Below are 60,948 nucleotides of genomic sequence, written 5' to 3' on the forward strand. Positions count from 1 at the left end.
ACGGCCCGCTGGTCATAACACCGATAATAGGGAACAGCCCGGTGAAGAGGGTCCTCGTAGATAATGGTGCTTCAGTGGATATCTTGCTCCATGACACTTTTCTAAGGATGGGTTATAATGATTCTCAATTAACCCCGACCGATATGCCGATATATGAATTTGCGAGAGTAGAATGCCCCGTGAAAGGGATAATCAAGTTGCCAACAACCATAGGTCAGGAACCAAGGCAAGCAACACAAATGTTGGACTTTGTGATGGTGAAGGCTAGTTCAACTTATAATGCTATCATGGGGAGAACAGGGATACATGCCTTCAAAGCAGTCCCTTCTTCCTACCATTCAGCTATGAAGTTTCCCACCCATAATGGGATTGGAGAAGAGAGAGGAGATCAAAAAATGGCTAGAAGTTGTTATGTGGCCTCACTAATGGCAGATGGAGTCGGGGGGCAAGTTCTGCCTATTGAAGATCTGGATATCTAAGAAAATGATGAGAAAAGAGGAAAGCCAGCAGAAGACTTGGTTTCAATTCCTTTAGCTCCCGAGAATCCTGAGAAAGTGACTTTCATTGGAGCCACACTAGAGGAGCCTCTTAGAGGGAAGTTGGTGAAATTTTTGCAAGAAAATAGTGATGTGTTTACATGGTCGGTAGCTGATATGCCAGGAATAGACCCGGAACTAATTACTCACAAGTTGAATGTGGATCCGAGTCGGAAGACGGTGAAGTAAAAGAAAAGAAGTTTTGCTCCAGGGAGGCAAGAAGCTATAAAACAGGAAGTAGAGAAGCTCTTAGAGGCTGGTTTCATTGAGGAGATACAATTTCCTATGGACTGTTTCCCGTTCCTAAGGATAGATACTTTGATAGATGCCACTGCTGAACATGAGATGCTGAGCTTCATGGATGGATTTAGTGGATACAATCAGATCAAGATGCACAAGGACGACATCCCAAAGGTATCATTCATCATTGACTTTGGTGTTTATTGTTATCTTGTTATGGCATTTGGTCTCAAGAATGCAGGAGCCACCTATCAAAGGTTGGTAAATAAATTATTTAAGGATCTTATTGGAAAAACCATGGAAATTTAAGTTGATGACATGTTAGTCAAGAGTCTAGTAAAGACTAACCATATAACCCATTTGAGGGTTAGCTTTCGAGGTCCTGAGGTACCACAAGATGATGTTAAATCCTACAAAGTGTGCTTTCGGAGTAGGATCTGGAAAGTTTTTGGGATTGATGGTCTCCAAGAGAGGAATCGAGGCCAATCCCGATAAAATAAAGGCAACCCTGGACATGGAGCCCCCGAAAACTATCAAAGATGTTCAAAAGCTCACTGGAAGGGTTGTTGTATTGGGACGATTCATCTCAAAGTCTGGAGATAAGTGTTTGTCGTTCTTCAAGTCTATGAAGAAGGTTAAGGATTTTGTATGGAGTGAGGAAAGCCAGAATACATTCGGGGAATTAAAGAAATATATGGCCCAAGCCCCGTTGTTGGCCAAGCCAGCTTTGAATGCAGTTTTAGACTTGTACTTGGCCATTTCAGAGAGTGCCTTGAGCGTTGTATTGGTTAAGAAGGAACTGAAAATCCAGAAACCCGTGTACTATGTCAGTAAAATTTTGCATGAAGCTGAGTTGAATTATTCAACTATTGAGAATTTTGTTTTAGCCTTGGTAATGGCTTCAAGAAAGTTACGTCCTTACTTTCAGGCTCATCAAATTGAGGTGCTAACAAATCAGCCCCTGAGAAATATCATTCATAGTCCCAAGGCTAGTGGGAGGTTGATCAAGTGGGCAATAGAGCTGGGAGAATTTGACATCAAGTATAAGCCGCGAACGATAATAAAAGCCCAAGCATTGGCTAACTTCGTGGTCGAATGTACCATACCCAACCCAGAAGTCGGCGGGCAGGAAGATACCATACCTCAAGACAAGGAAGTTGATAAGGGGGACAAAGAAAAGGATGATAAGGACAAGGAATATTGGGTTCTCTATTTTGATGGAGCATCAAAAACAAATTCAAGTGGAGCAGGTTTGGTTTTGCAAAGCCCCGATGGGTTCTTAATTGAATATGCTATGAAGTTAGACTTTCCAACCACAAACAATGAGGCAGAATATAAAGCTCTGATAGCCGGCCTTGGCTTAGCAGGGACATTTAGAGTCAAGAACTTAAAGGTCTGTGGACACTCGAAGCTGGTCATATCCCAGGTGAAGGGAGAGTTTGAGGCAAGGGATGGTACGATGGCTAAGTATGTCCGCCTAGAAAGGGCTGTGATGACCCAATTCGATGAATGCCATATTGAGCACATTCTAAGGGAGTAAAATGCTAAGGCGGATGCATTATCAAAGTTTGCTTCATCTGAGATAGAGGAAAGTTCAGGAAGTGTATACTTCCGTGTTCTGAACACACGGAGCATTGATGTTAAGCTTGTAGCTCCTATAGGTCTGGGGACGTCATGGATAGATCCCATTAAGACCCATATTCAAACTGGTTGGTTGCAAATGATTCTACTGAACCACGGAAGTTGGTTGTTCGAGCACTAAGATATTCCTTGATAGATGGGATTTTGTATAAAAGATCTTATGTAGTTCCTTATTTAAGATGTCTCAGGCCCGATGAGACATGCTTGGCTCTTGAAGAAGTGCATGAAGGTATCCGTGGGCAACACTTGGGGGGCAGAGCACTAGCTCATTAGATAACCCGTTTAGGCTTCTATTGGACAGAAATGATGGTTGATGGGCTGATGCCAAAGAGTATGTGAAGAAGTGTGACCGTTGTCAGAAGCATGCACCTGTCATTAGACAACCCCCCGAGATGCTGACCTCCATCAACTCACCCATTCCCTTTTCTATATGGGGAATGGAAGCATTGGTTTACTTCGTGGTGGAATGTACCATACCCAACCAAGAAGTCGGGGGCAGGAAGATACCATACCTCAAGTCAAGGAAGTTGATAAGGGGGACAAAGAAAAGGATGATAAGGACAAAAAATATTGGGTTCTCTATTTTGATGGAGCATCAAAAACAAATTCAAGTGGAGCAGGTTTGGTTTTGTAAAGCCTCGATGGGTTCTTAATTGAATATTCTATGAAGTTAGACTTTCCAACCACAAACAATGAGGCAGAATATGAAGCTCTGATAGCTGGCCTTGGCTTAGCAGGGACATTTAGAGTCAAGAACTTAAAGGTCTGTGGAGACTCGAAGCTGGTCATATCCCAGGTGAAGGGAGAGTTTGAGGCAAGGGATGGTACGATGGCTAAGTATGTCCGCCTAGTAAGGGCTGTGATGACCCAATTCGATGAATGCCATGTTGAGCACATTCCAAGGGAGGAAAATGCTAAGGAGGATGCATTATCAAAGTTTGCTTCATCTAAGATAGAGGAAAATTCAGGAAGTGTATACGTCCGTGTTCAGAAGACACGGAGCATTGATGGTAAGCTTGTAGCTCCTATAAGTCTAGGGACGTCATGGATAGATCCCATTAAGACCCATATTCAAACTAGTTGGTTGCCAAATGATGCTACTGAAGCACGGAAGTTGGTTGTTCGAGCACTAAGATACTCCTTGATAGATGGGATTTTGTATAAAAGATCTTATGTAGTTCCTTACTTAAGATGTCTCAGGTCCGATGAGGCACGCTTGGCTCTTGAAGAAGTGCATGAAGGTATCTGTGGGCAACACTTGGGGGGTAGAGCACTAGCTCATAAGATAACCCGTTTAGGCTTCTATTGGCCAGAAATGATGGCTGATGCCAAAGAGTATGTGGAAAAGTGTGACCCATGTCAGTAGCATGCATCTGTCGTTAGACAACCCCCCGAGATGCTGACCTTCATCAACTCACCCATTCCCTTTGCTATATGGGGAATGGATATACTTGAGCTTTTCCCCATGGCCACGGCACAAAGGAAGTTCCTGATTGTAGCCATTGATTATTTTACTAAGTGAACTGAAGCCAAGCCTTTGGCCAAGATCACAACTAAGCAGGTTGCACAATTCCTGTGGGAAAATATCATGTGCCGGTATGGAATTCCCCACATCCTAGTCACTGAAAATGGAACACAATTCAACAATGAGGAATTCAAGAAGTATTGTGAGGATAATGAAATTGAATTATGATTCACCTCTGTGGCTCACCCGCAAGCCAATGGGCAAGCGGAAGTGGCGAATCGAATAATCCTGGATGGACTAAAGAAGAGGATCGAGATGTCGAGGAATAATTGGGTGGATGAAATACTCCCAATACTATGGGCCTATAGGACTACATGTAGAGTCATGACTGGAGCAACTCCCTTCATGTTAGCATATGTGGCAGAAGCAGTTGTTCCTGTAGAGATATCACATTCCTCCCCCAGGATTCAAGTTTTTAATGCTGAGGAAAATGAGGAAGGGCAAAGGTTAGCCCTGGATCTAATTGATGAAGTGCGAGATGAGGCACATGCGAAGATAGTGGAATATCATAAAAAAGGCTTCATTCTACTACAACCTAAGGGTTAAAGAAAGGTTCTTCAAAAAGGGTAACAGTCTTGAGGAAGGTGGAAGCTTCTGGTGTAGGGTAGAAAGGGAAACCTGCCCCAAATTGGGAAGGGCCATACAAGGTCAAGAGTGTTCAAGGTAGAGGAACCTACAAGCTTGAGACTATGGATGGCTTTGAAGTCCCGAGAACTTGGCATGCACAAAACCTGAAGATTTACTATGTGTAAGGCAGTTGAGCACGATTTTCACTTGTCAAGATGACAAGTAGGTTGAAAAGCACCTTGAAGCTTTTCTTTCTTAGGATTTACATGTTTTAGTTTGAGGTTTATTAAGACTTGTGTAAGGATGAATCCCAACAATTTGTGAAATTCAGAAAGTTTTCAAAATATGTTCCAGTAACAAGACAAGTAAACAAAGTGCATAAGATAAAATCATTAAGTTCGATAAATAAAAATGGTTCAAATAAATAGTACAAAGTCTGATAAACAAAGTCTCGAAGACAAGATAAAATAAATAAGCCACACAGGGCTGGAAAAGCTCTAAGGAGCAGAGGTGCCCTCGGCATCCATATCATCATCTCCTCCGCTCTCGCTGGAAGTCTCAGTCGTCCAGGAGGAGGAAGAGCTATCATCCGCGGCAGGCCTCGAAGATAACTCGGGAGGAGGAAGAAGCGGGTCATGAGGGATACGATCTGAGACAACAACTTGGGTACGAAACCTCTGCAGCAAAGCCTCGTAATCAGGGCAGACATAGTCCGCCGGTTTAATATCAGGACAGGCCTCGTTCACGGTCTCAAGGGTCGTGTCTCAGCCAGTCCTAAAAAACTCAGGGAATACTGAGTCGTCCCTCACCGTCATGGACTGGGTAAACTCCTCTGAGTCCCAGTAGTTGTCAATCGCTTTATCTTTCTCGGCCCGTAGCACCACCAGCGCAGCATTGGACTCTCCGAGCTCCTCCTCCTTACGCTTCAGCTTCCGCTCCAAAGTGGCGTACTTCTTCTGCTGCTTCCTGGGGGCATTATCAACTTTGTTAGAAGCCCTCTTCCATGATTCAGCTTGCCTCACAACGCCTTGAAAGTAGGCGTTAGACTGAAACGAAACAGTAAACAAGGATATAATAAGGCAAGAAAATGCTACAAGTGAAAAGAAAGAAAAATTTCAAGGATGGGTCATACCGAGGCCAGGGATTGAGCTCCCATGAGCTTTATCCTCTCCAGGTCAGGGGTAGCAACCACGTCAGTAAAGTCCTTGGGGGTTACGCCGTGGTAAGACCAATCCCAAGCATACTTTGTGGATCCAACCACAGTATCCCCTCGGCGGAATCCCCAAAGTGGCTGAAAGGCACCCGTAGCAACAGAGACAGGAGCAGCAGTAGTGATAGGGGCATTGTGGGCCTCAGCTCCCTCAGTTGGAACCTCCACCATGGGCTCCTTGTGCCTTCTTCATCCTCGCAGTCTCCTCAACGAGAGGCACATTATCCTCGTTGATTTCCTTAACAGCTGCAAAAAAAGAGAAAAAACAAAATAAGTGGTGTCAATAATACATGAAAGAAAGTAAAAACAAGAGGGGAAGAAAAATATCCTGTTGAGAAACAGAGGATAGCCCCATGTGGATGAGGGAGAACTCCTCTAAAAGAGTCCAGCTGATAGTGGCACCATCATCCCAAGTAAGCTCATCATAAATGATAGTTTCCTCGGGGTTAGATGAATCGATTTGAGGCTACCATCACTAACCTTCCCGAAGGAAGATCTGAAGAGACTGCCCCAGTCACTATTCTCCCACCTTAACCCGACAAAACTATTCCTCCTATTTTGGTTAATGTCAGGAATAGAGGCGCTGTTAAAAATGTGCTTACAGTTGGGTCTTTATTTAACATAAACCCAACCACAATTACCCAAAGAACTGTTATAACATTGGAAAACCTTCCTAAAAACAGCTACATATAAGGGAAAACCTCCCCTAAGACAACAAACCATGAAACATAAAATGTTCCTCCAGGCATTTAGAGGAAGATGACAGGGGTTAATTTGCAAATCAGCTAGGAGGTGAAAAATGAAGGGATGAAAAGGAAACCTAAGCCCGGCATCAAGGGCATCAGCGTAAACGAAAAGAGTATCGGGTTTCCAGTGGCAAGTACGGTCGCCACCAGAAACTGGAACTAATCTAAGGGGAGGACGAACATTATAACGTGCATTTAACTTATCGTAATCTATATTATGCCATGTGTTACAATGATTAAAAGAGTCGAGATGTGCAGTGGAGGGATATTCGTCCCCCTAGTATTAATCATATATATCAAAGACATGTAAGAAGAGCGGATTTCGACATCCTTACCTCATTTCGAAGCTGAGGTTATCTTGGCCGCTCTCTCGGAATTCGTATCAGCCATTGATAGAAGTTGGAAGACCTTAAAACCTTGGAAGTAAGGAGGACTTGAAAACTTGAAAAAAGGTCGGAAAATCCCTAGAGGGGGAGGAGCTCTGAAGGCTGGAGAACCTTGAAAGGAAGAAGGTTGGAGAGAGAAGAGAAGAGAAGAGTGTTGAGAGAGAAGAAGGAGTTTTGGAGAAGTGAGAAGTGAGAGGTGTGAAATGAAATCACTCCCCTCCCACTCTTATATAGCCCCTAGGAGGGCAAGTTGGGCCTGAAAAAGCCCATTTGGGCCCAAAGAATGGAAAAATCAGGAAGGTTCTAAAAAATGTTGGAAAGCTCTAAGAAAGTTCTGAAAATCCTGATATTACTTGGAAAAAATATGAAAGAATCCAGAAATTCCATAATATTCTGGAAGTTGGGCTTGAAGTTAAGGGTCCAGCCCATCTCATGGGCTCAAATTTTGGAAGGTTCCAGAAATAGGCTAGACAAAAAAGTCAGAAAAAGCCCCATACAAGGTTCAATAAATCCAGCCCAGGTTTAAGGCCAAGATCATGTATGTGGGCTTGACATGGTAAAAAATAGCCCAATAAGAGATAAGCCCAGAAAAGGGCCCAGTTAATTGAAGATTAAGGGCCCAAATACAAAACCCGGTTGAAAAAATGGGCCCAAGAATGAGCCCAATAAAGATAAGCCCAGAAAAATGGGCCCAAGATATTGTTAATTTCAAAAATAAAAACATGAAAATCCTGATCCCATTCGATCAGAATTGTAATTCAATTTTTAGTCGAAAGGACAAGGTCAAAAATACCTTCGACCGGGACTTGAAGGAGGGTTAAATCGATCAGAAATAGGCCCAATTCAACCAAGTTCTCAATTTAATTCCTGGTCAAATACTTCTCCTCGAAATTAGCTTCGACCTGGGCTTAGAAGGATGGTTAATTCGGTCAAGAATATAGATCCTGACCGAAAAGGGCAGAATCCTGATCGACGAAAAAAAATATATATAGATATAGTATAAAATCCTGGTCGAATTCGAAATTCGACCAGAAATTGAGATCGAAATGTTTCTGCTCGAAAGCCTGTCGACCAGGGCGACTTGATGGTTAATTCGACCAGGATCCTGGTCGAATAGAATTCCTAGTCGAACCAGGTATATAAAAAAGAGAGAAAAAAAAGAAAAGAAAGAAAAAGGAAACAAGAAAAAGATGGAAAGTCCTGAAAAAATTCAGAAGATTGAAGGAAACTCCTTGAAATATTTTCTGAAAATATAAATATTTTCAGAAAATGAGGAATAAATCAAGAAAATCAAGGTAAAATCCCAGAATTCAGGGAAAAATCCAGAAAATCAAGGAAAAATCCCAGAATTCAAGGAAAATTCCGGAAAATTAAGGGAAAATTCCGAAAAATTAAGGGTAAATTCCAGAAAATTAAGGAAAAATCTCAGAATACATGGAAAAATCTAGAAAATCAAGGAAAAATCCCAGAATTCAGGGAAAATTCCAGAAAATTAAAGGAAAATTCCAGAAAATAGAAAAAATCCCAGAATTCAGGGAAAATTCCAGAAAATCAAGGAAAAATCCCAGAATTCAGGGAAAAGTTCCAAAAAATAAAGGAAAACCCCAGAATTCAGGGAAAATTTCATAAAATTAAGGAAAAATCCCAAAATTCAGGGAAAATTCCTTAAAATTAAGGTAATTCCTAAATAATAGGGAGAAAAGTAAATTGTTGTAAATGTGTAGGTCGCTCCACACTTTACACAAAAATGATACCCTGTAAGGGAAGTAATGAACTTAACTTCTGCGAAACCTAGTTACTGTTTCCCAAAAATTGGGGTTGCAAATGATAGGGAAAAAAATAAGGCCTGGGTATGTAATTAATGTTGCATTAATCATATCAAAATCGGGACAACAGCTAGGCCCATTTGAGAAGGCCCAAAACCCTGAATATTAATTAATTTCGTAATTAACTAAAAAGGGATAAGTCAGCTGGAAAGATGAGTCCTGGTGTAGAAATAAATCCTTGTAGATTGGCCTCCAAGGAACCTGATGGGATAAGGAATCAGCTTCCTACTTCTTAGGACACCAAAGTCCATTCTAATTCTGAGACTTGACCACCAAGTCTCCTAACCCAAGTCCAATTCAAGGACTCCCAACATCTATATAAAGGGACTCACCTCATCAATCAGAACTACGTTTTTTGACTTGATCCTTGGCATACAGCAAGGTACGTAGGCATCTTGTAAGGCAGATCGAGTCACGAAACAAAGAGCAGTCAAATCGAGCCTCGAAGCTCGCGTTCCTTAGTTATAAATACAACAAATATTATACCTTAGTTTTTAATCCATAACATTCACCATCAAAAGAGAAGAAAGAAGTTGATACCTTAGAATTAGAGATAGCAGGAGCCTCAAAGCTAGCCATCAGTGCATAGCATGTTTTTTCATTTTCAGAATCAGTGGAGTCCATCCAATCCTTGCTTGATGTAATCAAGGCTTTGTCCTTCCCTTTGTCATGCTTTGTCTTTTTGCACTCTGTAGCAAAGTGACCAGGTTCATCACAGTTGTAGCACTTGATTTTCGACTTGTCAATCCTTCCAGCTTTAAAGTCCTTCCCTTTTCTTTTTCTAGATGACTTCCTTTCTCCTCCAGTGAACTTTTTCCTGAAGCTTCTATTCTTCTGAGACTTGCTAAACTGCATCCTCTTGAAGCCCTTAACTAGCAATACAGCCATTTGCATGACATCAGAATTTTTCATGTTCTCATCAGTTTCAGACTCAATATCATCATCAGGATTTGATGATGAATTATCAGTATCTGATTCTGCCATATTGTTCTTTTTCCTTGCAGCTTCAACTGACCTTTCTTGTAATAACCCCAATTTTTGGAAATATTTGAAACCCTGATTTTTTATAAGGTAACATAATTAAAAGATTTTTTATTTAAGGATTATAGTAGAGGATCATTAAAGGAATATAAGATATTAATAAAGGTTCAGGGAAGCCCAAGTAATAAGATCCCGGATATGATCCCTCAAACTATTAACGAGAACGAGAGTTAAGCGGACTGTAAAACAAATAGGCGACCAGGAGACAAGCTTGTATAAGAAGCCAAGGATTATGACATCATCAAACCACAAGGCATTGACACATGGCAAGAAAGTGATGCATGATGGATGATGTCATCAAGGAGGAAGATATTTGTTCAAGATTAATTTCCATCCACATGTTTTTAACACCTAAATTACCTATGTTAATTTGCAACCAAGAAATTCATTTCATTTTCCAAGACAAACAAGAAGCATTCTTCATTTCTTCATTTTCCTCCCTTGCTCTCGGCCAAAACCAGAGCAGCAACTTCAAACTGCCATATCTCCTTCAATACTCACTCAAATATTATGTTCTATAGCTCTTTGGAAAGGTATTGAGATGGCCTAAAACTCTTGTTCACAAGTATTGTCCAAATAAGCAGGGTAAGACCCTAATATTTATAGTTCTTTCAATCGGACTTTTATAAACTTCAAAATCTAACTTTGTGTTTTCTTGATTGTTTGTGAGATCCAGGTTTGTATAAGGATTAATCAAGGTTTTAAGGCTTCCTAGACACCTTACCCTCACAAATAGAGGTATAAAACTTCTGGACCTTTTAGTACTAAGTTTGTTTGCTTGAATTTTGGGATAGTTTGGATGGATGAGTAGTTGTTTGAATGATTAAGCTTAAATTGAACTTTGATTGTTAAGTAGATTAGTTGATTATGGAGATGATATAATATTGAATTGGATTGAGGATCTTGAGCTTTTTTGGCTAAGATCAGTATCCTAGGTTTGAATCTTGAAGTTGTGGATGGATTGTAGTTGGAAGGGATTGATTTGGAGTGGTAAAAATATTGGAAATTGCTAAGTTCTAGCCGTCATAATTCCCGATTTTCCTTAACTGTTTTTGTGCTTAAATTTAGGACCTGTGAACTCACTGTAAGATTCTAACCTTTTCCATGTTTAAATAGTTCATGTTATGAGCTTTGTTTTGATATTTCGTTCGCCTAAATCCGAGTTACGAGTGATGAGAAATGACCGTTTTAAGTAACGGTGTTTCGCGAGCAAACCCCGAAACCTCGTAACTTTGAGACCATAATTGAGACTCTTAAATGATTAATCAAAAACGAGAGATTTATGACAAGTGACTAGGGCAGTTAGTAAAGTTTTAACGAAAGAGTCGCCTTTAAATTCGTAACGGTTAATCTATTAAAATTGGTGGAGCCGAGGGTACGCGAGCGATTAACGCAAATTGTTAAGTGTATAAGCGACCGTAGGCGACCGTTAGGCTATGAGTGAGTTTTGACTAGTTTATTAAGCGACCGGGGTCTAATTCCGGATTATGTTATTGTTCATAGGTTACCGGACCCACTCTAAGCTTAAGTCTATCTCGGAACACTCAGGCAAGTTTTCTACCCGTATAACTATTATTGTGATGTATATATGTATATGCATTATCTTGTGATAAGTGCATGATTGTTATTAGTAAATCTTGCGATATATTGGAGCATGTTGATATGATATATATGCATGCCTATTTTATAATCTTGATATCTCATTGTTGATTCAATTGTTATAAATTGCATAATACCTATGATAGAGATAGACATTATTTGCATATACCCTTAGTATAGGGGACCCAAAGTTGAACATTTTCCTAAAACCGGGAGGCGAGGTTCCTAGTATATATTATATATTTTTCTATAACTATTAATCGAATAAGGTATGTTCGATAATTTTGAATAATAATCAAACTTATTTTCGATTATTCAAATAAAGATCTTACTTTCATATAAGTATATCTTTTGTTATTTATTATTCGTTTCAAGTATGAGTTTTAAAACTTCTACTTCATTTATTTTTATAAAGATTATCTTTTATGGGAATATTATTTAAATAATTATATTCAGATATTTTCAAACATATCGGGACTGATTTATTTTATTAAATCATCATTACTCTAAATATTCTTTAAAATATTTTCGAGTCTTCAAAATGATTTTAAAAGTTAGAGCGGATCCTAAAACTCATTTTTAAATTTTAAGATCTTCCTTTCGAAGGGGATTTAAATACTCGCTCAAAACCTAAGCGATCCGGCTCCGTGGTGTATATTTGGTACAACGAAGTTGCTAATTTGATAAAAGAGTTTGATTATTTGCCCAATATTCGGGAAGTAAGCCCAATCAAAATGAGTCGGCATAAGTGACAGGCCGGGGTACGGTCTAACAACATGTATGTGGCTGGGTGGCAGTCCATCAACGTGTAAGAGGCCGGGTGGCGGTCCAACGCAAGGTCCTAATACGGCCAGAGTGATGACCGGTGGGGGATTCATCCATCTACTAGTAGAAAAGGTGAATTGATTGATATCCTTCCGTGATCAGCAAGATATCAGGTTTATGCCAAGGTTTTTTTCTTTTCAAATTCATTGGATATTACAACTATGTTTATACTTTTCATGACAGAGGTTTTCAAGGAGTGTATGAGAGAGATATATATAGGTGTATATATATTGGGACTTAATGAAGTATCTCGTAACTTCATTTCTTTCAAATGATATTTCAAAGATTGAATATATTCAAGTCTTATCTTGTAGTCTCATCTATGTGATAAACTTTTGAAACTGATTATACCTTGAACGGTGGTAGTTCAAGTAGTATTCAGAAAAGATATAACTATATTGGAGTATCTTGTAACTTCATCTTTTCAACTTCTATCTAGTTAATGATTATCTTATGCATAACAAAGATTTTCAGAAAAACATTGAGTTAAGGTTAGATATATGAGATCACCTTGCAACGATATTTTTATACAGTTATAAACTGGAACTCTATGTATATTATGCATGGAAGAGGATTTCCAAGGTTTTGAAAAGTATATATACATATATACTGATTATTTTGCGACTTCATCACGTTAAGATATCAAACTTGGTTCATGTCTATTTGACCAAGACTTTCATGAGTACTATGAGGATGCTCACATACTGTTAATTACTATACATGTTATTTTGGTGGTCTTCTTGCTCACCCTTGCTTTCTTCTTTCATCACACAACAACAGCTAGACAAGATGAACAGGATCAAGCTCCCAATTCGCGAGCGGATAGGAAACGTTCCTCAGTTTCCTGTAGGCATTGATGTCGTTGTAGCTGAGGTAGAAACTACCAATAGGTTAGGCTTTCAACTTTTGATGTACCAGACTTATGTATATTTATGAATTTTAATAATGGCAAAGAATATGTAAATTTATTCAGAAACCCTTTTGAGGTGTAATGACTTATAAATGTGGAATAAAAATGACTTGTGTTATTTTTGGGTATTCATCTCTGAGACTATAACTTGTGGTGTGTGTGTATATTGCGGGGTCATACGCAGTAGTTGGTTGTTTATTAAGATTAAGTGTTATTAAGGAAATGGAACTCGTGAAAACCCGGATTCCCGACCCCGGATTTGGGGGTGTTACATTTCTTTTGAAGCTTTAGCATTCACTTTCAAAGCAACTGATTTTCCCTTGTTGCTTTTCCTCTCTTTCCTTCGCTGAACTTCCAAATCATGAGTTCTCAGCATGCCATAGACTTCATCCAGGGTGATTATTTCCAAATCATACTGATGTCGTATGATTGAAGTCTGAGTCTCCCATTCCTCATTCAAGGCTCTCAGAAACTTAGTGTTTGAATCCTCCCAATCATACACTTTTCCCACCAAGGATAGGTTGTTGAGAAGGGTGAGAAACCTGTCATAGATGTCAGTAAGGCTTTCATCAGGTTTGACCTCAAAATGTTCATATTCTTGAATTAGAACAACCCTTCTGTTCTTCTTGATGGCCATGGTTCTTTGACATTGAGTTTCAAGAGCATCCCAGATCTCCTTAGCAGTCTTGTAGGCTATAACCCTGTTTGACATCACAGAATCAAGACAGTTATGCAAAATGTTTCTTATCTTTGCATCTTTCAGCACAACTATTTTCTCTTCTAGTGTCCACTCAATCTTCTCCTTCAACTGAAAGTGTTCACCAACAGTAGGAGTTGCAGGCACCAATTTTGTTGGCATGTAGGGTCCATCATTGATTACGTCGAGATAGTCTGGATCTGTATCCTCCAGTTGTGTGAGCATCTTTACCTTCCATGTAGGATATTCATCCTTTTTCAGAATGGGGATTTTAATACTTTTATACTTGTTCAGAGACATGTTTAGATCGCTTCTGATTGTAAATTTATCAGTTTGCTCTAATACCACTTGTTTCCCAGTAATGATACAATTGCTTAAGGGGGTTGGATACAATTGTATTAATGTTTCTAACAAGTATAAAAATATAACAATTCTTTATATTTATGATAAAAACTGTAACAAACTCTCTCAAGAAATACTGATGTTCTTGAGAGCTGCTAGGTCGTACAATACTCGAGTTCATCACTATGTGATGACCTAAACTGTGTATATATAATACACAGCTGCTACAAATCAGTTTAGGATATACATTATCAATTAATAACAGAAAATGATACATATCTTCAACTAAAAATACAAAGTCCTATCACTCAGAATGAACAGATATCCATTCCTCAAAATAAGGAACATACTTAATCTTCACAACAGACTGTCTTCATATGCTGATGATCTGCAGGTACTGATGATGCATCAAGTCCTGATGGCACATCAAATCCTGATGACATCCAAATAGTCATATCTTGAGCTCCTCCTGATCATTGAGAATCAGCATGTAACAGTAATAATTTGGTTTTGTAGTAGTTGACCTAAGTGATACTTAAACCTGGAAAAGATCTTGGCAAATGGGTCGTGTTTATGTTTTATCATTGAAGTGAATCACATTACATTTGTTATTGATGTTGTTGATAACGTCAACTCCTGACCCTGGAGTTGAGTTCGTCATAATAATGTCATCATTGAAGAAGTTGCCCTAGTGGATGGTCTCAAGCACAATCTGTTGAGTATCAGCCAGCTTTGTGATAGGGGCAACTCTGTTACTTTTAATGCAGAAACCTGTGTCGTGACAGACAAGAAGAGCAACAAAGTGGTTCTCACTGGAGTGAGAAAAGACAATATGTATCTAGCTGACTTCAACTCAACAAATACAGAATCAGTAATGTGCCTTCTCAGTAAAGCAAGTCAAGATGAAAGTTGGCTATGGCACAAGAAGCTGTCCCATCTAAACTTCAAGACCATGAATGAGCTAGTCAAGAAAGATTTTGTTAGAGGAATTCCTCAAGTGGAGTTTTCAAAGGATGGATTGATTGATGTCTGCCAGAAAGGAAAGCAGATTAAAGCATCATTCAAAAAGAAGCTTGAATCCTCTATTGAAGAACCTTTACAATTACTTCATATGGATTTGTTTGGTCCAGTAAATGTATTGTCTATTTCAAAGAAGAGATATTGCCCAGTAATTGTGGATGATTTTTTAAAGTTCTCTTGGACATATTTTCTAAAATCCAAAGATGAGGATAGTGAAATCATCATCAATCATATAAGGCAAGTTAACAATCATCCTGACTTCAAGGTTAGAAGAATCAGGAGTGACAATGGAACTGAGTTCAAGAATTCTGTGATGAGAATGTTTTCTGAAGAGTATGGAATCATTCATGAATTTTCTGCGGCAAGAACTCCATGACAAAATGGTGTGGTGGAAAGGAAGAATAAATCACTCATTGAAGCTGCAAGAACTATGCTTGAAGAATCAAGGCTGCCAACTTACTTTTGGAAGAAGCTGTAAACACAGCATGTTATACTCAGAATTTCTTCTTGATCAATCAAGTAAAAGGCATGACTCCTTATCAGATATTCAAGAACAGGAAGCCAACTCTAAATTTTCTTCATGTCTTTGGATGCAAATGCTACATTCTAAGGAATCAAAATGAACAGCATGGAAAGTTTGATGCTTAAGCAGATGAAGGAATTTTTGTTGGATATGATGTTGGAAAAGCATATAGAGTCTACAATCTTAGAACCAATATTGTTATGGAATCTGTGCATGTTGTGTTTGATGATAAAAAGATTGAAGGACTACTAGATGGAGATTTCTATGAAAGCCTCAAATTTGAAAATGTGGAAATGATTTGTGAAGATAGTGATGATGATAGTGATTAAGAACCAATATCCAAGGACAAGGCAGAAAAGTCTACAACTAATGAAGCACATAATTAAACATCCATCGAAAGACCAAGTGCATCATCCGTCAAAAGACAATCTGCATCATCCGTCAACAGGCAGAGAACAACATCCGTTGATACTTCAATAGGAGTTTAAAGTCAAATAAGATCACAATAAAAAAGAACCCCATCTTCAAGTCAAAGATCCACAAACTCAAGAGGAGCTTCTGATCATCAAAACTCTACTAATCATCAAGACAACAATGAGGCCTCTTCATCTAGAGCTAATCTACCAAAAAAAGAGAAAATGGGCTAAAGATCACCCTTTTGAGCTCATTATTGGTGATGCATCTTCTAGAGTAAAAACAAGGAAAGCAACTCAAGAAGAATGTCTATATAGCAGCTTTCTCTCAAAGGAAGAACCAAAGAAGGCAGAAGAAGCTCTGTTAGATCCTGAATGGGTTCTAGCTATGCAGGAGGAGCTAAACCAATTTGAAAGGAACAAGGTATGGAAGCTGGTACGTAAGCCTAAAGGAAAGAATCCAATTGACACCAAGTGGGTATTCAGAAACAAGATGGATGAAAATGGCATAGTTGTCAGGAACAAAGTTAGACTGGTTTCTAAGGGCTACTTTCAACAAGAAGGAATAGATTTTGATGAAACTTTTGCTCCTGTTGCAAGACTTGAAGCCATCAGAATTTTCTTAGCCTATGCAGCCCATGCCAATTTCAAAGTCTATCAAATGGATATCAAAAGTGCCTTTCTGAATGAAGATTTGGAGGAGGAAGTCTTTGTCAGTCAACCTCCTGGTTTTGAAGATCCAAATTTTCCAGAATATGTCTACTATCTTTTTAAAGCACTTTATGGATTGAAGCAAGCACCTAGAGCCTGGTATGATACTTTGTCAAAGTTTCTCTTAGAAAATCACTTCACAAGAGTATTGTTGACAAACCTTTATTCTTTAGAAATGTTAATGTCTCTAGTATACTTGTTCAAATTTATGTAGATGATATTATACATGGCTTTACAGATGAAAAAGTTTGTAAAAAGTTTGCCAAATTGATGCAAAGTAAGTATGAAATGAGCATGATGGGAGAACTAACTTACTTTCTTGGTTTACAAGTTAAGAAAGTTAGTGATGGAATATTCATTAGTCAAACCAAATATATTTATGATCTTTTAAAGAAGTTCGATCTAATGGATTGCACATCTGCAAAAACTCTCATGGCCACTGCAACTAAACCTGAATTAAACACTGCTGAAAAGTCTGTGGATATCTCAAGCTATAGAGGCATGGTTGGCTCACTTTTATATTTAACAGCTAGTAGGCCAGATATAATGTGTGCTACTTATCTTTGTGCTAGATTTCAGGCTGATCCTAGAGAATCTCATTTAATAGCTATAAAGAGAATTTTCAGATATCTCAAGGGAACACCAAAACTTGGCATTTGGTACCCTAGAGATTCTGGTTTTGATCTAACTGGTTATTCAGATGCAGACTATGCATGGTGCAATATTGATAGAAAAAGCACTACAGGAACCTGTCAATTTCTAGGAAACAAGCTAGTATCCTGGTTCAGTAAAAAGCAAAATTCAGTCTCTACTTCTACAGCTGAGGCTGAATATATTGTTGCTGGCAGTTGCTGTGCACAGATTCTACGGATGAAAAACTAATTGTTGGACTATGGTCTGCAAGTGGACAAGATTCCTATTTTCTGTGATAACACAAGTGCAATTCCATCACTGAAAATCCAGTACAACATTCAAGAACAAAGCACATAGACATCAAGTACCACTTCATTAGGGAACATGTAATGAATGGTATTATGGAACTTCATTTTGTTCCAAGTGAGAAGCAACTTGCAGATATCTTTACCAAGCCACTTGATGAATCCACCTTCACTAGGTTGGTAAGTGAGTTAGGTATGCTTAGTTATTCTTAAATTAATTTTTGACAATTTTGCAAGTTAAAATGCAACCAGAAACTTAATTGATTTTTCAGTTTTGGATGAAAATTTGGTTAAGTCAAATTTTACATCTCGACGGATGTTCCTTATTCATCGAGTTTGATCATCCGTCGAGATAGAATAGCTTGGTAAAAATCAATTACTTTTCTGGATTATTTTAAACCCGATGGATAATTGCTTTATTCTCATCCGTCGAATTATCTATATCTTAGTCGTTAAAGTTCTGAACATTATCCATCGGATATACTTACAGTCTGGAAGTATATTATGATGGATAATTGACAGAATTTTGACAGTTTATTTTACTTTTAAACGGCTATTTTGGGCAATTTTCATTGGGTCTTTAATTTTTACCTTTAATTTCTATCCCTTTTTATCTGAGAATACATAAAAGCCTTATTTCAAGTTCATTTTAGCTTTTATCTTTCTCTATTGCAATTAACTACTCTCTTCTTCCTCAAAGCAAAACCCCTTTCTTTCTGCAAGTTTCCTTGCTTAAAAATGGCACCAGTAGTCAAGATCATGTCCCAGACAGGATTTATCTATGAAAAGAACAATTGTGTGGCTCTTGTGAACAAAGAGATTCCAGCCTCTGAAGATTATCACAAAATGATGGATTTTGTGAAGGGATGCAAGCTTAACTATGCCATGCTGGAATCACCCACAATCTACTGTGAAGTTGTGGAGGAGATGTGGACTACTGCTGTCTATCAGGCAACTGACAAAACTATAACTCTCACCATTAAAGGTAAGGAATTTTACATTAACAGTGACACTATTCAATCATGCTTTAAAATTCCTGATAACACTACTACTAAACCACATACAGATGCTGATTTAGTTAACTTGCTTAATACTATTGGCTATGCACTTCCTACCACTAAGTTAAGTGAGATTAGGAGGCTAGGTCTTAGGAAAGATTGGATTTTTCTGTGTGATGTAGTTACCAAGGTGTTTTCTGGTAAAATAAGCAACTTTGATTTTGTCAATACTATTATGCTTAACATGCTCTACATGCTGGTTAATGATAATTATTATAATTTTAGTGATGCTTTCATGTTTGAGTTAGGCTACAAGTTAGGGGAGATTAAAAAGAGATCTAGGAATGTTTACTATATTAGATTCTTTATGATTATTGCTAACCATGTCTGTGTGGATCTTGTGATTAGGAACCCAACCAACAAACTGGATTGTTGGGTTCAAGAAAGAAGAGTGATTTTGCAGATTTAAACAGAACCAATCACCACAAGGAGGTGCCTCTTATTTATTTGCATATCATGGAAGGTCCTCAGTTAAGTGAGGTAAATGTTTCTGTCTCTACTCCTTCAACCTCTCAAGTTTCTTTGCCATTGACTGTGGCTATGGAATCTGTGTCAATGACCCAACAGATGCCTACCCAAGCCAAAAAATCCAAAACTTCAAAGTCCAAATCAAAGAAACCACACTCTGGTGTCGCTCAAAAGATGCCAATTTCAAAATCTACCAACACCAAAGAGGGGAGTGTGAAGGGTGGTAAGCTTGGTGAGGGACAGGGTGAACATAAAAGAAATCCTAAGAATAAGGATGGTGAGGTGAGTGTACCCAAACCTAGCCACACCACAGTTTTCCAACAAACTATGGTGCTTAATAAGGAAATTAGCACATCTCTAGTTTCATCCTCCCAAAAGGATGCCACTATTGAAACAAGCTCCCAACCGAGGGCACAGGCCAAAAGGGTTAGGGACACAGATTCATCCCAAACTTATACAAGAAAGAAAAAATCTAGAAAACTTGGGATGCACAGGGATCACACGCAGTGCAAACTACAGCTAAAGACTCAGTCACTGCACCTTCTCAAATTCAGTTTGATGTGGCTCCAATAAATGTGGAGTCACAACCAAAATCTTTAACAATAGAAGCACTAAACACACATAACTCTCCCACCAATTCTCTGGATGTGGACATGATTCACACATCACTTCTTGATTTTCCTTCTTTAACTCTGTTGGAGAAGCCAAAATTCAGTGCAAGTGAGCATCATCTTTTAGATGATTTGTTGGCTCACTTGCCAATTTTTCAGGAACTGTTAAAACTTCTGTGCCTAAATTATCATCAATCTGCACAGAGTCCACAATAAATTATACTCCAAACTCTATCATTTCTTCTATCCCGATGGATATTGTTCATCCGTCGGCTAGCGATTGTATCCCGACGGATGTGCCTAACAGGAGTCATCCGTCTGCTATCCTGACTACTACTCCGATGGATGTTCCTCATCCGTCGGTACTCACTATACAAGCTGTATTTTCAACTATTGTTACAAGTGTAGATGAGCTAGTGGTTGTACAATCAATCCTAGGATTGAGGGAAGAGAGTGAACAGAGTGAGAGGCTGAGTTGCTCTCAGGCAAAAGGAGAGGAAAAGAGAGAAAATATGCAGGTTATTTCTTCCAGCCTGGCAAAAGTGAGTGAGGGGAGTTCCACCTTAGTAGGTGAAGGTGAGGGTGTGAGGGTGGTGAGCCAAGGGGAGCCCTTGATGCAAGAAAATAGAGAAATTGAGAGAAATGCAGGTACACGAGATATAAAGATGAAAACCATTTCTAGTGAGTCAATGGATGTCAGTGATGCAGAAAAGGAGAGGCTATTTCAGCAAGAATATCAAGTTGTCATATAATCAATCTCCTTGGACGCTGAGACATTTACTCATCCTGTTTCAGCTTATCAAACTCTAGCTGGATAGGGCAATGAGGATGCTTAGAGGATGTTGAACCTGGTGCATACTGCTGCTTTAATGCAAAGGGCAAAGGATGCCAGAACTGTTATGCCTTCCACAGCTAGTAGTGACTTTGAATTAGCTGAAGACTCATTTGGGGATGATGGTGAGGATGATGAGGATGATAGCATGAGCATAGGGGGAGATCCAGACATTCCTTCATGGATGCTAAGTAAAGATTGGTCATATTCACATCTCAAATCCATCTTATTCAAGCTTATTCATGACACCCAAACAGCAATTCAAGCATCCATAAGTGCCAACACAAAAAAGGTTACTCAAAGCATACCTGGAATCTCTATAGCTGTACAAGATTCAGGCTCTCCAACAAAGTCACAATGTGGATGCAATCAAGCAAGAAATTTTTGAAGTCAAACAAGATTTTGTAGCAAGGTTGGATGCTAGACTTCCAGGAACCACTATGACTGAAAAAGCTCAAACGCTAAGGAAAGAAGCTGATTTGAACAGAAAAGTTGAGGCCATGGACTCTAGACTGTCAAATGTGGAAAAGCCAGTAGCCAAGATACTTGCAAATCAGGAAGCTCAAACCAGTTTGCTTCAACAGTTGGTGGTTGCATAACTCTCTACCTCTACTCAACTTGATGCTAACAAAAAGGGGGAGAAAGACTCAATCATCTCAGTTAGTCAAGGGGAGTCAACAAGTGAGGGGGAGAAAGTGCTCAACATTCAAGTCAGTAAAGTGATTGTGCCAACAACTGCTTTCACTAAGCCACCAGCTATGGATAACATTGATCTAATCAATCTAGCAGCAGCAAAGCTGGAATCAAATGATAGACTGAGAAAGATTGTTATAGAAGCAGTTGAGAAAGAGATGGATGATAAATGGAAGCAAATTGATGAAGAAATCCAGAAGAAGTTTGGTCCAATTGAGAAGAAAGACAAGGTCATTTCTCACTTCTCTCAATTGAGACAATTTTTTGTGAATGAAATGAGTCTGGGTAATTTGGAAAAGGGCCAACCTTCATGTATAAAGTCTCCAAAATCCAACTTGGTTTTGAAGCCCAAAAGAAATTATCCAAAGTCATCTGACAAAAATCCCTTGGATCTTATGTTTGAGACTCCAAGGCCAGATGAAAAGAAGTTGTTGGCAAGGTCCATTGCATTCTTCAAAGATCCAAATGACTCAGTGCTAAAAAGGAGAATTGCTAAAATCTACAGGAATGGGAAAGAAATTTTTGTGGTGGCCGGACACCCTCAGTTTGCAGAAGCTAAGAAGGAAGAAAAGACAGGATTAAACAATAAAAGAAGCAAGCTTCTTTAGATGCTAAGTAGCTTAAACATAAGAAAAAGCAAGTTGATATAGTATCCAAGCTCCAAGCTGTGAAAACTGCAACTGAGATTTTTGAGAAGCAACCTGTGATAGCTGAAGCTCAGGATCAGAAAATGCACAAGGAACCTCAATAGAAAAGGAAGTTCAGATAAAAAATCCTTCCCAAAAGAAGATTGGACTTCAATGATGAAAAGATGAAAGATTGCATTCCCAACTAGTCTACATCTCCAACTCAAACATCCAAGCCCTCAGTGGTGCAGGAGGAATCTAAGGTGGATCCTACAAGGAATTTTCATGGTGAGCCAATAGTTCCCAAGGATGAGCCAGTAGACTGGGACAGTTTGCCTCTTCCTGAGCTTAATTTACCAATCTTTAACAAGTTAAAGAAGACAAAGATAAGAGCAATCAAGAAGGTCAAGCCTGTGAAACTCAAAACTAAAACCTTAACCAAAACTCAACTAACTGTCAACAAGGGATATCTTCTATATCTGTGATATCAAGGAATTTTCAGATATAAATCTCTACATGGATGAACTAGAAGAAGTAAGAGGAATTGATGCTCACAGAAATTTCCCTGAAAGACTGGTGTTCAAATACAAGGGTGGGAAAGAGATCATATGGCCCCTTCACATGATTCTTCAAGAAAGTTATACTATTTTGATAAAGATCTTCTCATCTTTCAAGAAACAATTTGGATTCAATATGACTATGAAGAAATTGGTTCTAAAGAAGATAGAATAACTCAGGAGCAGAAAAGCCTCAAATGCACTCCCAAGGACTCTATCAATTCCCTTCACAGGAAATACAGTGCACTTGAGGCCTTATTGGCTGATGGAATTCATGGATGATAAAGGTGTTAGGAGATTCTTCAGACTGGATGACCAATTGAGCATCTCAAGCAATGAGACTCTATTAGAAATGCAAGAAAAGCTAGATTTATTAAATGCTGAAGAATTTAAATTTCACAGACAACTCCAAAATCAAATAGAAGAAAACAACTGGAAGCTTAAGAAGAAATCAAGACAATCAAGGAAATAGAATACATCTGCTCAGACTTGAGGAGCACCTTGAAAATGATTGTGAGAACTCTTTGTACACTTTACTTTGTTCAATTTTCAAATAAACTGTAGCACTTACTATTTTTATCTACCATAATTCAATCTATACATTTAGGGTGTTTTATTATCATCAAGTTTCTCTTAATTTATGGCTACAATTCCAGTAGACATAAATTGGGGGAAATTGTTAGGAATATGTTGTGAACTTGATGATAAGTTGAACAAAACACCTTAGTAGATTTAACGAAGTATTTTTGTAGCTCTCGACGGATGTTCTACAATAGTCTCGACGGATGTTCTACAATAGTCTCGACGGATGAACTTTATAGTCCCAACGGATGACCATTGAACATCCATTGACAGTGTAGCTTATGTAACAATAAGTCTTGTAGCACATTTCTGCAAACAATAATATTTTAGTAGAGTAGATGTTGTAGGATTCTTTAAGTCATGTTTACTAGATTGATATGCAGAATAGGTTGGCTAATTGTAAATATAAGATGTCTTGTAATTCTGTATAAGTGAAATAGAGTCAAGTGAAAGAAAGGCTCTTGACGGATGATCTACAAAGGCTCCCGACAGATAATAAACAACGCTCCCGACGGATGACCAACATAGTCCCGACGGATGATCATAATTCAAAAGAGCAGTTGACAGTGACAACACAGTCACATGCATCGGGTGTTTGCAAGTGGAATGTGGTAGCCTAATTGCAGGATTTAGAGAATAAATAAGCATTACCATTTCTATGTAATTATGAAGATATTCAAAGATGTTAGATAGAGTAATGAAGTAGCATGAAATTAGACTAGAAATAATTTTTATTTTACTTGTTTGTCTTTTTATCATGTAACTTGGTAATATATAAACCAAGTGTAGCAAGTAGAATAAAATAACGAAGTAAACATTATTTTTAGAGAGATAGAAAAAGCTGTATCTGTTAAGCATCTCTCTGTAATTCTGAAAGTTCACTTGTAAGCAGCTGTGTGTTATTCAAGCATCACAGACTTCTCATTTATATATATATATATATATCTTTGGTAGATAAGTTCAAATCCACCAGAAAGTTTTAAAGCCTTGTGTTTTATTGCTTTGTGTTTTTTATTTCTATTTCACTTTTATTCCGCACTTATTGCAAAATCAAACACAGTTATATATTAGGTAAGAACATTCTTAAAATCAGAAAAAGAAGCCAGAATTACATTCACCCCCCTTCTGTAATTTTTGTTGAATTGATTGGGAATAACAAGACTAATACATATAAAATCAAGAATACTCTAGAATAGTCCATACACTTCTATTATTTTAAGTCAAAATTTTATTTTATATTTAACACCATCCCTTAATTTTGACAATCCCAATTATGCTCCAAAATTTGTAAAGATATCACCTATTTGATCTTGGGACTTCACATAGTTGATCTCCACTTAATTTCTTGCAATGCACTCTCGAATATAATGATATTTTATGTCAATATGCTTTCTACGTTCATGAAATACCGGATTTTTTGCCAAAGCTATAGCCGACTTGTTATCGACCAATATTTCTATAAACTCATTTTGTGGCATGTTGAGCTCCTCCAAAACTTTCCTTAACCATATAGCTTGACAAACACAAGAGCATGCCGCCACATATTCCACTTTACAAGTAAATAAAGTAGCAATGGGTTGCTTTTTTGAACTCCATGAAAAAGATGTATCACCCATGAAGAACACATATCTGGTGGTACTCTTTCGTTCATCAATATCACCGGCCCAATCACTATCATAATAACCAACAAGTTTGAACTCATTAGAACAATGATAAAATAACCCATAATCCATCGTACCTTTAAGATAATGTAGAATCCTCTTGGTCGCATTCAAGTGTGTTGTTGTTGGAGTCTCCATGTAGCGACTAACAAGTCCAACACTATAAAATATGTCGGGCCTCGTGCATGTCAATTATCTCAAACTTCCCACAAGACTTTTGAAGTAAGTGGGATCCACCTTCTCACCTTCTTCAAAATTTGAGGGTGCTAACGGCTTGACCATTTTCCATCCTGAACTTCTTCAAAACCTCCCTTGTATAGCTTCCTTGTGATATTTGTATTCCATCATTCATTTGCTTCACTTCAATGCCAAGATAGTAAGACATAGGCCCAATGTCGGTCATCTCAAATTCTCTTGCCATGTCTTTCTTAAATTTCTCAAACATACTTGGACTATTTCCCATAAATATTAAATCATCCGCATACAAGCACACAGGAAGAAATTCTCCATTTTTTGTAACCTTGGCATATAGAGCATGTTCGTGGGGACACTTGTGAAATCCTTGAGATTGAAAGTATTTTTCAAGTCTACTATTCCAAGCCTTTGCAGCTTGTTTCAATTCATATAGGGCCTTCTTTAACTTTAATATTTTTCCTTCTTGTCCTTTCATGATGTATCCCAATGGTTGCTCCATATACACAGTTTCTTCAAGAACACCATTCAAAAAGGCAGATTTTACATCCATTTGATGAATTTTCCATCCATTTTGTGCCGCCAACGAGATTATTAGCCTTATAGTCTCTATTCTTTCAACCGGTGCAAATACTTTGTCATAATCTACTCCATTTCTTTGATTGTAACCCCTTTGCCATCAATCTTGCCTTGTATTTCTCAACCATGCCTTGGGCATTTTTTTCATCTTATATACCCACTTCACAATAATAGTTTTTTTCCTTTTAGGAAGTGTTGCTAACTTCCATGTGATATTCTTCTTGATAGATTCAATCTCCTCGTCCATTGCTTTCTTCGACCTTCATCTTGTATGGCTTCTTTGAAGATTATTGGTTCAGTTTCCGCTAGAAGACAAAGTAGAGTTAAGTCAGAAATGGCGGGAACCTCATCTATTTCATCATAAATTTCTTGAATACTTCTACAATTTCATGGTGGTGTCTCATCACTATCACTTGAAGAAGATGAGGAAGTTGTTTTTCCATCACAACTTGTTGCTCATGGTGATGTGGGAGGAGTGATATGTTGTCCATAATTTTCTTCAATATCTTTTTCATCAACAAATGGGAAGAAATTATAATCTTCTTGTGCATTGCTCCAATCCCATAAGCTTTCTTCATCAAAAACATAACATCTCTACTAATAACAATTTTTCCATTTATGGGGTTGTAAAGTTTGTACCCTTTTGCTCTTCCATCATAGCCAACAAAGACATACTTCTCACTTTTATAATCCAAATTTGTTCGTAACTCATCATCGACATGTGCATAAGATATGCTTCCAAAAATTCTTAAGTTAGTAATAGATGGTCTTTTTCTTTTCCATGCTTGTTGTAGAGTCATGTCTTTGACACTTCTTGTTGGACATCGATTTGACAATTAAACGGTACAATCTACCGCTTCAGACCAAAATTCCTTAGGCATATTTTTGCTATTTAGCATGCTTCGAGACATGTTAATAATACTTCTATTTTTTTCTTTCCGCAACTCCATTTTGTTGAGGTGATCTTGGCACCGTTGCGGGTCTTCTTATTCCATGATCTTCACAGAATTTTAGGAAATTGTTTGAATTAAATTCGCCTCCTCGATCAGAATGAATTGCTTTTATTTGATATTTGCTTTCCTTTTCAACTTGGACTTTGATTTTTTAAAAGCATTCAAACACTTGAGACTTCTCTTTGAGAAAGTACACCCATGTCTTGAGACTAAAATCATCAATAAATAATAAGAAATAACGGGTTTTACTAAAAGAAGGAGGATTAAAAGGTCCACATACATCCGAGTGAATAAGTTCAAGCGGCTCATTTGCTCTTATCATGGATTCCTTTGGAAAACTCCTTCTTGATTGCTTTCTGAATAGACATCCTTCACAAATTTGATTTGGATGATTGATGTGAGGCAAGCCTTTCACCATGTGCATCTTAGATAGTGAATTTAAGCCTTCAAAATTTAAGTGCACAAGCCTAAGACGCCGAAGCCAAAAAGAATCTCCAACACTGTTGAGTAGAATTTATGACACTTTATAATGCTCTAATAAGCTTTAAATTGATGCGTTTGTACTCAAGTTGTTAAGTGTTTTAACGTGTTTTTTAGTGTTTTTGCATTTCAGGCATTATCTAGGTAATCAGGTGAATTAGCATTATTTTGGTACTAATTTGGTTTCAAGGTGGTGTTGGAATAAAAGCTCATGGAAAGCCGGCTCGAAGCAGCAAAGAAAAATAAAAAAATTTGAAGTTTTTCCAGAAGTACGGCGTGCCCGCGCTGGTCAAGCGCGCGACCGCGCCAAGATGTCAGAAAGGCAGCGCGCCCGTGCTGTGATAGCGCGCGGCCGCGCCTTTGCGAATTCATAGAATCCTGACTCTATTCTAAAAACAATTGAAGGACTTCTAGATTGCATGGGGCTGCTATTTCAAATAAAGGACGTTTTTAAGAGAGAGACGTACCAGAGTGCAAGGAGAGTTGTAAGAAGACCGTTTTAGCATGGATTCAATGAAAACGAAGAAGATCTAATTTTTACTTGTGAATCTTTATTTTAAGTTGTAACTTGGATGCTAGTTTTCTTATTTGTGAACCTTACTCTTGTTTCATACTTGGTTTTGATTTTTTGTTATAAAGACTACGTTTCTTATACCATGCTTTCATCGGAACCCACGTTGATGATGTGTCCGATTATGGGCTAATCGTTATCGTGGGGTTCTAACGGATTTATTTATGGATTTCTTTAGTTAATTTATTTCGATGCCTTAGTGTATGGTGATTGTATGATAGCCTAGTATTGGTTGTGCGTATTCGTCTTATGAGCGTCGTGAACTTATTAGATAGTGAGTTCATCTTTAATGAAGCGACAGTGAATTTAAGGATTTAGAACTCGCCATGCTAGCATAGGTTCATGTGTTATTGTTATGCATGATTCGTAGGTAATTTTAACCATCTCACGTGCCCTATGTAATCAAGATAGATAACTTGTGCTTAAACCATTATTTTGTCAAATTATATAGAAATATAGGGTCTCAATATAATTGGTGTCTATTCATCTTCTATCTCTTTTTTGGATGTCTGGTAGTATGGTAATCGTGCAACAAAAGTTGGCATTTATCAGTTTCGTGTTATCTGATTAGTGTCATCACCATTACATGCTAAGGTTAAGAATAATAAGGCTATTGAATGAAGTATTTAATGAAGTTTGAATTTTATGTTTGTCATATATATTAATTTAATCATTCTTACTTTCTTAGTTATAATTGTTAGTTTAATTCTTAGTAATAAACAACCTCAATTTATTATCGTCTTAGCATTGTATAATAACCATACATTGTTTCTTAAGTGCATAAATTAATTTCTTAACCAAGACAGTCTCTGTGGGAATGAACTAGAAAAGATTCTATATTACTTACGAATGCGTATACTTGCGTGTATTATTAGCGCGTGTTTAGCGACTAACAAGTTTTTAGCGCCGCTGTCGGGGACTACAGTGTTAATTTTTAGTTTATGTAATTTCCATCAGTGGTCGTTAAAGTTCATTGACTCGGACATTGTTACTTATTTGTTTACTTGTCTTATTTCAGGTACTCTAACGAGGGTGTATGCATACGCGTACACGTACTCGTAAGAGAACACTAGATAAAGCCGAGGAAGAAGTTGTGGTGGTTCGAAAGGAAGTTTTTGAAGAAGAAAATAAGGTAAAAGAAGAAGAGAAAGTCGAGGAACCAGTTTTAGTAGAGATGGGTGATCAAGCAGAAAATCCTAAGGCTTTGATGGACTATTCTCAGCCTAAGATCAATGACATTTAGTCAAGCATCATCAGGCCAGCCATCAGGGCTAACACTTTCGAGACAAGTCAAGCACGATTCAGATGATATAAAATTTAGTTCAGTTTGGGGGTTCTCCGACTGAAGACCCCAACATGCATATCAGGGATTTCATCGAGATCTACGACACGTTCAAGTTCAATGATGTGACTGAAGGTGCTATCAAGCTGTGACTCTTCCCATTCTCTCTGAGGGACAAAGCTAAGTGATGGTTACATTCTCCACCAGCAGGGTCTATCACCACTTGGGAAGATCTTGATCAGAAATTTCTCACTAAATTCTTCCCTATGGCGAAGAGTGCTGTAATCAGGAATGCTCTTACTCAGTTTGCTCAACAAACTGGAGAATCTCTGTGTGAGGCATGGGATCGATATAAGGAGATGCTAAGGAAGTGCCCACACCATTGCATGCCTGATTGGATGATTATTACCTATTTTTATAGTGGATTGGGTGTTATGTCTAGACCCATGCTCGATGCAACATTAGGAGGAGCCTTGTGGGCTAAAAGCTACGATAAAGCTTATGAACTTATTGAATCCTTCCTAGAGACTAACTCAGTGAAAGGTAGCAGGAATTCTGGAGTTGGATGCAGCAACTTCTATAGCTGCCCAACTTAAGGCTTTGACGATGAAGGTGGACACTTTGGCTAATCTTGGGGTTAATCAAATCGCTAGTGTCTGTGAGCTTTGTGCTGGTGCCCATGAGACTGATCAGTGCACAATTTCTAGTGAATTAGCTCAGTTTGTGAGCAACTTTCAGCGTTCGCAGCAACCTGTGCCAGCCACTTATCATCCCAACAATCGCAATCACCCTAATTTCAGTTGGAGCAACGCTCAGAATGCGGTTCAACAGCCTTATCAGCAGTATCCAGCTAAACAGTACAACCCTCCTGGTTTTCAGCAACCGCAATATGCACCGAGACGGCAACTTCAGCTATAACAAGCTAATGAAAAATCTGAATTAGAGAAGTTGAAGCTAATGTGCAAGAGCAAAGTTGTTTCTATCAAGACTTTGGAAAATCAAATTGGGAAAATTGCCAATGCCTTGCTAAATCATCAGCCTGGGACACTACCTAGTGACACTGAAGTGCCGGGAAGGAAGGAAGTTAAGGAGCAAGTAGAGGCAATCACCTTGAGGTCTGGAATGGTTGTGAATCCCGAACAAACTCAAGCATTGACTGAAGAAGCTGAGGATGAGAAAGAAGTAGAGCAGCAGGAAGTAGAGTCAGAAAAAGTGGATTTGAAAACTGGATAAAACGAATCAGATATTGGATAACATTGCGTAAGTGGCTAATTCGGTTGCGCGCGATTCATAACCGATTAGTCCAGCATAGTTAATCAGAGACCTAGCTAGTCTCTGTGGATCCGGTTATTTTGTATGAAAACCCGATCAGCTTTCCTAGACATTTTGTGTGATAGCCCGACCAACTATCCTAGATAATTTATGTGGAGGCCTGATCAGTCATCCCTAGATAACATCCAATACATATCCGATTGTGATTTGAGGTTCTAGTAACGGAACAAGTGATTGTGGTCCCAGTAACGGAACAAATGATTGAGGTTCCAGTAATGGAACAAGTGGTCTTGGGTCCCCGTAACGGGACAAATGGTTTTGTGGTTCCTGGAATGGAACGGAAGATTTAAAAATGAAAATAACATGCTAAAAATTGAACTTTGGTATTTATGCACAACACACTACTATTCATTTTATTTTACAGAGCGTGCTAGTTTTGATATCCAGTTCATACATGTTTTACTTGTTTTCTAGCAAGTTATGAATTATGTTCCTATTATGGTTAATTGATTTATTCTTATTTTATTCATAATAAATAGATCGTTTGTCCGTTTAATACGAAACGAACGCGCCAAAATTCAGAAAAATATTCTGTTACTATCAATAATATTTTTGAGACAAAAATCCTTTTGTTTTAAAAGGTCACTTCTTTTGCAAGTCAGTTCAGAGTCGCGTATTTATCGAAAAAGTCATATTTTAACCCAATTTCAGTTTTAAACGTACCTAGTCGAACCTTTTGACGAATCGAGGCACGTGTGATATGAATTATGTGATACGTGAGTTATATGCTTACATGCTATGTGAGTTACATGCGTGTGTGGGTCAAGAGTCTTGTGTTTGTTGTTTCCTTTATGTGTGGGATATCGTATGGGTAGACGATAGGGTTTTGACGTGCAGTTCATCGAGTAATTATCGTTTAGACGATTAAAGTTATATCTTTTAATTATAGATGTGGATCACTCGAGAAGATCAGCACCAGATGTTGGATAAAGAGTAAAATGGAATGGTATCGGATATCTGGCTTCTAGAAATCACAGGAGCAGCACATTAGTGAATTGTCGAAAGAAAAGACGGTGATGCCATGAGATGTCAGAATGAGGGATTGTAATTTTGTGAGTGTGACTAACTGCTAAAAATCCAAAGGCAAGTATCCATATCATCACTTATTGTTCAAGTGATATTTGTTTTGAATCCTATTATGAAATTATTGCTTTTCTATTCTCAGTTCAGAATAGATAAATGTTTTACATATCGCTGAAATAAAATGCTTATCATGCAAGTACCCTCTGCTATTCTATATTCTGAATAGTTAAATGTTTTACTTATCAAATTACTGAATTTATAAATGTTTTGGATTTTGAGAAAGATGATTTTGTTGCAAGTATTCCTACTCAAGTGAATGGGGGAATAAAATTATATAGGATGTCGATTGAATCAGCTCTTTTTCAATAAAAAGGTTTTTAATATTGGAATAGTTACTGGTTACAGCGTAGGTGATCGAGATATTGGTCCAGCTGTAATATCTTTCAAGGCGAATATATGCCTTTTTGGCGCCCTATAGGTACCGTATGGATGTGGGATATGGGTAGTACCTATATTTATGGTATGTCTGCAGGATACCGGTGCTGTTTCGTGACTGATCATCAGGAACAACATGAAATATTATTGGTTCCAATCTAAACTGTTGTTTCTAAATTGTTTTGATAATTATAGAATAAATGATTTATCAACGGTTTCTGTTTTGGATTAATGGTGAAATGCAGTTTTGATTCATATTCTGATTTATGATGATACTTACTTTGTTGTTAAATATCAAAGGTGGTATTAGTATAGATGATTGATGCTGACTTCAGTATGGGATATTGTGAGCATCAAAGTTCGTATTGATATCTAATTTGATATGACAACAAATTGAGTATTAATATCAAGAGATCAGTTTTGAATAAAGTTTATGATTTAATCCATAATCATTGTTTCTTGTTATTGTTGTTTACGATATTTCCGTAAACACAGTTTTACGAGTTTTAATCTCGTCAAGATTCAAAGTATTGCTGAAGCCTTTCGCTCAAAAATACCAAAAGGATTTTGTATACTGAGGAGGAATCAATTGTGGGATTCCTTAACTAAATTTTCTGATTCAGCAATTATGATTTTTAAATGTTCTGCTCTGATGCAGTTGTCGGTTTTATATCAAAAAGACCATATATATCACAATGATCTTGCTGAGCATTTCTTTCACTCATACTAGCCTGTTTTCAAATTTGACCTCCGTTGAGGATTAACTTGCGTTGTTTAGCCGCGTAATTCGAGGAAGCAAAGAAGAAGCTTTTGGAAGGTGGTTGGTCCATGGTTGCGGACTAGTGTAAGTTTTATTGTGTTAAGTTATTTATATTATATTATATTATAGTTGTGTATTGTACTTGGGCCTAGTATACTTCTTTTCGAAGTTATACTAGCGGGTCAAGTTTTAAGGTTTGGAATTATTGAAAAGAGTTGCAAAAGAAAGAGAAAAATTTGTTTGTGGAATTTGGAATTCTTGTTTCTAGAACTGTAACCTTAAAAGATCTTGGATTAGTTTGGGGTCATAGATGATAAATATCTTCCGCTGGCGTTTGTTTATTGATTTAACAGGTTATTTTGGATTGGGGTTTCATAGTGATGACCAAATCCCTTGACCCCGAATTTGGGGGCGTTACAGGTTGGTATCAGAGCTGAAGTTATAGTAATAGAAACGAGAGTGTGTAGGAGTGTATATAGCTATGTGAGGACGCTTGAGCTCATATCGAGTTCATGTTGGACTATTGGATATAGTACCAATGAGTATGCTAAGATAGGCGTATTCGTTTGAGATGGTTGTGTTGAGCTGGACAAAACTCTTGGCATTTGTGAACTTCTAGTGTGGAATCTTCCGAGGCTATTACGATTCGACGACGATGAAGATTATCGATATCCTCAGAACATGGAGAAGTGTCTAGAATCGGATGACGAGTCAACTAAAGAGTTCAAATATAAGATATGTATTAAGACATTGGCAATACCTTCTCTTTTTATAACTTCTTTTGACATCTCTCAAAAAGAGGTATCTGTTAGAGGATATATTCCCTAACACTCGTTTAGTCATTTTATGCCAGAATCTTGTTTTATGGATTTCATTTTTCTCTAGAAATATCAGCTTTGAAATCTTTTTAGTTTTATTAATTTGAGTTTGAATTCCTCTTATATTATTTTATTCTGACTGAGAAGAACAACCCTAACTATAGGGGACACAAGGTATACCTGTCTGTGTGATAGGAGTTGGATGGGATGCCATCACTTGTGTGTGTTGTAGATACATGAAGGTTAACAACCTTTAGTAGTGTCTTGATTTGGACACGCAACACCAAGTCATTTGATCATTTTGATTTCTCAGTTATTCTTTCATTTCAACAATACTTTCTCAAAAAATTCAGATTTTTGGTAACCACAATGGTAGGACACCCGTTATGTTATAAAATTCTTTTCTTTTTGGAATTCCATGATTTTATCATCTCAAATATTCGAAGGTATGCCAATGAAGTTGGGCTGAGTTATATTGGTCAAGTTGAAATAAGACTATGTGATGGGATTACCAATAGCGGCAGTGGATTGCAATGCGATTAAAATATTAGTGGCGTATAACGAAGTCACACTGTTTCCTTATTTCTCTCTCAATTTATCATTATCTCTCTTTCTTTTTCTTTCTCTCTATCTTTCTCTATATTCTTCTTTCTCTCGATCAGTACAAGTGATTCTATTATGGAATTGGTCATAGGATGTGAATGGAACAGTGGTGCGGAGTGAAGCTCCTGTGATAACTGTGTGGCACAAGGAATCCAAGTTTATATGAAATTTTAAGAAAAGTTGCATATGCAAGATTGAGAAGTTGGTAACAAGACCCTTAGTGCTTTCTTCTGCTGATTCCAAGGACGGAATCCTTATAAGGGGGTAGATTGTAATAGCCCATATTTTCAGATATTATTATTTTTATTATTTGAAATGGTTGATGTGATTTTTAGGTAAATTTTAGGGAATTATCTGGTAATTGGAGTTGATGTTCTGGATGTTTATATATGATATTTTTTGAGTATAGTAATTTTAATATGTCCAGAATAAAATATAGATAATTGTGATATTTTCTGGTAATTTTTGGACTATTATATGAATTTATAATGATTTATGGATTTATTAATTATTTTCCAGAGTATTTATAAAACTATTTTATAAAGCCGTAAATCATCCAACTTCAACCGTTTTTTGCGTTTGTATAACCCGGAACTCTTCGGAAAACTCCTTGAAAAACTCCTTCCTAACCTAATTTGATTATTCTGAACATTTTTCGTGTTTTGACTTTTTCGATCCCGAGTACGGTTTGACCCGTACGAGTCCCGACGCAAAATTTTCGATACGATAATCATTTCGGTAGATCAATAAAACTCGTATTCTCGAGAGATGAGATATTTTTACATTATTTTCTCATAGGGCGTTTTATAAGAAACTCAGTTTTGATAATTATCCAAATCTGGTATTAAATTGTATCATTTTTATAGTTACTTAGCGGCTAAGTAATCTATTTTTGGATCTGATATATCAGTGTAAATTAAGTATTAAACTCCGGAATGTTTCAAAAATCATGAAACTCATATTTTCTTAAGTTTTGAATATTTAGAGAATTTTAGAATTATTTCGGAAAATTTTTGGATAATATTTACCCGCGCGTTTGTTAGTTAAATCATAAAATGCAGGTCTAATCTGCGTTTCAAAAATACTTTAAAACTATGAAAAAATTATTTTATTAGTTTTTAAAAAATTTCCGAGAATTTTAGAAGTATTTCGGTAATCTTTTAGTTAGTACACTCGCAAGTGTGTTAGTAAATCACGAAATGTGGGTTTGATGTTAAATTCAAAAATATTTTAAAAATTATAAAAAAATTATTTTACAAGTTTTTAATTATTCTGGGAATTTTAGAATTATTTAGGTAATTTTCAGATTTATTTTTACTCGGAATTGTATTGTTAAAATCAGATTCCGGGTTAAAATTAGGGCTGCAAATTGGGGAAAGTACGCGTGGCAGCTGTTCAGCTTGCCTGCCATGCGTGGTTGTTAAAAAAACAAACAAAAAATACATCACAAAAAGCCACCCCCACCCGCCAACACCCCCCCCTTTTCTCTGTCAGTCTTTCTCCCTCTATCTCTCTTGTGTCTCTTCTATCGTATATATTTTTATACTTTTAATTTTTAAAAATCCATATCTTACAAATTCGTTTTATCCAAATTTCAAATTTCTGTATATGAAAACGATCAGCGCTTGGATACCTACGCATAGGTATATATATTGCGAGTTTTTGAGAAGAAAATTTGCGGAGCATTTGTTTTGTTTTAATTTATTTTCGGGGTATAAAAAAGGAGTTTGACGGTGTTGATTACTCCACATGGCATATCAGCGTGTATATGTCTATGGATATTAATTTCAGATTTTTCTGGAGAAATTTTCCGGACATCAGATATTCTCTTCGGGGTGATCATAATTTATTTTGGGTAACGATTCCGAAATTCCGCCTTCGTACTTGTGTATATAATAGCATGTTAGTGTTTATATATTTATTTCATAAATTTCAGAAATTGTTGTAGAAGTCGCTTTTGGCCGTGTTTATACGTGCAAATATAAATTATTGTGTGTTTTAAATTTATTGATTTTATTAGGGTACAGTTGGATTGTGTTGTTTGGGATTGATTTTAAAGGGTATGACCCCGGGAAAAGTCCATTTTACAAAGATGTTATTTCGAAAGTTTTTCTAAAATATTTATTTCAATTTCAAATTATTATCTTTTATTATATTCGAAAATCATAATTTGATTCAATTACTTATAATTTATTTTGATTAATTATTTATTCATTTAAATGATCGATTAATTTATTTAATCGATTAATTTTATTTATAAATAGTTGAATGAAGTATAATTATTTATAATTGATCAAAATAATATTCTAAAGTTATTTTGATCTTTTAAAATTATAAAAGAGGTATTGAATATTCAATTAATATTATTATTAATTGATTTATTCTTATTTTATTCATAATAAATAAATCGTTTGTCCGTTTAATACGAAACGAACGCGCCTACACTCAGAAAAATATTCTGCTTCTATCAAAAATATTTTCGAGACAAAAATCCTTTTGTTTTAAAAGGTTGCTTCTTTTGCAAGTCAGTTCAGAGTTGCGTATTTATCGAAAAAGTCATATTTTAACCCGATTTCAGTTTTAAACGTACCTAGTCGAACCTTTTGACGAACCGAGGCATGTGTGATATGAATTATGCGATAAGTAAGTTATGTGCTTATGTGTTATGTGAGTTACGTGCGTTCGTGGGTCAAGAGTCTTGTGTTTGACTGTTTCCTTTATGTGTTGGTTATCATATGGGTAGACGATAGGGTTTTGACGCGCAGTTCATCGAGTAATTATCGTTTAGACGATTAAAGTTATATCTTTTAATTATAGATGTGTATCACTCGAGACGATCAGAACCAGATGTTGGATAAAGAGTAAAAGGGAATGGTATCGAATATCTGGCTTCTAGCAATCGCAGGAGCAGCACATCAGTGAATTGTCGAAAGAAAAGACGGTGATGCCATGAGATGTCAGAATGAGGGATTGTGATTTTGCGAGTATGACTAACTGCAAAAAACCCAAAGGCAAGTATCCATATCATCACTTATTGGTCAAGTGATATTTGTTTTGAATCTTATTATGCAAGTATTGTTTTCTTATTCTCGGTTCAGAATAGATAAATGTTTTACATATCGCTGAAATAAAATGCTTATCATGCAAGTACCCTCTGTTATTCTATGTTCTGAATAGTTAAATGTTTTACTTATCAAATTACTGAATTTATAAAATATGATGATTTTGTTGCAAGTATTCATACCCAAGTTAATGGGGGAATAAAATTATTTAAGATGTCGATTGAGTCGACTCCTTTTTAATAAAAAGGTTTTTAAGATTGGAATGGTTACTGGTTACAGCGTAGGTGATCGAGATATCGGTCCAACTATAATATCTTTCTAGGCGAATATATGCCTTTTTGGCGCCCTATAGGTAACGTATGGCTGCGGGATACGGGTAGTACCTATATTTATGGTATGTTTGTGGGATACCGGTGCTGTTTTGTGACTGATCATCAGGAACGGCATGAAATATAATTGGTTCCAATCTAAACTGTTGTTTCTAAATTGTTTTAATAATCATAAAATAAATGATTTATCAACGGTTTATGTTTTGTATTAATGGTGAAATGTTGTTTTGATTCATATTCTGATTTATGTTGATACTTACTTTGTTATTAAATATCAAAGGTGGTATTAGTATAGATGATTGATACTGACTTCAGTATGGGATGTTGTGAGCATCAAAGTTCGTAATGATATCTAATTTGTTATGAAAACAAATTGAGTATTAATATCAAGAGTTCGGTTTTGAATAAAGTTTATGATTCAATCCATAATCATTGTTTCTTGTTATAGTTGTTTACGATATTTCTGTAAACACGGTTTTACGAGTTTTAATCTCGTCAAAATTCAAAGTATTGCTGAAGGCTTTTGCTCAAAAATACCAAAAGGATTTTGTATACTGAGGAGGAATCAATTATGGGATTCCTTAACTAAATTTTTTAATTCAACAATTATGATTTTTAAATGTTCTGCTCTGATGCAGTTGTCGCTTTCATATCAAAATTACCATATATATATTATAATGTTCTTGCTGAGCATTTCTTTCGCTCATACTTGCCTGTTTTCAAATTTAACCTCCAGTGAGGATTAACTTACGTTGTTTAGTCGCGTAATTCGAGGAAGCAAAGAAGAAGCTTTTGGAAGGTGGTTGGTCCAGGGTTGCGGACTAGTGTAAGTTTTATTGTGTAAAGTTGTTTATATTATATTATATTATAGTTGTGTATTGTATTTGGGCCTAGTATACTTCTTTTCGAAGTTATACTAGCGGGTTAAGTTTTAAGGTTTGGAATTATTGAAAAGAGTTATAAAAGAAAGAGAAAAATTTATTTATGGATTTTGGAATTCTTGTTTCTAGAACTGTAACCTTAAAAGATCTTGGATTAGTTTGGGGTCATAGATGATAAATATCTTCCGCTGGCATTTGTTTATTGATTTAACAGGTTATTTTGGATTGGGGTTTCATAGTGACGACTAAATCCCTTGACCCCGGATTTGGGGGCGTTACAGAATCAGCCCTTCTTATTGCATGCATAAAATTCTGCTAGAGGAAGGTAGCAAGCCTACGTTGAGGAATAAAGAAGACTTAATCCGATCATGAAGGAAGTAGTGAAGAAACAAATTCTTAAATGGCTAGATGCAGGGATCATCTATCCTATTTCTGACAGTTCATGGGTAAGCCCGGTTCAATACGTGCAAAAGAAAGGTGGAATTACTGTGGTAGCAAATAAGAAGAATGAGCTTATTCCTACAAGAATAGTCACGGGGTGGAGAGTTTGCATGGACTACAGGAAGCTGAACAAGGCTACTAGGAAGGATCATTTTCCTTTGCCCTTCATTGACCAGATGCTTGATAGATTGGCTGGTCATGAGTACTACTGTCTTCTTGATGGCTATTTGGGGTAATCAGATTTGTATCACTCCAGAAGATCAGTTGAAGACTACCTTCACTTGTCCATTTGGTACTTTCGCCTTCAGACGAGTTTCGTTTGGTCTATGTGGTGCACCAACCACATTTCAGAGATGTATGATAGCCATTTTTCTGATATGATTGGCCAGAATGTGGAGGTGTTCATGGACGACTTCTCTGTATTTGGCGATTCTTTTGATGAATGCTTGCAAAATCTTGGACAAGTTCTCAAGAGGTGTGTTGAGACCAATTTGGTTCTCAATTGGGAGAAATGTCACTTTATGGAGCGACAGGGCATTATTCTTGGGAACAAGGTTTCTAGTAAGGGTCTTGAGGTGGACAAGGCCAAGGTGGGGTTCATTGAAAATCTTCCTCCGCCTATTTCTGTTAGGGGAATTCGCAGTTTTCTTGGTCATGCGGGTTTCTATAGGCGTTTCATCAAAGACTTCTCTAAGATTTCGAAGCCATTGTGTAGTTTTCTAGAGAAATACGTCCCTTTCAAGTTTGATGACGAGTGTCTTGCAGCTTTTGAAACATTGAAGAAGAGTTTAATCATGGCACCTATCATAACTGCTCCTGATTGGAATGAACCTTCTGAGATGATGTGTAATGCAAGTGATTATGCAGTTGGAGCTATTTTTGGGCAGAGGAAGAACAACATGTTTCATGTGGTCTACTATACTAGCAAGACCCTAAATGGTGCTCAACTGAATTACACTATTACGGAGAAAGAACTTTTGGCTATTGTCTATGGTTTTGAGAAATTTCGATCTTATCTACTTGGGACTAAGGTGACAGTTTTCATTGATCATGCTGCAATTCGTTATCTCATCTTAAAGAAGGACTCGAAGCCTAGATTGATTAGATGGGTTCTTTTGCTTCAAGAATTTGAACTAGAGATCAAGGACAGAAAGGGGACTGAAAATCAAGTCGTTGATTATCTCTCCCGTTTAGAGAACCCTAATGCTACTTCATTAGATAAGGCATTGATAAATGAGTCTTTTCCCGACGAGCAGCTGTTTGGAGTACAAGAAGAAGAACCGTGGTTTGCAGACATTATGAACTACCTTGTAAGTAATATCATGCCTCCCGACTTATCGTATGCTCAAAGGAAGAAGTTTCTACATGAAGTGAAGTGGTATATATGGGATGAGCCATTTCTTTTTTGACAAGGAGCTGACCAAATCATCAGGAGATGTATTTCTTACAGCGAAACGGGGGGGATCTTGAGAGATTTCCATTCAACGGCTTATGGAGGACATTATGGTGGAGAAAAGACAGCAGCTCGTATTCTGCAAGCAGATTTCTTTTGGCCAACCTTGTTTAAAGATGCTCACCAGTTCATTTTGAAATATGATCGTTGTCAACGTGTGAGTAATATGTCTAAGAGGGATGAGATGCCTCTTAATGTGCTTCTCGAGGTTGAGGTCTTCGATGTTTGAGGAATTGACTTTATGGGGCCATTTATCTCATCCTGTACCAATCAGTATATCTTGTTGGCAGTTAATTATGTGTCGAAATGGGTTGAAGTTAAGCCGTTGCCAACGAACGATGCGAAAGTGGTGCTTAATTTTCTTCACAAGCAGATATTCACAAGATTTGGAACTCCAAGAGTCATAATCAGTGATGAGGGGTCGCATTTTTGCAATCGCAAGTTCACTGCTATGATGAAAAGGTATAATGTGAATCCTGTGAAAGTTGTGTGTCCATCGAGGAAAGATTGGTCTTTGAAGCATGATGAAGCTATTTGGGTGTATCGAACAGCATACAAGACTCCGCTAGGGATGTCATCGTATCAGTTGGTTTATGGTAAGGGGTGTCATTTATCAGTGGAGCTGGAGCATAAAGTGTATTGGGCTTTGAAGAAATTGAATCTGGATTTGGATTCAGCTGGAAAGAAGAGGATACTTCAATTGAATGAGCTCGACGAATTTCGACTTCAAGCTTATGAGAACAACAAATGACAAGGAGAAAGTCAAGAGGTGGCACAATCGGGGTCTATTGCTCAAATCATTTGTGTCGGGGCAACAAGTTCTTTTGTTCAACTCTCATCTTCATCTTTTTCCTGGAAAGTTGTTGTCAAGATGGTTAGGGTCGTTTATTGTCAAAATTGTGTTTCCACATGGAGCGGTGGAAATTTTTGAGAATGATCTGGGCCAAGCATTCAAGGTAAATGGTCAGAGGTTGAAGCATTATTATGGTGACATGGCAAACCGCGAGGTGGTTAGTGCCGTTCTATTGTCCATTTGAGCTCAAGATTCTACGTCAAGCTAGCGATGTAAAAGAAGTGCTTCTTGGGAGGCAACCCAAGTTTGTTGTACATTAGTAGGTAGAGGAAGCAAGAAGAAAGGAGAAAAACACAAAAAAATCAGAAAAAGGAAAAAATTCAGGACTGACTACAGAAGCCTGGCGCGCTCCCGCTGTCCTAGCGCGCGGCTGCGCTGAAAACAAAGAAACACGGCGCGCCCGCGCTATTCCAGCGCGCGGCCGTGCCAGTTTGGCAGAAGTAGCGCGTGCCCGCGCTGTCCTAGCGCGCGGCCGTGCCGTGGTCCCGACTCAGGAAAAAAATAAAGGCAGTTTTAAGGGGGAAATCGGGAATTTTGCTATAAAATCAATTCCCAACCGAATTTTACTCCCCCACATCCCAATTTTCCCTCTCCAAATCAAACCCATTAATCCCATTATTCCCATAATCAAATCCCACTTCTATTCCATATATAATTCTCTTTTCACCACCTATATATACATAAACCTCATACACAAACTTCTTCACCACTTCATAAATTCTCAAACATAAATTCTCTCTCAAACACAACTCTTATTCTCACTACTCAATTCCAATGGCACCCAGAAGACAAAGAACACAAGTAAGCAGCAGCACCACCGATTCTTCAAGTGTGGGTGGTGTAAGGCCAAGGTTCACTACTCCTGAGGCTAAAGCGGAGTATACGAGGCTTCTCTCGAAGCCAATCATCAAGGAGCGAGGTTTTCTGCCATCAGGGAAGGATGATAAGCTATTGGAGATGATTCTGGAGATGGGCTGGGTTCCTTTTTGTGAGGCTCCCGATGTTGTGCCCATGAGTGTTATTCGGGAATTCTATGAGAAACCGAAGGCTGAGACGAATGGTTTTACGGTGGTTCGAGGGAGGACTGTGGAGTAAAGTACAGAGGCTATCAGGACGGTGATTGAGCAGCCCACGAGAAAGGTCAGGAAAGACACGTGGAACGATAAGACTCCAGAGGACTTTGATTTGGATCTTATTGTTGCTACGTTGTGTCAGCCCAACACTCACTGGAAGATCAAGAAGGGTACGACCGTGTATTATACGTTCCCGGCTTCCAGCATGAACAGGTTTGCCCCTGCATGGAATGCGTTTATTTGTGCTAACATCATGCCATCTTCGCATGTGCATGAGATTACTGTAGAGCGTGCACGACTGTTATGGGGCATTCTTTAGGGCGATTATATGGATTTGGGGATGGTGATTTATCAGGGTATCCTGAAGTTCTTGAGGGGGAGTACCACGGGGTCTATTCTGTATGCGTCTATTGTGACGAAGCTGTACTTGGCAGTTGGTGTTCATTGGCCCGCACATGAGCAGTTGCAGATCCCGGGTGTTCCTATTGACAACATTAATTTGGCTACGATGCAAGAATGGTATAGAGGAAAGCCCGATCTGAAGGGGCTTGGTTATACTTGTGACCACCTACCTGGTGGGAGGCCAGCTGCTGGGGCCACTCAGCCGAGCAGGACTGTATGGAGATCTCAGCTAGGAGATGAGGCAGGGCCATCGCAGCAGGCACATGTGGAGGAGGAAGGAGCTTATATGGGAGATCGCATGAGCATGACACAGGCGTCTGGCTAGGAGGATGGATGTGATGCATGACATCCATAACAGGTTTGCACGTGATGTCATACAGGCATTGGCGACAGCTTTTAGAGCCACCGGTGTTGACATACAATGGCTAGTTTTTGGTGAGGATTCCGTGTATCCACCTCCAGACACACCTGACACTCCACCCGTTGTGGGTGAGGAGTCTGATTCTAATTAGGTATGCCTGAATTCCTTACTATTACCTTCACTAAGGACAGTGAATATTTTAAGTTTGGGGGTAGTAGTTGAAGGAATATTTTTGTGTGAGTCTCATATAGTTTGCATATTCATGATAGTTTAGTTCATATAGTGCATATTTTGCATATCATGTAGTTTTTTATTTTATTTTTGGTAGTTTTTTATGATACTTTGTTCATATAGTTCATGCATTTGCATTATAACATGATCCCTTGGATGATTTTTCCAGTTGATTTGTGATATTGATGCTAGTGTAGTGATATCGTGTTTAGAGATATTGAGACGTATTAAGCTGATTTGCATGCTAGAGATAATTATATTTCACTAAGTCTTATAGGTTGCTAGAGTGCTAGATCATGATCATGGTTTGTTTGTTTGTCGAGGTTTAATCGCTTGTTTATATTTAAAATTTAGGATATTCTCTTAATAATAAAATAACATGGATTTTTAGAATTGGAGAAAAATTGGATTTCATTGCTAGTTGTTCTGGCTAGGTGTCAAATGGCTAGTAGTCAGCTCATATTTTTATGAGTAGTCTAGGGTTGAATGAGATGAAACGAAACGCACTCATTCAGAAATTGTTGGAAAAAAAAAAGAAAAACAAAAGAAGAGAAAAAAAATAAGTGTTATGTATAATTGATCACGAGTGGGCTCTTTAGTATTCGAGTTATTAAGTTCTTATGGGACTTTGTGCCTAGTGACCTAAGGCTTTTATAGTCTGGGATCCACTAGCCTAATGCTCGTTACATGAGTACCATTGTATAAGTCTTTTGTGGACCTCACTCATTGCACGATCAAATAAGCATATGTGTTTTGTTTTGTTTGAATAAAAGCATGAATCCATATAAAACTCAAGTATAAGAATTGAAGTGTTATAAGTTATTTTGAGTCTAGCTTTTTATTTTATTTATATCCTTGCTATTGCCTTGTTGAGCAGTGAGTCATGATTATTGATCAAGTTGCAGTAGTATATCAGTAAGCATTTACACACACGCACCTCTCTAGGTTGTAAGTTGATTTGTATGATTTGATTGATCTTTTTGCGAGTAACTGCATTTGTTGAGATGTTGAGATGTTGCTCGTTGATTGGTTTAGTTATTCTATTGGGATCGTTGCATTCATATTAGTTGCATTCATGCATTTTTGTTTCTTGTTCATTGAGTCTGTTTATGCTTGAGGACAAGCATCGATTCAAGTTTGGGGGTTTATTGAGTGGCATTTATGACACTTTATAATGCTCTAATAAGCTTTGAATTGATGCATTTGTACTCAAGCTGTTAAGTGTTTTAACGTGTGTTCTAGTGTTTTTGCATTTCAGGCATTATCTAGGTAATCAGGTGAATTAGCATTGTTTTGGTGCTAATTTGGTGTCAAGGTGGTGTTGGAATAAAAGCTCATGGAAAGCCGGCTCGAAGTAGCAAAGAAAAAGAAGAAAATCTGAAATTTTTCCAGAAGTACGGTGCCCCCGCGCTGGTCAAGCGCGCGACTGCGCCAGGATGTCAGAAAGGCAGCGGGCCCGCGCTGTGATAGCGCGCGGCCGCGCCGCTGCGAATTCAGAGAATCCTGATTCTATTCTAAAAGCAATTGGAGGACTTTGAGATTGCATGGGGCTGTTATATATATTCAAATAAAGGGCATTTTTAAGAGAGAGACGTACCAGAGCACAAGGAGAGCCGTAAGAAGACCGTTTTAGCACGGATTCAACGAAGACGAAGAAGATCTTGTTTTTACTTGTGAATCTTTATTTTAAGTTATAACTTGGATGCTAGTTTTCTTACTTGTGAACCTTACTCTTATTTCGTACTTGGTTTTGCTTATTTGTTATAAAGACTACATTTGTTATACCATGCTTTCATCGAAACCCACATTGATGATGAGTCTGGTTATGGGCTAATCGTTATCGTGGGGTTCTAATGGATTTTTTTATGGATTTTTTTAGTTAATCTGTTTCGATGCCTTGGTGTGTGGTTATTGTATGATAGCCTAGTATTGGTTGTGCGTATTCGTCTTATGAGTGTCGCAAACTTATAAGATAGTGAGTTAATCTTTAATGAAGCAATAGCGAATTTAAGGATTTAGAACTTGCCATGCTAGCTTAGGTTCATGTGTTATTGTTATGCATGATTCGTAGGTAATTTTAACCATCTTACTTGCCCTATGTAATCAATATAGATAACTTGTGCTTAAACCGTTATGTTGTCAAATTCTATAGACATATAGGGTCTCAATATAATTGGTGTATATTCAGCTTCTATCTCTTTTGTAGATGTCTGGTAGTATGGTATTCATGCAACAAAAGTTGGCGTTTATCAGTTTCGTGTTATCTGTCATCACCATTGCATGCTAAGGTTAAGAACAATAAGGCTATTGAATGAAGTATTTAATGAAGTTAGAATCTCATGTTTGTCATATATATTAATTCAATCATTCTTACTCTCTTAGTTATAATTGTTAGTTTAATTCATAGTTATAAACAACCTCAATTTGTTATCGTCTTAGCATTGAAAAATAACCATACATTATTGCTTAAGTGCATAAATTAATTAGTTAACCAAGGCAGTCTCTGTGGAAATGAACTAGAAAAGATTCTATATTACTTGTGAACGTGTATACTTGTGTATATTATTAGCACGTGTTTAACGACTAACAAACACAATCTTTTAAATATTTTATACCATCATTTTCAATTTTGAGGATAAACATACGATTCTTGGTCATATGCACCTGTTATGGATAAAAAACATGTATTTATTTATTGCGTGTATTTAATGTTAGGGTTTGATAAGCTTCGAGCTTAATGGTTGCGCTTGTGTTTCGTGGCTTGAATCTGCCCTCGCAAGATGCCTACGTACCTCGGCGTATGCCTAGGATCAAGCCAAAATGTAGTTCTTGGTGATGCTTGCCCTCGGGGCTATGGCAGCGAGAGCTCACCAAGGACGTAGTGACTTTCATGTCCTTCGTGGACTAAGTCTAAAACGTCATTCCAGGTAATGACCTCGTGGCTTGAAGGACGCATTCGCGTTTTTACGATGCTTGAAGCTGTCTTCGAAAATGTGGTTTCATGGTGGTGATGTCTGGAGCTCTTGTCCCCAAAATGTTATGCTGAAGTTGAAGGGGTAAGACCCTTTATATAGACGTTGAGAGTCTAGGAATTATGATAGAATTGGGCGACTTGATGGGCAAGTCCCCTTCTCAAACTGGACTTTGGAGTCCTAGAAAGGAGGAATTAGTTTCCTTCTGAATTTGGGTTGCTTAGAGGCTACTTCTTATAGAAGTAGTTATTTATTTGAACACATTCATTGGGCTGTTTGATTAGCCCCTTTATTAATTAAGAATTTAATAAATAGTTAGGGTTTTGGGCCTCATTAATTGGGCATTCCCCTTTGACCAAATCAGGTCTAATTAATACGATATTAACTCCGCAATTAGGGTTATTTTTATTCCCTATCATTTGCCCCCCAACTTCTTGGAAACACACTCGATGTTTCGTAGAAGTTAGGTTATCTCTTACCCTATCCAGGTTATCATTTTTAGCGTAAATTGTGGAGCGACCTACACATTTATAACGATTTGCCTTATCCGAGGCTTCTGGACATTTTCTGGAATTTATATAATTTTCCATACTCATTTTCTTACCTTATTCCTATTTTTAGGAATTTTCTGGTATTTTCCCTTAATTTTCGGGGATTATCTTGTACTCGCATGTATTTTTCTAAATTTTTAGAAACTTTTCCGTACTCGCAAATATTTTCCCTAAATTTTTAGGAATTTTTCCGTACCTCCTGGTATTTTTCATAATTTATCCTAATATTTTAGGAATTTTTCCGTACCTCCGGGTATTTTTCATAATTTTTCCTAATATTTTAGGAATTTTTCCGTACCTCCGGGTATTTTTCATAATTTTTCCTAATATTTTAGGAATTTTTCCATACCTCCGGGTATTTTTCATAATTTTTCCTAATATTTTAGGAATTTTTCCGTACCTCCGGGTATTTTTCATAATTTTTCCTAATATTTTAGGAATTTTTACGTACCTCCGAGTATTTCTCATGATTTTTATTTTTATTCCTGGTCAAAATTCGACCAGGATGCATCCTGGTCTAATTTCGACCAGAACTTTGATCTAATTATGGGTCATTCCTTCATCCTGGTCGAACTGATTTTAGACCAGGATGCATTCTGGTCGAACTGATTTTAGACCAGGATGCATTCTGGTCGAAATTCGACCAGAACTCTGGTCTAACTATGAGCTGATTTGTCATCCTAGTCGTATGGATTTTCGACCAGGATTCTCCCTTTTTTCGATGAACACTCTCGTCGGATTATGGGCTATTTCAACACTCTGGTCGAATTGATTTTCGACCAGGAATCCTGACTCCGTATACCAGGAATCCTAATGCTTTAGACCAGGAATCCTGACCCCGTATACCAGGAATCCTAGTCCTTTAGACCAGGAATCCTGACCCCGTATACCAGGAAACCTAGTCCTTTAGACCAGGAATCCAGACCCGAACTCCGGTCTAACTATGAGCTGATTTGTCATCCTAGTCGTATGGATTTTCGACCAGGATTCTCCCTTTTTTCGATGAACACTCTCGTCAGATTATGGGCTATTTCAACACTCTGGTCGAATTGATTTTCGACCAGGAATCCTGACTCCGTAAACCAGGAATCCTAATGCTTTAGACCAGGAATCCTGACCCCGTATACCAGGAATCCTAGTCCTTTAGACCAGGAATCCTGACCCCGTATACCGGGAATTCTAGTCCTTTAGACCAGGAATCCTGACCCGAATTCTGGTCTAACTATGAGCTGATTTGTCATCCTAGTCGTATGGATTTTCGACCAGGATTCTCCCCTTTTTTGATGAACACTCTCGTCGGATTATGGGCTATTTCAACACTCTGGTCGAATTGATTTTCGACCAGGAATCCTGACCCCGTATACCAGGAATCCTAATCCTTTAGACCAGGAATCCTGACCCCGTATACCAGGAATCCTAGTCTTTTAGACCAGGAACTCTGAATTACGGGTTACCAGCCTTTTAATGGCCATAACCTTTCGCTCTTTGCTCTGATTTGAGCATATAATATACCAAATTGAAGCTTATTACGAGCTCTAACTCATGATGGCATTTTTTTGCGTGCCTTGATCCCTCAATTTGGACGGAAAGTGGCCTATACTAGCCTTCAATCAACGTGGCCTCTACGAGCCTTATTTCTAGTTAGTCCAACCACGTGACTTGTCCTACTTAGATTTTCAACTAGATTAAACCTTAAGTTTAAGGTGTATTGAGCCTGAGTACCTTATTTTCTCAAAATGTTTCTAAGTTTGTGGGACCCTTGTCCCAAATATGTTCATGTTTAGGGATGACTCTTCGAAAATAGGTATTGCCTTTCCTTTATGCCCAACTCAGGACGCCTTGGTCTTTCCGAGGACTAAGTCTCTCTATCGAAGAAATCTTTCTTTTTTTCTTACATTATAATCATCGAAACTTGTGTCAGATGCTCAACAATCCCGGTGTTGGCTTCAGTAAATCTAAAGTATGTGTCATGTCTTCCTCGTTCTCCCCGGGCTCAAAGACCTCAACCTTTGGAGTTGTTTGAGTGATTCATAATGGCATCACAACCTCAGATTTATCATCCAATAAGAATGGAATAACTCATATCATTTCTTTGCAAGTGGCATGTCTGCCTAGTCAATCCTCGAGTATTCATCCCTCTTTCAGTCCATCAAGGATTACTCGGCTTCCTGTGGAGCAGGATTTACTATCTCTCTTCTCACATCATTGATGTTGTACTGTCTTCTATCACTCATCACTAGATTTCATGAGAGTTCATACTTTTATATCGCACTTTTCTGCGGGAATTATGCCACTTGGATGCTGGTTATACAACCAAGGGTTTTAGCCTCAATCCTCTTTGTGTCAGGATCTACCTTCGGGAACTGGCTATGGGATTGTATCAAGAGTATCAATCTTATATGTTGTAAATGAGACATCGAAATTGGTTAATATCAATATCTTATAAGATTTCCTAACATGTGTATGCTTCCGACATCAAGTATACTTTCTTCTCGTAATATTTGGCATTAACCATCATCTTTAGCCAATAGAATTCCAACAAGTAATTTTTGAGTGTCGGCCCTGTACCCCGGACATAACCCACGTTTCTTCTCATGTATTCCTTTAAGACCAACTCCATTTTTCGGGTTCTCGGGCATTTCAGGTAAGGAATCACGAACTACTTCTTGTATAAAGTCGTTGCAATCGAATTAAGCTTCAAAGCTTTTTCAGCATTTTTCATGCTTCCATGGCATCACCGGGTCACCGACTAGTTTGAGTCGAGACTTTCAGGCAATGAGTCCTCGCACATATCGGTGCTATCAGCTTTGTATTAGTTTTTGGATCTTTGAGACTTAGAAGTAAAAACTTCCCGTATAATTTTGTATCTCTTGAGTCCGGCCCTCATGTCTTACTTCCTCAGGATGTAAAATTCATCAAATTTATTCACGGCTTCACAAGTCTCTCATATCTTGTTGACGAATCTATTGATTCTAAAACTCCAGCCTTCTGGTCGACTTATCTTTAATTTAGACAGCCTGGTTGAACCGTATTTTGGTCAGGATTCAATCTCCTTACGAGCTGGATTTTGCTCGACTACTTTTTTTTGGTGTCAGCCCTGCCCCCTGGGTGCTGCTCATGGATGAACTTCTTTCAAGGTTAGTTCCGCTTCTAGGGTCCCAGGTATTCCGAGTATGGAATCACAAAGAATTTCTTACCTAACTCCTCTCAACCAGAGCGTACCTAGGCGCTTTTCCAATGGATTTCATACCTCATATGCATTGGGCAACCACTAGTTTCTAGGTTAACCTTCATAAAATTAACCCAACAATTTTCCACACCTACTGGTGGTATCAACTTGGAATCCATGCTTCAGGTTCCGAAATTTATAAATCTCTATCATTGAATATGCAAACTCAAATAGGACATTATCCTTCATAATTTCCTCCACTAGGATATAACTTTACGTAACATCCATTGAATGTATTCACGGCTTCGAATGCCTTTCTCATACTTTGTTTCGAATTCCCCATTTACTTGAGAAATCACCAACACCAAGTCTCCATAGACTTTGAGGTTTTCAACCCTCAAGGTTCGAGCTAAACCAAGTCTGACCATCGAGGCCTTATTTTCAACTTCGTCATTCGTTATTGAAAAATCTGATGTCGAGGTTAACTATATCATTAATCTGTCATGAATTTGCAACACTCACTTTTGTTTTGAATGTTCCATTAAAATAGAGAACCAAATGGTACTTCAGTATGATATCTTTATCTTTTCCTACATGTTTCCTTGCCCTCATAGGGTATCTCATTCTGCCCCCGACTTCTTGGTTGTCAATAGGACATTCAACCATGAAGTCGGCCAAATCTTGAACCTTAAATAATGTACATGTTTATACTAAATTCGTCAGGCACGGTTATTCACTTAAACCACCTTCCACCAGCCTCAGGGTTGTGCATTGTGCCCCCGGGGCTAGTCTTGCACATTTGGAAATACAGTTTAACTTCATCATGTCGTGGTCATGGCTAACGCGAACTTCTCAATACTAGAGTTATTCACATAATTTTTCAATGTCCCAACATATGGGTTGCTGAACCTCCATGTCTTTTCTCACAGAGGCAAGTCTCAATTACACAACTGAGTTTTCCATGTATAAATTCAGTACTTCTTCTGGTGTTCCGAATTTTTGCTTCTTCAATTTCTCAAAGATTACATGGCTTTCATCAATCCATAAAGGGTCATTTACTTTCTTTAATACCGTGAAGAAGGGAAAACACTTATCACTGGGTTCGGAGATGAACCTCTCCTAAATCGCACTCTTTAGTTTCTCTATGTTCTTAATGAAAGATGAGGGTTCCATAACCAGGAATCTTATCAACATGGCCTTGATTCCCCACTCAGAGATGTGGCCCAAAAATTTATAGATCCTACCTCGAAGGCACATCTTGTAGGATTTAACATTACCCTGTGGTGCATCAGCACTTCAAATCCCTCTCGGAGGTGTTTCATGTATTCTTCCTTATCTAGGCTCTTAATTTCATTATACCATAGACTCTCATGGTCTTTCAATATAGATGCTCAAAAATTTTTACTTTCTAACCTTTGGTAGGTGGCATCTAGTTTCTCAAAATAAAAGCAGCAAAAAGTTACATAATATTACAAAGTTAATGAGGAGTGGTACCTTAGAAATGTCGTCCTTATAATTAGCTTACTGTTTTATGGTTTCTCGCCTGCCAAGGGCAAGAATTCCTCTTTGTTTTTCTTACTGTCTCCGGTTACAAGTGGATAAGAATCGTATCTGCTGTGGAATTTCCTCATTGCTCGTCGAACTTTCGGAATTCCACGTCTTCTTTTGGGAGGACCTGCTCCCTGACTCATCGGGCCTTTAATCATACAACATATCATAAAAGGAAAGTTGAGAATTAGCGAGTCCTATTTGCCAAGAATATTTCAGAGTTTTATATTATAGTGTGACGACCATCGGGTCTTCATGGAGGAATTTCATCCCCTCCGAATCAGAATCATCAAAGTTAGTGGCCATTTCCACTGTCGCTCCTTATGGTGTACTATATTTCGGGCACAATCTTTCATTGAGCTTCTTGAAGTCCCATCAGTCGTTAGGCTTCTAAAGATCATTTTGATAACTGGCACTCAGGGATGCGTGTTTCTCTAGAGTATCATGTACTCCCCTCTATAATTTAAAATCTTTCACTTTATTGCTTCCTTCATTATCTTGGTGAACCCTCACTGGACTAGGAACTCAATTTTATTCCTTAGCTAACGACAATCATCGATATCCTCTGCGTGAAATCTTGGATATAAATTCTTGTTCCTCTTTTCAGGGTTGGTGCGCAGTGGCATCGGCCATCTACAGTATTCATCTTTTCATATTTATCAAGACTCGGCTTCCTGGAGCATTAAAATGTGCATGCTTGGTGAACTTCGGTTCTCTGTTGTTCTTTCTTTGGGGCAAGTCTTCATTAGAGATACTTATTCTTAGCATCATACTTTTGATCCTCCTTTTGCTTCTAGTTGTTATCTTCATCGCCTCCTATCAGGGGCCAAATTCTTCTTCATGTTATTTATTTTCATCTCCCGGCTGTTGCAATCTATGTCTATTTTTCATATTGATTTGGGCCAATGATAACTTAAGTTCATCATCCAGGCTCCTTGTTGGACTATCACTGACATCCTATTACTCATGTATATGTTGATCATGGATTTTCTTTGAATCGGTCTAGGTCATACAAGGATTCTTTTTATCCTCGTTTCATGGGAGATGCAGTGTGGCTCATGCAATTTTGCACCATAATCGAGACATGCCCCCCGGGGTTTAAGAAAATGTCACGCACTTTATAAAATTGTGCATCGGCTGTTGTAGTAGAGAGTTTCAAAACTTTCTTACATGGTTATGCGGATTACTAAATCCATCATACGCCTAGATTGGGGTACCTTCAACTTCCTTGGAATATAGGTATTTGTAGTTTCTTTCGTAAAGAGATACGTTGGATCATTCAGGCCTTAAAGGGGCATTAAATCTTTAGGATCAACCCTTAGAATATCCGTCTTCCTTTTTCATGGAAGGTCGTTTAAACCAACTATACGAGGGAATCGACCCTCGGGGTCCAGGATTTCCAAATTTTGCAAGTAGTCGAGTTTGTTGTTCCCTTTTCAGGAATCTTTTCCTCCATTAAATCACGAGTTTGATGAGATGAAAATCCGATCTTCATCATCCTAAGCTTCCGGTCCTTGAGGCCTTCGAGGCTTGGGACATCTTTCTTTGGTCGGTCACTTTCTGGACATCGCCTTCTTGGAGTAGTATCCTTCTCACTTCATATTTCATTGTCCTCTGTCTAGGGACTGGAATAATCACAAATGTGGTCATTGATGGGTTTCAATCCTTGAATATAAGGGGGTGTATATCCTTTGCACGGTTTATGTTGAATTCCACTTCCTTAGTTATAACCTTTAAATTCATATCCTGGATCGTCCATGGTTCGGGAAATGAGGGCATTGGTAGAGCTAAGGTCTCAATTACCATTTGAAATTGGGGATTCGATCCTTAAACTTGAGGATTCTATCTTTCGAATTTGGGGATTCTAAATCGTCCCTTCGGATTAAGATCAAGTTTTTTCCTAACGCATCTCCTAACTTGTTAAATCTTGTTGATGTGCTCCTCATGAGCTCGAATTATTTTTTGCAATGGGTTGAAGAATCATCCTTTCGCGCTCTCGAGACTGAGAACGTATTCTGAAAATGGGCTATTTGTTTGGTTGTCTCCTTCGTGGCTCGGTCACCTTATCAGATGGACGATAACTGTCCTAGGTATTGGAACTAGAGAAATCTCGGAATCTTTTATGAATGAGGCTCAGCCCTGCAAATACCGAAATTCATAATCCTACTGCGTTCGATGCTGAAGTTTACTCCAGTCAGGTGGGTTAGCGTTTCTCCTAGATGAAAATATAATTGTTAACATCCGAAATCCGATTGGGGTTTCGTCCCCTAGTTTTACATTCCTTGAGATTAGGTATCGGTCCTTTGAATCAGCGTTCCGGTCAAAAGAAATCCCATAATTATGGGACCGAATTCTTGATTTTGTGATTGAGAGTTGTGGTACTCCAATGATGGAAGCGACAACTTGAGTTATGGTTGGTAGATATTGATTGCTTCATGATTTCAGATCTTTTTGGGATTTTCGGATGTGTGCTTCATGAGCACAGTTCCTCTTCTTTATGATTTGGGAATTCATCCTTTCGCATCTTCGGGGCTAAAAATGCCCTTTAACAACTGGTTCCTCAATCAGCTGCACCCTTCTTGGGGTGATCTCCTCTTCATATGAATGATCACTATCCTCGATATGGGGATCATAGAAATCACAACTTCTTCCTTCAATAAGGTTTAGCCCTTACAAATACTGATGTTCGTACTCCTCATGTACTCGGTCTTGTGTTCTTCCTCAAAATTTCACATCCCGTAAGGTGGGTGATCATTCACCCTTGAGGAAAGCACAATTATTAACATCTGAAATTCTGGTGCTCATTAGTGAGAGTACCATCTATAGTTTGGGACTCTTCCCTTGATTCTTCATCCCCTTGCGGTTGGAGACCGTTGTACCAGCAGTTGGGTAATGGGGATCTCTGTCCCTGAGAGATTAGTGTCTCAAATATTGAGGTTTGACTGTGGTGGAATCTCAACGTTGGATGCACTATTGCGCATCTCATCAGGTGGTTTCTCGGTGCTTCTTCGTGCTTTCATGGTTGTCGTCCTTTTCCCACAGACGGCGCCAAATTTTATGGATAAAAAATATGTATTTATTTATTGTGTGTATTTAATGTTAGGGTTTGATAAGATTCGAGTTTTAATGGATGCGCTTGTGTTTCGTGGCTTGAATCTGTCCTCACAAGATGCCTACGTACCTCGGTGTATGCCTAGGATCAAGCCAAAACGTAGTTCTTGGTGATGCTTGCCCTCGGGGCTATGGCAGCGAGCGCTCACCAAGGACGTAGTGACTTTCATGTCCTTCAAGTACTAAGTCTAAAACGTCGTTCCAGGTAATGGCCTCGTGGCTTGAAGGACGCCTTCGCGTTTTTACGATGCTTAAAGATGTCTTCAAAAACGTGGTTTCATGGTGGTGACGTCTAGAGCTCTTATCCCCAAAATGTTATGTTGAAGTTGAAGGGGTAAGACCCTTTATATAGACGTTGAGAGTCTAGGAATTATGATAGAATTGGGTGACTTGATGGGCAAGTTCCCTTCTCAAACTGGACTTTGGAGTCCTAGAAAGCAGGAATTAGTTTCCTTCTGAATTTAGGTTGCTTGGAGGATACTTCTTATAGAAGTAGTTATTTATTTGAACACATTCATTGGGTTGTTTGATTATCCCCTTTATTAATTATGAATTTAATAAATAGTTAGGGTTTTGGGCCTCATTAATTGGGCATTCCCCTTTGACCAAATCAGGTCTAATTAATGCGACATTAACTCCACAATTAGGGTTATTTTTATTCCCTATCAGCACCTTAGCAATTAAATTATCACAAGAGTCTCTCAAATTAAGAAACCCATCTTTCATGGTGACGGTGTAGCCTTTATCCATTAGTTGGCCCAAACTCAAGATATAATTTTTCATAATAGGAACATAATAAACACTTGAAATAAAATTATGATCTCCATTTTTCAAGCGAATTAAGATGTTACCTCCTCCTTTGATGGGCACTCCCGAAGAATCTCCAAAAATGACTTTGCCATTCACATTTTCATCGAGATTCACGAACAAGTTTTTATTTCCATACATATGATAGCTTGCCCAAAGATACCATAGATTGTCTCCACAATTTTCTTCTCCTTTTTGTGCTAAAAGTAAACTGGGTTCATTGTCTTTGTCTTCTATAAGATTAGCTTTCTCCTCAACTTGAGTTTTTGAAGTGCGGCACTAGGAAGCATAATGATCATATTTTTGACAATTATAACACTTGACATTTGATTTGTCATACCTTGAGATAAATATTCATCTTTCACGGCCTCTTGAATTTCTTGTCTCACACACTCTTTCAACTTTTTGATATTCCTCTCTTTGTTGGCCACATCCTCTTCCTTGTCCATGTAAGAAGTCTCGTTCACGTCCTCGGTCACGACCTTTTTGACTTGTGTATCTTCCATAATTATCCTTGAAAGATAATTTTGCTTGCAAGACTTGTTCAATTTGTTCAATCCTTTCTAACATTTTTTCTTCATGGGATTGTAGTGATCTCATAAGCTCATCAATAGTCATTTCATGTATATCTTTAGCCTCCTCAATTGCCACGACTTTATAATCAAATTTAGATAATTTTTCAATAACACGAACATCACTTACCTCTTCTCCATTGCTTTTCATTTGGTTAACAATGGTCAAGACCCTTGAAAAATAATCTGAGATTGATTCGGATTCTTTCATTCGCAAAGCCCCAAACTCGCCACGAAGTGTTTGTAACCGAACACTCTTCATTTTTGCATCTCCTCTAAAAGAAGAATTTAGAATATCCCAAACTTTCTTTGATGTTGTTGCGGAAGCCACCTTTTGTAGTATAGAATCATCCAAACATTGATGGATGATCATAATCGTCTTTTGGTCCTTCTTTCTTCGGGCTTGCAATTGATCTTTTTGAACATGATTCAAATTTGTTTCATCTTCGGGCACCACTAATCCTTTCTCCACAAGTTCCCACACATCATTTGCTCCAAGGATCGCCTTCATACGAATGCAACAATTCTCATAATTGTCTTTGGAGAATATTAGCATTTGTCATTGAGACATTTCATTTGCCATGATCTCCTTCTTCTTTAACAAACACAAGTCTTCTTTGAAGACACGTAGAACATTTGGCTCTTGATACCACTTTGTTGGAAGAAAAAATCTCACTCAAACTCACACAACTCAAGATATTTAGGAGAAGAGGTATTTTATATAAAACATATTGCTTGAAATTAACGTGATCACAAATGATTTTGTACAAGACTTTATATAGGACTCCATGAAAAAATCTAGACACTTACTTAATTGCCAGAGGTCAAAGACTCTTACTTAAATGCCAATGCCAGACTTTAAAATACACAATACTAGAACATTTTATGGATAATTCTAGAAATTAGACTAATACATACAAAATCAAGAATAATCTAAAATATTAATACACTTTTATTATTTTAGGTCAAAATTATATTTTATTTTTAAGAGTGTTGTTGTAAAATCAAGAATGCAAATCACTCGATTATACTCAGAAAAAATAAGGACGAATTACCAAGAGATAGATTAAATTGTTACGGGATAATGTGCATAAATATATTTAATAAGGACTGATTTACTATCAGAAGTATCAGCTTTGAAACTGATATTAAAAGATTACTACTCCGGATGGTAATTTGACATTATCTGAAATTCGTCATATACACATGAACATATTTAAGATAGAAATAGTTATTGCCGTAATGTTATTACGGGGGTTGATTTTCCTGTGGATCCAGACGCTTTAATAAAATCTTAATCACCTAATACTGGAGTTGAGGAAAAAAAACAGAAATAAAACCGAAACTGAACTGAAACCAGAGAAACAGGAGAAAATCGAGCCAAATAAAATGATACAAAACCGAAACTGAAAAATAAAGAACCCAACTGATTTATATGACTCAGATTTTGGTTATGCGTTCCAACCGAACCGATAAAAATTGAACCAAACCGGTTGCTAATATTAATAAATAAATATAATATTACATATATAATTTATATATTATTTGAAGCTAGGTGTGGTTTTGAAAATCAATATCTCCAAGTATTTTTTAAATATAATACGGTGTAGCAGTTTTCACTTTTTATGGATTTAAAGTGGACAGTCCAGAGGATTTTGATAGTGGTAGATAGTTCTTGATTTATATTTGTGTTGAGATGGGTGTATATTGAATATTTGTCATGGGTAAAATGGCTACATTTGACTAAAAACTTTTTAACTTTGATACTTACTTGCAAGTTACTGTTGAATGAAATAGCCATTTTACCCTATTTCTCATCCATAATTCCATATGGAAATGCTCTGACTCTATTACAGCTGCTTTAAGTCACCTTCAACAACCAAATTATATAAGACATTTTGGTGCTTGATGCCTTGATCTTGTTTCAATGTTGAAGACATTTTTTTATTTGCGTAAGCCAGTAAGGAAGATCTTTATTTATGTCATGTTTTTTTCGTATTTAAACGACAGACTCTGACTCAGAAAGCATAATCATAAATTCTCCTCCCGTGAAATTCGAACCAGGATAATTATCCTCTATTTAACTAACTGAGCCAACTCTTGCGGACTATTTATGTCATATTTATAAAGACTAACTTAATATCTTTTGTTAGAATATAAAATACACCATTCGAGTTATTTGTTTTAAACTGCAATGTAACATTATTTAATTTTATATCTATCGGTTTTATAATCGGAACCGAACCAATTACAATCGAATCGGGATTTTTTAAACTGAAATCGAATTAGACCCGTCAGTTATGATCTTAAAAATCGAAGATATGTGATTGCAATTCCGATTTTATCCAAAAACCAATAAACTACGGAACTGGCCTATCCTCTCCCCGCGGCCTAATACCCAGCATATTTAAAATAACTCGTTTAGTGAAAAGATGAACCAAACAATTCTAAGATATACATCCCTCGAATTAGAGGATCTAGCAAAAAGATGAGCCAAACAAATAACTTGAAGTTAGGAACTCACAAGAATATGATCACAGATTCAAACAATTTCAAATCCTTGTTATAAACTCTAAAAAAAATTCCCCAAAATGTCTTGCATTTTCTCACTTTCTTGCAATATTTTCCTTCTTCTTAGTCTAATCTTGAAATGGGGTCTATTTTTTTCACATGATTTAATGTTACCCTAGCTTCTTTCTGTCTTCGAATTGATAAAGTTGATATCTTTATACATATTTGACATGGGTTTGAAATATGCAGATCCTTATGCCTTGTAATGAGTAAAATTTATGTAAAGATATATAGATATGGCTATTGATGTGAAAAGTATTCAAGCTTTCTTGTGAGGTCTCAGCTTTTCAATAAAAAAAGCCATGATCTTGTAATGAAATATACAATCTCATCCATTGTATCAATAGTATTCTTCTTGTTGTATATGTTTCTTCCTTTTTTCTGTGTCGCTTTAATTTGCTCTGTGCTTGTTTCTGCGTTAGCATGTGTGGTTTATAGAGTTTTCTTTCACGCTGATCGTAAAGGATTTGAAAATGTCAAGGGAAATAGAAAAAATGATGAACAGGCTCCAATTCTTAAAAATGATGACATAGGTAGAACTTGTAGTGAGTTGGATCAGGGTCAGACAATGAGACAACTAGACGGAGAAATGCAAAAGAGAAAGATAGAAAAGTTTATGTACATAGCAGCATTGAGGATAAAAATTTTGCAAATCCAGCTGGGCTGGATTTGATGGCGATTTGGGTAATAAAAATGTGGTGGCAGAGGAAAATTTAAAGGAAATATGGGAGGTGAATGCAAATATTCCAAATGAGAAAGCTAGGCCGTGTTTGCGTGATGCGTCACCAATAGTCGCGTCTCCAGCATTCATTTCTAATTGCATTGAAGAGCCTGCACATTAATTTCTAATTGCATTGAAGAGCCTGCACATTTTTCAGGTGTCAATGCTGAAAGCTCAGAGGACTTGGAAGAAGATGATGCTCAGAGGTACCTTGATTTCAAGGCCAGACCAAAGAGCTCAATACCGTACAAAAAGGCAATGCCTCTGGTGGTATTTAACTCGTTTGACTATTACCATGAGGTAGATGGATGTGAAGTGAAAACGGAACAAAATTTACTTGAAAACATCAATCGATCAGTTTGTATCTTCATCTTCATCAGAAGATGCTATGTCATTATGCACCGCCCACAAAGTTCAACTCTCAAGGTTACTCTCTTCCTTGATGATCTTAATGATCAAGGAAATGACGTCTTATATAGTGATAATCCCAGATCACCCTGGGATCTTCTTCTTTGTGAGCCCGGACTCACGCTCCGTTTGGACAGAAATGACGGCGGCGTGTGATGTAGCTGTAGGGTGGGAACCTATAAAACAGAACCGCAGGGGGTGGCGTCCCCGCGGCACCTCCGGCGTGAGAATGAGAGAGGGTTTTGAAGGAGAAAAGGGGTAAAACGGGAATTATGCAATTATATTGTGGTGTGTGTATATGTGTGTATATGTGAGAAGTAACCCCTAACCTTCCTTTTGTTCTGCCTTTTATAGGCTTCCCACTAGGGTTTAGGGGTTTGTACCTTTTGATCTGGGCCGTAGGTGTGTCTTTTGGACTGTAGGACGTGTGGACGCTCAGGATGAGCCGGTGTACTATCGAATTCGGACCTTAGGAATATTCTGGATCCGGGGTACCTGGACGGTGGTGATATTGCCACGCAACCTGGGCTCTCCAGGGTTAATGCTAAGTGCTCCCTGGGCACTTCATATTGGGCCCTGGACTTCTGTTATCGGGCCTGCACTAATATAGGCTATCATTTGCCCCCCACTCCCTTATGCGGGTTTATCCGGATGGGGGAGTAGATTAGTTATTGTTGTGCTGCAACGCCTTAGGAAAAATTTTGGGGGTTTATTTGATTTGTTGCCCCCTAACTCCGGGGTCTAATGGGAATAAGACTCCGGGGTTGACTTGGTTAGTCATTTGATTTGGGTCCAAGGTGGGATTCCTTGAAGTACTTAGAAAAATTTTGGGGGTTAATTTGATTTGTTGCCCCCCTAACCCCGGGGTCTAATGGGAATAAGACTCCGGGATTGACTTGGTTAGTCATTTGATTTGAGTCCAAGATGGGGTTCCTTGAAGTACTTCAAAAAAATTGGGGGTTAATTTGATTTGTTGCCCCCTAACCCCGAGGTCTAATGGGAATAAGACTCCAGGATTGACATGGTTAGTCATTTGATTTGAAATTTGAATTTTGGATAAGGTTTGGTGGATAAGGACAATCTGACGTTTGATTTGACCGGACTCTGAAAAGCTGATGTTGAAAATCCAGAGCGTTAGGAGACTGTTGAGATTCCGGCCGGGGCTAAAGATGTGTGCGTTTATATATATACATATATGTATGTATCTTTGAGTGTGCATAAATTTTAACTTCCCCCTTTTTTTCTCCTGAAAAGCCGTGCCACGATATAATTGCAGCGAGGGTAATAACTGCTGCAGTTACATTTACCGATACCAATCAATGAGCGCCACATGGCGCTGACATCACCCTCTCTAAAAACTGTTCACCTTTCCCCCTCTTTCCTTTTACTCTCCTATAAATACCGGCCTTCTCTACCATTTCATTTTTTACGCAAACACAACTTTGAGAGAGAAAAGAAGAGTTTTCATTTGGCGAATATGCAGTGCTTTTTTCAGTCGAAGCCTTTACATTTCCTCCTTTTACTTGTAAGTACTACCTTTCATCTTATTTTCTTGTTCTCTTCATCGTTTCTTCGACATGCATGCTTCTTTTTTGTTGTGTTTTGGTTCGATGGTGTCGA

General features: G+C 37.8%; 1 protein-coding gene and 1 non-coding gene across 2 annotated transcripts; both read right to left on the reverse strand.

The window, feature by feature from the left end:
- Positions 1-29,122: 29,122 nt before the first annotated feature.
- LOC141670187 (small nucleolar RNA R71) lies at positions 29,123-29,229 on the reverse strand. The gene has a single exon (XR_012554429.1). It is a non-coding gene; the product is annotated as a small nucleolar RNA R71 (small nucleolar RNA).
- Positions 29,230-51,119: 21,890 nt separating this feature from the next.
- Positions 51,120-56,184, reverse strand: LOC141665635 (uncharacterized). Its single transcript, XM_074471621.1, has 3 exons — positions 55,450-56,184; positions 55,101-55,335; positions 51,120-51,286 (listed from the first exon to the last, which is right to left on the reverse strand). The coding sequence occupies exons 1-3, from the start codon at positions 56,182-56,184 to the stop codon at positions 51,120-51,122; spliced, it is 1,137 nt and encodes a 378-aa protein (XP_074327722.1).
- Between the last annotated feature and the right edge of the window lie 4,764 nt (positions 56,185-60,948).

Source organism: Apium graveolens, chromosome 6, assembly GCF_009905375.1.
Source record: "Apium graveolens cultivar Ventura chromosome 6, ASM990537v1, whole genome shotgun sequence".
NCBI classification, from domain to species: domain Eukaryota; kingdom Viridiplantae; phylum Streptophyta; class Magnoliopsida; order Apiales; family Apiaceae; genus Apium; species Apium graveolens.

Excerpts from the sequence above, each read along its gene's own strand:
- LOC141665635 (XM_074471621.1), bottom strand. The coding sequence starts at position 56,184 with ATGCTAATATTCTCCAAAGACAATTATGAGAATTGTTGCATTCGTATG. Across the intron at positions 55,336-55,449 it reads AATATCAAAAAGTTGAAAGA|TGCCGCACTTCAAAAACTCA; the intron begins GTGTGTGAGACA and ends TATGCTTCCTAG. Across the intron at positions 51,287-55,100 it reads AGTGCCCATCAAAGGAGGAG|GCCCGATGAGTCAGGGAGCA; the intron begins GTAACATCTTAA and ends GTATGATTAAAG.